The sequence below is a fragment of the Elaeis guineensis genome, chromosome 3, assembly GCF_000442705.2.
Source record: "Elaeis guineensis isolate ETL-2024a chromosome 3, EG11, whole genome shotgun sequence".
NCBI classification, from domain to species: Eukaryota; Viridiplantae; Streptophyta; class Magnoliopsida; order Arecales; family Arecaceae; genus Elaeis; species Elaeis guineensis.
The window spans coordinates 110,074,598-110,146,686 of record NC_025995.2 but is presented as its reverse complement, the minus strand read 5'-3'; the positions used below and the strand labels follow the sequence as shown (position 1 = coordinate 110,146,686).

General features: G+C 40.1%; 1 protein-coding gene and 1 long non-coding RNA gene across 3 annotated transcripts; both read left to right on the top strand.

Moving 5' to 3' along the window:
• The first annotated feature begins 41,061 nt into the window (after positions 1-41,061).
• LOC105040983 (vacuolar cation/proton exchanger 1a) lies at positions 41,062-54,406 on the top strand. 2 transcript variants are annotated; one of them, XM_010917755.4, is made up of 11 exons: positions 41,062-41,529; positions 43,324-43,391; positions 43,487-43,515; positions 44,439-44,635; positions 44,753-44,971; positions 46,536-46,667; positions 46,766-46,882; positions 46,969-47,022; positions 47,122-47,238; positions 52,864-52,954; positions 54,292-54,406. In XM_010917755.4, the coding sequence occupies exons 1-11, from the start codon at positions 41,257-41,259 to the stop codon at positions 54,357-54,359; spliced, it is 1,365 nt and encodes a 454-aa protein (XP_010916057.1). In that variant the 5' UTR covers positions 41,062-41,256; the 3' UTR covers positions 54,360-54,406. The 2 variants fall into 2 exon arrangements, with proteins under 2 accessions (XP_010916057.1, XP_010916058.1); XM_010917756.4 differs by lacking the exon at positions 54,292-54,406 and adding an exon at positions 53,069-54,141 and having other exon boundaries at positions 41,065-41,529.
• An 11,874-nt stretch (positions 54,407-66,280) lies between these two features.
• Positions 66,281-69,102, top strand: LOC140856588 (uncharacterized). The gene is made up of 2 exons (XR_012139947.1): positions 66,281-67,565; positions 67,917-69,102. It is a non-coding gene; the product is annotated as an uncharacterized lncRNA (long non-coding RNA).
• The last annotated feature ends 2,987 nt before the right edge of the window (positions 69,103-72,089 follow it).

Below are 72,089 nucleotides of genomic sequence, written 5' to 3'. Positions count from 1 at the left end.
CCACTGCCGAAGCATATGGAATCCTACCCATACGCTCTCTCTCTTGAGGTGTTGTCGGACAATCCCTCTTCGAGAGAGAATTTTCATGGCCTATCGGTAGATAGTCTTTCTTGAAATTTTCCATGCTGAACCTTTTCAGCATAGATCAATGTACGTGGACTGGGATAAGCCAAGCAACTTTTTGGATCTATTCCTATAGATCATCATCCCTCGGATGTAGGAAGCTTCTCCCAGATCCTTCATGGAGAACTGTGATGATAGCCAAATCTTTATTCCCTGTAATGCAGGGACATCATTTCCGATTAAGAGAATGTCATCCACATACAATACAAGAAATACTACTATTGGACCATTAGCCCACTTATAAATGCAGGGCTCTTCTCCGTTCTTAACGAAGTCATACGTTTTGATCGTCCTATCAAAACGTATGTTCCAACTCCGAGATGCCTGCTTAAGTCCATAAATGGACATCTATAGCTTGCACACCTTAGACTCATCTGTGGATGTGAACCCTTCAGGTTGTATCATATATACCTCTTCGTCCAGCTTTCCGTTTAGGAAAGCTGTCTTCACATCCATCTGCCAGATTTCATAGTCCAGATGGGCAGCTATCGCAAGCATAATCCGAATGGATTTGAGCATTACCACAAGAGAAAACATCTCGTCATAGTCTATACCATAACGTTGACGATATCCCTTGGCAACCAGACGGGCTTTATAGATCTCCACCTTTCCGTCTGCGCCCCTCTTCCTTTTGAAGACCCACTTACACCCTATTGGTTTTACTCCTTCGGATGGGTCAACCAATGTCCACACATCGTTGACCTTCATGGACTCCATTTCGGATTTCATGGCCTCTAGCCATTTTTCAGAGTCAGGTCTCTGCATTGCATCCATATAGGTGATCGGATTCTCATCGTTTTCATCAAGTTCGACAGGATCACCATCCCGGACCAAAAAATCATAGTATCTGTCCGGTTGATGTGGTACTCTACCAGACCGCCTTAAGGGTGCATAATCAATGGGCTCCAGATCTGATCTAATCAAATCCGGTTCAGGTTCAGTAACATGTATCGGTTTTTTCACCTGTCGAACTTCGTCAAGTTCGACCTTAGAGGCAACAATTTTTTCACTAAGAAACTTTTTTTCTAAAAAAATTGCCTTAAGGCTGACAAACACCTTTTGCTCATCAGCAAGGTAGAAATAATACCCTTTGGTCTCTTTTGGGTACCCAATAAAATTATACTTGTCAGACCTAGGTCCAAGCTTGTCTGTAATTAAACGTTTAACATAAGCCGGACACCCCCAAACCTTAAGGTGCGAGAGTACTGGCTTACGTCCTATCCATATCTCATATGGCGTTTTGGCTACAGACTTACTCGGAACTCTATTTAGAAGGTAACAAGCCGATTCGAGCGCATATCTCCAGAGGGAGATCGACAGACCAGCAAACCCCATCATGGATCGAACCATGTCTAACAGGGTCCGATTCCTCCTTTCAGACACACCATTATGCTGTGGTGTTCCAGGAGGAGTCCACTGAGAGAGAATCTCATTCTCTCCTAGATACGTCAGAAACTCATTGGAAAAGTATTCACCTCCTCGATCAGATCGAAGAGTTTTAATACACTTTCCAGTTTATTTTTCTACCTCATTTCGGAATAGTTTGAACATTTCAAATGATTCCGACTTATGCTTCATTAAATAGACATATCCATACCTAGATAGGTCGTCTGTGAAGGTTATGAAGTAGAAAAATCCACCTCTTGCACTTGAGCTCATGGGTCCACATACATCATAATGTACCAGATCTAAGAGTTCACTGGCTCGCTCACCTTTTTCAGTAAAAGGTGACTTGGTCATCTTCCCAAGAAGATAGGACTCACAGGTTGGAAGTGATTCACAATCACTAACTTCAAGAATTCCTTCTTGAGCCAACCTGTTTATCCTGTTCTTATTGATATGACCTAGCCTACAGTGCCAAAGGTAGACTTCTGACACATTATCTATTCTAGAGCGTTTACCGAAGTTTTGAACCACATTAACAGGCTGTGATAGTAAGTAAATTCCATTATTTAATTATCCAACAAATATTGTAACACCATTCAAAATGATATTGCAAATATTTTCTTTTATTAAAAAATTATAACCGTACATGGCCAAAAGGCCTACAGAAATAATATTTAATAAAAAACTTGGACAATAGTGACATTCACTCAGAATTACATTACGAGAATTGATTACAAGACTCATGATTCCTAAAGCTAGAACTGGAACTTTGCTTCCATCTCCAACGTTCAGGAACCTCTCACCTTCATCAAATCTCCTACTGACCTGCAGACCCTGCATCGAATTACAAATATGATAAGGGCTTTCGGTATCCAATACCCAGACAGTAGTATCATAAATCGAAAAGTTGCAAGGAGTTATCATATAATTATCTTGCTTCTTCTTTGGCCTGTTCGGGTCCAGGGAGGCAATGTATTGAGGACAGTTCCTCTTCCAATGCCCCTGCTTCTTGCAAAAGAAGCACTCCGCCTGGCTCTGGTCGTGCTTGCGCTTCTTGGTCTGACCCTGTGCTACTGTCCCAGCATGAGATTGCACCTTCTTATTTTTCTTCTTCTTGTTCTTCTTCCCCTTTCCAAAGGGTTGACGACGAGAAGAAGACCTTTCCACTACATTCACCGACTCCTTATGGAGTTGGTGATCCTTCTCAAAGTTCTGCAGCAACCCCAACAATCCGTGGTAGTTTACTGCAGGCTTTGTCATTCGAAAATGAGTAAGGAATGGGAGGAAGGACTTGGGCAAGGAATTAAGGATCGCATCCTTACCGAGCTGCTCGTGCAGAGGAAAGCCCAATTTGCTTAGGCGCTCAATCATCTCGATTATGTACAGTACATGATCAGTGACTGAGGCCCCATCCCTCATCCAAGCATTGAAAATGGCATAACTAGTTTTGTGCCTTTCAACGTCGTCAGGCGTGCCAAAGGAGTCGTTCAACATTTGAAGCATCTCCTGTGGCTGGGCGTTCTCAAACCTTCGGCTGAACTCGTCATTCATTGCTGCCAGCATAATACATCGAACGGTGGTGCGGTCATTGAGCCACTTCAAGTAAGTGTCTCGGATCGTCTTACTAGCGTTTGGAGCTGGCTCCTCAGGTGCTAGATCCGTTACTACATAAAGGATCCGCTCATGCTTAAGGATGATTTTCAATTTTTGATACCAGCTATCGAAATTGGATCCCATGAGCTTGTCATTATCTAATAATGATCGGAGCGACAGGGTAGTGGCCATAGCTGCATAAAGGAAAACGAGACCTCTATTAGTACATAAATTAATACTAAAGACTTGGACTTTAGTCTAAAATTTTTTTCAATATTTTTACGAACTGGTAGCCTCATCCTCCAATTCGAGGAATTACTTTAATTCCTTAATGGGTACTAGAATCCACACAGACTACACACGAGCCCAATTTTGGTTGGTCAATCCATGTGCATCTATGGGTAGGTTCTTAACCAGTTGTTTCTCTAAACAACTTCTAGTAATTGATTTTGCCCCAGAACCTAATCAGTAGGCTTTGGCCTCCACTGAAAAGATCTGGTTAGGTCCAACCATTAACATGACTTAATTTAGTGAATCAGACCAATAAATGATCAGGCCCGACTTTGGCCGGTCAACCTAACCACCATCAGAAAGACTCAATCAAATTATCATATTATGAATAATAATTCCATTAGCCAATGAGCACCAGGCCTTTGGGCCTCCAATGATCATTGAACTAATGGACTCATTATCACTCACCTAATGGGAGGCTATGACTTAGTTATCATTATAACTTAATCATTTTAGGGACCTAATAATTTTGAGAATTTTATTAAAGAATAGTAAAAAAAAAATCATCCAGCCAATTTCAATCCTCCCACTGACTTCACCAAGTCAGATTAAAAAAGATTTAATTAAAGCTGGCATTAGGAGCACCTAAATCAGTCACACTGATTTACCTAATGACATGGGTGAGCTCTAATCACCAAGTGATCTAATCAAAATCTAACTTACCAGATTGGTCAGGTAAGTAAGATCAGTGGTGGGGATTTGCCATTAACTCGTCAATGATTGAATCAATGCGAGTAGCTCCCGCTTAAGAATCACTGGTCAAAACTGCCGAACTTACCTTAGACACCAACCAGTTCATTAGTTTTAATTTTGATCAACTTAGTAAATAGGGCTCCATCGCATAGCCATGAATTAAGTCCATCTTGGTCTAGTTAAAGACATGGACCCATTCAACTACAACTATTGAAGTTGAGTCTAGAGTATCCTTGACTTAATCTAATTCAACTTTTGATTAGATTTGACCAATTACTCCATTTAGTCCATTTTTTAAGCTAACCTTAGGTCTAACCCAATTATGGACCTAATTCATCTAACCCATTGACCCACAAGTTTATGCAATTGTCTTGGGTCTTAATTCACAATTCTAGACCTACTAGACAATACTTAATTCTTTTAATTAAGTACTTGGGCTGATGGGTCAGGGTTTGGTATTTCGAAAATAATTTTTAAATTTTGAAAGATTTTATTTTTTGTTCACCAAATGTGTTGACTCATTTCACAAACGGGGTCAGCACAATTCATAAACAGCAATCCTATTGCTCATTTCATAACAGAAAATAACTCAAAATAAATCATAAATTTTTTTTTAGATCTAATCTAACACATTCATAATAAATTATATAATTAAGTCCTTTCGCTGCTTCATCGACATGGGATATAATTGCATCGGCACCCCTACCGCCATAGGAGACCCCATCGAATGGGAAGAGAGGACCTTTAAACTCTACTTTTCTCCTATGACTGGACGGCCATGGCAACCAACCCAATTAGATTACTTGCTACTTGGATCAAGTATATCTAAATATACCAATTTCAAAATTTAAATTTTGAATTTCAAATTTTAAAATTTGAATTTAAACTTATAGATTACACCTTAATCTACGCATGCATATGTATATCATATTCTAGAACCTGGCTCTGATACCATTTGTAGCGAAAATTTAGTGCAGGAACAAAATGGTAATTTTAAAACTTTTTTAAAATTACTATTTTACAGTAGAATTATTAATTAATCTCATTAATTAATACTAATTAACCCTACACTAGGATCTAAATATGATACAACAGCATACATTTAAATTTGAAATTCAAATTTGAATCAGTAAACCTTTTACAGTACTGTGTTCAGAACACATCACCTTTTGCGGGTAGTCGATCATCGCAATCTGATCACCGTCGGGGGGCTCTGATCATCACGTCGCAGCCACACAAATGTCTGACCTCTGCGGATCGTCCACACGAAGCTCCCGTCTGATCAGCTCCTCACGAATGCTAGTTTGTGATTTCACCCTTTTGATGGCAGATGTTGATCGAACTCCTTCGATCAATATGTGCCGACTCTTCGGATGCTCTGGATCATTTGCACGGTTGCTTGAGAGGCTGATGGATCTCTCTCTGAAATTTGGTGGACTCACGACACTCGTGGCACACCAATCTCACTTCCCAAACCCTAGGTAGAAACCCTAGGGTACACACTAGAAACCCTGCGCTCAATTTTTTTTCTTTTCTTTCTTTTTCTCTCGAAAGGTTTTGGACCTTCACCTTGCGCACAAACTTTCCTCACGCCCCAAAGTTTCTCTCCTAAAAATTTTTACACACGTCCCACCTTTCTCCTCTTTTTAAAACAACGTCGAACGTGTCTTATCCGCGTGAGAGGATAAAGATAAGTGGTTGCACATTTGAATTCAAATCAAATTTGAATTCAAATGCAAAACCAACTCATCCCTATCCACTTGTGCGTGAGAAGAGAAGGGGCGTGAGTTGATTTGTGTGTGGAGAGTTTACACGAGGAACATTTTCTCGTGTAAAATATGGGGCGCACAAGATAAGACCATGGCGCATGGATTAGTTGGTTGCTCATTCAAATTCAAACTTTCTTTTGAATTTGAATGGCCAACCAACTTATTTTTATCCAGATATTTGGCGCACAAGGGTGGGCGTGGGATGGCTTCTGCGTGGAGAAAATTCATGAGAAGTTGCTTCTCGTGAATTTAAATATGCACAGAAGAAGTGAGGTGGCGCAGGGAGAAAAGTCAAGGTGGTTTGAACCTAATTGAGCCAACCTAATCTAAATAGGTTAAGCACAATTAGAATAAATTAAATCTAACTTAATTAGACTTAATTAGGCTCAATAAAATTCTAATCAAATCAGAAATTAACTAAATCTAACCCCTGATCAAATCAGGGACTAAACCACCTTAGCGATTAGGTCAACATTTAACCTAATCGGGTCAATCCAAACTGAATCCAATTCAATTAGACTTGATCCAAAAATAATTACTCAATCAAATTGAGTTAATTAGTGATCAAATCATTAATTAAACCTATCATAAATATTGAGTCCAAATTCAATGGGCAATCAGGCATCAGAGACCATCGATATGAAACCCTGATCAAAGAGTTCAAATTTCAAATTCAAAATTTAAAATTCAAAATTTTGACCCCGGTACCCAAAATGTGTGGAACTCATGATCAGAGAATCCTAATTCTCAATCATAGAGTCCCAGACACATAAGACTCATAATCAGCCATCTGATCAGAAAGGAACCACTAATGTGTGTGACCCCGCAGGTTCGAACCTAAGCCGGTAGCACAGGAATCAATTCCTGTACTAATCGAAGTGACCATCTAGCAATGGTACCCGATGATCGGATAGGTCGAATAATCGCAATCGCAACATTCAGAACCTACGTGAATATGGTTACCGTATAATTCATCCCTTTTGACCCCTGTGTTTAGGACGACTCAGGGTTAAACTGTTAACCCTGATGATATCATCCGAATCATGCTCAACTCAATTAGTCCTGTGACTCCTCACTAGGACTACCCTGGCCAAGATTTTGCTAAATTAAAATACGACTGTACACAGCTCCTAAACTGGAGTGGTCAATCCCATCTTGACACACGCACCGACAAGTCAAGTACTTGACTACACCCAGCAGCCTTCCATCATTGAATTAGAAATTCAGGTAGTCCAGTACCTAAGTGCAGTGAGTTGCTTGCAAGTCACCGTGGTGGTCTCAGGTCGGAGGGACATTTATACCCATATCCCATCGGAGCAAATCTTGACAGCAGAAATAGCTCCGGAGTTGGTCACGTTCAGTGCAGATGTACCATTACATCTCACCTGTATGCCATAGGAGTGTCTCCACACTTTTTGGTTATGAGGACAACCAACCCATATGGCACACAACGACCTATGCTCGATAAACGTTGTCGTCCTTGGTAACAACGTATCATTTGGTCGCGAACATGTTTAAGGACTAAGCGACAAATCCTCCTTTGTCGAGTCTAAATAGTCCTAAGGACTTCACCACAACACAGGAGTTCATTAGAAGATGAAACATTTGTGATGAAAAAATACCAAAATAATTTTTATTTATTTATAATTCATGTACTAATACAAAAGGAGCACAACCGTCAATAGGCTGACGATTGACTTTGGGACACTATTCCCAACAATCTCCCACTTGGCCTAAAGCCTATCGGTGCAGTATCTAATACCCATCTTCGACTTGTAGTCGTTGAACTCCTTCACCGCAATGGCTTTAGTGAATGGGTCGGCCAGATTCTCCTTCCCATCGATCTTCTGAAGGTCGACGTCACCTCGATCCACGATCTTTCGGATGAGATGGTAGCGGCGCAGAATATGCTTCGTTCGCTGGTGTGCCTTTGGTTCCTTCGCCTGAGCAATGGCTCCAGAGCTGTCACAGTAGAGCAGAACTGGACCAACAAGGGAGGGTGCTACTCCGAGCTCGGTGGTGAATTTTTTCAGCCACACCGCTTCTTTGGCAGCATCTGATGCAGCAATATACTCTGCCTCGCATACTGAATCAGCCACAGTGTGCTGCTTGGAACTCTTCCAGCAGACAGCCCCACCATTAAGGGTAAAAATAAATCCTGACACATTCTTGCTATCATCGCGATCAGACTGGAAACTAGAGTCTGTAAACCCTATAAGTCTCAAGTCCGATTCACCATATATAAGCCACTGGTCCTTAGTATTTCTTAAATACTTCAGGATGGTTTTAACAACCTTCCAGTGATTCTCTCCTGGATCAGATTGGTATCTACTCACTACCCCTAGTGAGTATGCCACATCTGATCGTGTACATGTCATGGCGTACATGATAGATCCCACTGCCGAAGCATATGGAATCCTACCCATACGCTCTCTCTCTTGAGGTGTTGTCGGACAATCCCTCTTCGAGAGAGAATTTTCATGGCCTATCGGTAGATAGTCTTTCTTGAAATTTTCCATGCTGAACCTTTTCAGCATAGATCAATGTACGTGGACTGGGATAAGCCAAGCAACTTTTTGGATCTATTCCTATAGATCATCATCCCTCGGATGTAGGAAGCTTCTCCCAGATCCTTCATGGAGAACTGTGATGATAGCCAAATCTTTATTCCCTGTAATGCAGGGACATCATTTCCGATTAAGAGAATGTCATCCACATACAATACAAGAAATACTACTATTGGACCATTAGCCCACTTATAAATGCAGGGCTCTTCTCCGTTCTTAACGAAGTCATACGTTTTGATCGTCCTATCAAAACGTATGTTCCAACTCCGAGATGCCTGCTTAAGTCCATAAATGGACATCTATAGCTTGCACACCTTAGACTCATCTGTGGATGTGAACCCTTCAGGTTGTATCATATATACCTCTTCGTCCAGCTTTCCGTTTAGGAAAGCTGTCTTCACATCCATCTGCCAGATTTCATAGTCCAGATGGGCAGCTATCGCAAGCATAATCCGAATGGATTTGAGCATTACCACAAGAGAAAACATCTCGTCATAGTCTATACCATAACGTTGACGATATCCCTTGGCAACCAGACGGGCTTTATAGATCTCCACCTTTCCGTCTGCGCCCCTCTTCCTTTTGAAGACCCACTTACACCCTATTGGTTTTACTCCTTCGGATGGGTCAACCAATGTCCACACATCGTTGACCTTCATGGACTCCATTTCGGATTTCATGGCCTCTAGCCATTTTTCAGAGTCAGGTCTCTGCATTGCATCCATATAGGTGATCGGATTCTCATCGTTTTCATCAAGTTCGACAGGATCACCATCCCGGACCAAAAATCATAGTATCTGTCCGGTTGATGTGGTACTCTACCAGACCGCCTTAAGGGTGCATAATCAATGGGCTCCAGATCTGATCTAATCAAATCCGGTTCAGGTTCAGTAACATGTATCGGTTTTTTCACCTGTCGAACTTCGTCAAGTTCGACCTTAGAGGCAACAATTTTTTCACTAAGAAACTTTTTTTCTAAAAAAATTGCCTTAAGGCTGACAAACACCTTTTGCTCATCAGCAAGGTAGAAATAATACCCTTTGGTCTCTTTTGGGTACCCAATAAAATTATACTTGTCAGACCTAGGTCCAAGCTTGTCTGTAATTAAACGTTTAACATAAGCCGGACACCCCCAAACCTTAAGGTGCGAGAGTACTGGCTTACGTCCTATCCATATCTCATATGGCGTTTTGGCTACAGACTTACTCGGAACTCTATTTAGAAGGTAACAAGCCGATTCGAGCGCATATCTCCAGAGGGAGATCGACAGACCAGCAAACCCCATCATGGATCGAACCATGTCTAACAGGGTCCGATTCCTCCTTTCAGACACACCATTATGCTGTGGTGTTCCAGGAGGAGTCCACTGAGAGAGAATCTCATTCTCTCCTAGATACGTCAGAAACTCATTGGAAAAGTATTCACCTCCTCGATCAGATCGAAGAGTTTTAATACACTTTCCAGTTTATTTTTCTACCTCATTTCGGAATAGTTTGAACATTTCAAATGATTCCGACTTATGCTTCATTAAATAGACATATCCATACCTAGATAGGTCGTCTGTGAAGGTTATGAAGTAGAAAAATCCACCTCTTGCACTTGAGCTCATGGGTCCACATACATCATAATGTACCAGATCTAAGAGTTCACTGGCTCGCTCACCTTTTTCAGTAAAAGGTGACTTGGTCATCTTCCCAAGAAGATAGGACTCACAGGTTGGAAGTGATTCACAATCACTAACTTCAAGAATTCCTTCTTGAGCCAACCTGTTTATCCTGTTCTTATTGATATGACCTAGCCTACAGTGCCAAAGGTAGACTTCTGACACATTATCTATTCTAGAGCGTTTACCGAAGTTTTGAACCACATTAACAGGCTGTGATAGTAAGTAAATTCCATTATTTAATTATCCAACAAATATTGTAACACCATTCAAAATGATATTGCAAATATTTTCTTTTATTAAAAAATTATAACCGTACATGGCCAAAAGGCCTACAGAAATAATATTTAATAAAAAACTTGGACAATAGTGACATTCACTCAGAATTACATTACGAGAATTGATTACAAGACTCATGATTCCTAAAGCTAGAACTGGAACTTTGCTTCCATCTCCAACGTTCAGGAACCTCTCACCTTCATCAAATCTCCTACTGACCTGCAGACCCTGCATCGAATTACAAATATGATAAGGGCTTTCGGTATCCAATACCCAGACAGTAGTATCATAAATCGAAAAGTTGCAAGGAGTTATCATATAATTATCTTGCTTCTTCTTTGGCCTGTTCGGGTCCAGGGAGGCAATGTATTGAGGACAGTTCCTCTTCCAATGCCCCTGCTTCTTGCAAAAGAAGCACTCCGCCTGGCTCTGGTCGTGCTTGCGCTTCTTGGTCTGACCCTGTGCTACTGTCCCAGCATGAGATTGCACCTTCTTATTTTTCTTCTTCTTGTTCTTCTTCCCCTTTCCAAAGGGTTGACGACGAGAAGAAGACCTTTCCACTACATTCACCGACTCCTTATGGAGTTGGTGATCCTTCTCAAAGTTCTGCAGCAACCCCAACAATCCGTGGTAGTTTACTGCAGGCTTTGTCATTCGAAAATGAGTAAGGAATGGGAGGAAGGACTTGGGCAAGGAATTAAGGATCGCATCCTTACCGAGCTGCTCGTGCAGAGGAAAGCCCAATTTGCTTAGGCGCTCAATCATCTCGATTATGTACAGTACATGATCAGTGACTGAGGCCCCATCCCTCATCCAAGCATTGAAAATGGCATAACTAGTTTTGTGCCTTTCAACGTCGTCAGGCGTGCCAAAGGAGTCGTTCAACATTTGAAGCATCTCCTGTGGCTGGGCGTTCTCAAACCTTCGGCTGAACTCGTCATTCATTGCTGCCAGCATAATACATCGAACGGTGGTGCGGTCATTGAGCCACTTCAAGTAAGTGTCTCGGATCGTCTTACTAGCGTTTGGAGCTGGCTCCTCAGGTGCTAGATCCGTTACTACATAAAGGATCCGCTCATGCTTAAGGATGATTTTCAATTTTTGATACCAGCTATCGAAATTGGATCCCATGAGCTTGTCATTATCTAATAATGATCGGAGCGACAGGGTAGTGGCCATAGCTGCATAAAGGAAAACGAGACCTCTATTAGTACATAAATTAATACTAAAGACTTGGACTTTAGTCTAAAATTTTTTTCAATATTTTTACGAACTGGTAGCCTCATCCTCCAATTCGAGGAATTACTTTAATTCCTTAATGGGTACTAGAATCCACACAGACTACACACGAGCCCAATTTTGGTTGGTCAATCCATGTGCATCTATGGGTAGGTTCTTAACCAGTTGTTTCTCTAAACAACTTCTAGTAATTGATTTTGCCCCAGAACCTAATCAGTAGGCTTTGGCCTCCACTGAAAAGATCTGGTTAGGTCCAACCATTAACATGACTTAATTTAGTGAATCAGACCAATAAATGATCAGGCCCGACTTTGGCCGGTCAACCTAACCACCATCAGAAAGACTCAATCAAATTATCATATTATGAATAATAATTCCATTAGCCAATGAGCACCAGGCCTTTGGGCCTCCAATGATCATTGAACTAATGGACTCATTATCACTCACCTAATGGGAGGCTATGACTTAGTTATCATTATAACTTAATCATTTTAGGGACCTAATAATTTTGAGAATTTTATTAAAGAATAGTAAAAAAAAATCATCCAGCCAATTTCAATCCTCCCACTGACTTCACCAAGTCAGATTAAAAAAGATTTAATTAAAGCTGGCATTAGGAGCACCTAAATCAGTCACACTGATTTACCTAATGACATGGGTGAGCTCTAATCACCAAGTGATCTAATCAAAATCTAACTTACCAGATTGGTCAGGTAAGTAAGATCAGTGGTGGGGATTTGCCATTAACTCGTCAATGATTGAATCAATGCGAGTAGCTCCCGCTTAAGAATCACTGGTCAAAACTGCCGAACTTACCTTAGACACCAACCAGTTCATTAGTTTTAATTTTGATCAACTTAGTAAATAGGGCTCCATCGCATAGCCATGAATTAAGTCCATCTTGGTCTAGTTAAAGACATGGACCCATTCAACTACAACTATTGAAGTTGAGTCTAGAGTATCCTTGACTTAATCTAATTCAACTTTTGATTAGATTTGACCAATTACTCCATTTAGTCCATTTTTTAAGCTAACCTTAGGTCTAACCCAATTATGGACCTAATTCATCTAACCCATTGACCCACAAGTTTATGCAATTGTCTTGGGTCTTAATTCACAATTCTAGACCTACTAGACAATACTTAATTCTTTTAATTAAGTACTTGGGCTGATGGGTCAGGGTTTGGTATTTCGAAAATAATTTTTAAATTTTGAAAGATTTTATTTTTTGTTCACCAAATGTGTTGACTCATTTCACAAACGGGGTCAGCACAATTCATAAACAGCAATCCTATTGCTCATTTCATAACAGAAAATAACTCAAAATAAATCATAAATTTTTTTTAGATCTAATCTAACACATTCATAATAAATTATATAATTAAGTCCTTTCGCTGCTTCATCGACATGGGATATAATTGCATCGGCACCCCTACCGCCATAGGAGACCCCATCGAATGGGAAGAGAGGACCTTTAAACTCTACTTTTCTCCTATGACTGGACGGCCATGGCAACCAACCCAATTAGATTACTTGCTACTTGGATCAAGTATATCTAAATATACCAATTTCAAAATTTAAATTTTGAATTTCAAATTTTAAAATTTGAATTTAAACTTATAGATTACACCTTAATCTACGCATGCATATGTATATCATATTCTAGAACCTGGCTCTGATACCATTTGTAGCAAAAATTTAGTGCAGGAACAAAATGGTAATTTTAAAACTTTTTTAAAATTACTATTTTACAGTAGAATTATTAATTAATCTCATTAATTAATACTAATTAACCCTACACTAGGATCTAAATATGATACAACAGCATACATTTAAATTTGAAATTCAAATTTGAATCAGTAAACCTTTTACAGTACTGTGTTCAGAACACATCACCTTTTGCGGGTAGTCGATCATCGCAATCTGATCACCGTCGGGGGGCTCTGATCATCACGTCGCAGCCACACAAATGTCTGACCTCTGCGGATCGTCCACACGAAGCTCCCGTCTGATCAGCTCCTCACGAATGCTAGTTTGTGATTTCACCCTTTTGATGGCAGATGTTGATCGAACTCCTTCGATCAATATGTGCCGACTCTTCGGATGCTCTGGATCATTTGCACGGTTGCTTGAGAGGCTGATGGATCTCTCTCTGAAATTTGGTGGACTCACGACACTCGTGGCACACCAATCTCACTTCCCAAACCCTAGGTAGAAACCCTAGGGTACACACTAGAAACCCTGCGCTCAATTTTTTTTCTTTTCTTTCTTTTTCTCTCGAAAGGTTTTGGACCTTCACCTTGCGCACAAACTTTCCTCACGCCCCAAAGTTTCTCTCCTAAAAATTTTTACACACGTCCCACCTTTCTCCTCTTTTTAAAACAACGTCGAACGTGTCTTATCCGCATGAGAGGATAAAGATAAGTGGTTGCACATTTGAATTCAAATCAAATTTGAATTCAAATGCAAAACCAACTCATCCCTATCCACTTGTGCGTGAGAAGAGAAGGGGCGTGAGTTGATTTGTGTGTGGAGAGTTTACACGAGGAACATTTTCTCGTGTAAAATATGGGGCGCACAAGATAAGACCATGGCGCATGGATTAGTTGGTTGCTCATTCAAATTCAAACTTTCTTTTGAATTTGAATGGCCAACCAACTTATTTTTATCCAGATATTTGGCGCACAAGGGTGGGCGTGGGATGGCTTCTGCGTGGAGAAAATTCATGAGAAGTTGCTTCTCGTGAATTTAAATATGCACAGAAGAAGTGAGGTGGCGCAGGGAGAAAAGTCAAGGTGGTTTGAACCTAATTGAGCCAACCTAATCTAAATAGGTTAAGCACAATTAGAATAAATTAAATCTAACTTAATTAGACTTAATTAGGCTCAATAAAATTCTAATCAAATCAGAAATTAACTAAATCTAACCCCTGATCAAATCAGGGACTAAACCACCTTAGCGATTAGGTCAACATTTAACCTAATCGGGTCAATCCAAACTGAATCCAATTCAATTAGACTTGATCCAAAAATAATTACTCAATCAAATTGAGTTAATTAGTGATCAAATCATTAATTAAACCTATCATAAATATTGAGTCCAAATTCAATGGGCAATCAGGCATCAGAGACCATCGATATGAAACCCTGATCAAAGAGTTCAAATTTCAAATTCAAAATTTAAAATTCAAAATTTTGACCCCGGTACCCAAAATGTGTGGAACTCATGATCAGAGAATCCTAATTCTCAATCATAGAGTCCCAGACACATAAGACTCATAATCAGCCATCTGATCAGAAAGGAACCACTAATGTGTGTGACCCCGCAGGTTCGAACCTAAGCCGGTAGCACAGGAATCAATTCCTGTACTAATCGAAGTGACCATCTAGCAATGGTACCCGATGATCGGATAGGTCGAATAATCGCAATCGCAACATTCAGAACCTACGTGAATATGGTTACCGTATAATTCATCCCTTTTGACCCCTGTGTTTAGGACGACTCAGGGTTAAACTGTTAACCCTGATGATATCATCCGAATCATGCTCAACTCAATTAGTCCTGTGACTCCTCACTAGGACTACCCTGGCCAAGATTTTGCTAAATTAAAATACGACTGTACACAGCTCCTAAACTGGAGTGGTCAATCCCATCTTGACACACGCACCGACAAGTCAAGTACTTGACTACACCCAGCAGCCTTCCATCATTGAATTAGAAATTCAGGTAGTCCAGTACCTAAGTGCAGTGAGTTGCTTGCAAGTCACCGTGGTGGTCTCAGGTCGGAGGGACATTTATACCCATATCCCATCGGAGCAAATCTTGACAGCAGAAATAGCTCCGGAGTTGGTCACGTTCAGTGCAGATGTACCATTACATCTCACCTGTATGCCATAGGAGTGTCTCCACACTTTTTGGTTATGAGGACAACCAACCCATATGGCACACAACGACCTATGCTCGATAAACGTTGTCGTCCTTGGTAACAACGTATCATTTGGTCGCGAACATGTTTAAGGACTAAGCGACAAATCCTCCTTTGTCGAGTCTAAATAGTCCTAAGGACTTCACCACAACACAGGAGTTCATTAGAAGATGAAACATTTGTGATGAAAAAATACCAAAATAATTTTTATTTATTTATAATTCATGTACTAATACAAAAGGAGCACAACCGTCAATAGGCTGACGATTGACTTTGGGACACTATTCCCAACAATCTCCCACTTGGCCTAAAGCCTATCGGTGCAGTATCTAATACCCATCTTCGACTTGTAGTCGTTGAACTCCTTCACCGCAATGGCTTTAGTGAATGGGTCGGCCAGATTCTCCTTCCCATCGATCTTCTGAAGGTCGACGTCACCTCGATCCACGATCTTTCGGATGAGATGGTAGCGGCGCAGAATATGCTTCGTTCGCTGGTGTGCCTTTGGTTCCTTCGCCTGAGCAATGGCTCCAGAGCTGTCACAGTAGAGCAGAACTGGACCAACAAGGGAGGGTGCTACTCCGAGCTCGGTGGTGAATTTTTTCAGCCACACCGCTTCTTTGGCAGCATCTGATGCAGCAATATACTCTGCCTCGCATACTGAATCAGCCACAGTGTGCTGCTTGGAACTCTTCCAGCAGACAGCCCCACCATTAAGGGTAAAAATAAATCCTGACACATTCTTGCTATCATCGCGATCAGACTGGAAACTAGAGTCTGTAAACCCTATAAGTCTCAAGTCCGATTCACCATATATAAGCCACTGGTCCTTAATATTTCTTAAATACTTCAGGATGGTTTTAACAACCTTCCAGTGATTCTCTCCTGGATCAGATTGGTATCTACTCACTTCCCCTAGTGAGTATGCCACATCTGGTCGTGTACATGTCATGGCGTACATGATAGATCCCACTGCCGAAGCATATGGAATCCTACCCATACGCTCTCTCTCTTGAGGTGTTGTCGGACAATCCCTCTTCGAGAGAGAATTTCCATGGCCTATCGGTAGATAGTCTTTCTTGGAATTTTTTATACTGAACCTTTTCAGCATAGTATCAATGTACGTGGACTGGGATAAGCCAAGCAACTTTTTGGATCTATCCCTATAGATCCTCATCCCTAAGATGTAGGAAGCTTCTCCCAAATCTTTCATGGAGAACTGTGACGATAGTCAAATCTTTATTCCCTGTAATGCAGGGACATCATTCCCGATTAAGAGAATGTCATCCACATACAATACAAGAAATACTACTACTGGACCATTAGCCCACTTATAAATGCAGGGCTCTTCTCCGTTCTTAATGAAGCCATATGTTTTGATCGTCCTATCAAAACGTATGTTCCAACTTCGAGATGCCTGCTTAAGTCCATAAATGGACCTCTGTAGCTTGCACACCTTAGCACTCTCACCGACCTCAACTCAATTCGGTCCATCGATCTCAGTCCAACCTTGAGAATCTATAGCAACATGGACAAAACTGAAAATTGACGCATCTACATCTTGGATGTAGACCTTGATAGCACCTCAAAATTTTATTATTGGTGGCAGCTGAGTTATCAGCTTCCAACATAGAAAATGGTTCCATCCCATGCCCTATGCTATAAGTTTTAGTTTCACCATTTCATCCTTAATCCACATGAAGTTCCGGATATAAAAACAACTACCAGAAATTGTTATAAATGATCTTTAAGGACTCATTTGGTTTGCAAAAAGTAGAGAAAGGAAGTGGTAATTTCTAGAAACTGGAGGAGAGTCTCGTTGTTTAGTTGGAGTTTTAAAAGAAGATAGAATATAGAAAGTTTTTTCTATGAAAAAATATTCTTTATATTTCATGAAAAAGTATAAATCTATAGAGGAGATGGATTTTGAGACTTCTCATGAGATGAGAATTGGCACCCCTTTTTCTTTCAGAAAATATCTTTCAAAGATAGTTCTGATAAATATATAATATAATATTATCTTAATTCTATGCTAATATTTATATTAATATAATATAATATTTATAATATATTAATATTATTTTAATATTTATGCTAATGTGATATTTTTATTAATCTTGATATAATATTTATTCAATATATTAATATTTATATTAATATTATGTTAATATCTATATTAATAAATTTATTATATTAAAATATTTTAGCATTATATTAATATTTTATTAATGTTATATCAATACATATATATTCATATTATATTAATATAATAAATTATTATGATCTAATGTTATATTATATTATATTATATTTATATTAATATAAATATAATATTAATATTGATATAGAGTTTGGGAGTAAAAAGGTATTGTTTTATATCTATTAAGTATATAATAGATATTTTATATAATTTTCTCAGAAAAGTAGACGTTCAACCAAATATAAATTATTTTAGAATAAGTCATTCTTTTATGGTTAATTAAATATATCAAAACTATATTTTTAGACATTATATTTTCAGAAAGTAAATTTATGAAAAATAAATTTTTAAGATTTTTTTTCATAAATTAAATGAATCCTAAAATATTGCATTGTTATATTTCCAGACATTATATTTTTAGAAAGTAAATTTATGAAAAATAAATTTTTAAGATTTTTTTTCATAAATTAAATGAATCCTAAAATACTTCATTGCTCGGTTAGCCCCGTAAAATAGTGCTGCGGCTTATGATATAGAGATTTTGGGCTAAATATTTTTCGAGTGTAAAAATCTAGACCAAATGATTGTGTTGGCAACCTATGTAGTAAAAGTACGGCCTTAACTTAAGATGACTTTCTTATTTTATTTTATTTTATTTTTTTCAACAAATATAAAAGAGTCGTGCCTTGGTTAACTCAGAATGGTGTCACCCAGGACTTTGAACCCATAAACTATGCTGAAGAGTACATGTGATATCTTTTAAAATATTGAGAACTAGTTGTGAGCCTACACGTTGCATGCGGATTCTACATCATAGAATTGATCATTTATTAAAAAAATATTCTTTATAAATAATAATATATAGCATGTCTATTCATATTTCTAATATTAATAACAGCAAACTTTAGTAGCATAATTAACTATATATAAGTAGATTTCAATTCCATCCATTAATGACATAATGCTTTCATTTAATGCTAGAAGGATTGTTAGATAGGAGAGGCCAGATATATAGCATATTAAAAACATAAAAAAATTATCTATTAGTCCCTAATTTGACTCAAAATTATTTTTAAGTCCCTCAAATTTTCAATTAGAATAAAATATCCTTAGACTGCTAATAACTTATTTTTGGATCCCTACCATCTACTGTTGCCATCTACTGCTGTTTAAGCCCATTTAAATAATCGAAATGGCCTTGATGATTTTGGAGAGAAAGATTAACCCTGCAGAAAATTCATCGTCCGAAAGATTAACCCCTTCTCATGCTCTGACAACATCGACGGTGACCTCGACAGCACCGCCATCCGGCCACCCAAACGCATACGGCCGCAACCCTCCCTTTTCCCTTCATCTCTACCAGCAGCAGACGGCGAAAATTTATCAGTACGCCCTCCCTTTTTCTTATTCTCCTTTCTTTTTTTCTTCTTTTTCCTCTGATCTCTCTCTCTGGTGGTTCGGACCGGTGACGACGATAACTGTTTCAATTTTTCTCCCTCATCCTAAGCTTCACTTTGCTCGATTTATCCCTATTTTGTGGTATGTGTAATCATTACAGTAAAGTATGTAACCAAAATTTTGAACTATATACTGATTTATTAACATTATATTTTATTGCATGCTCTAAATATAACAAACATCTTATTTAGTTATTTGATGTATTTATTTTGTGGCAGGAAATGGCTGTATCTACTAGAAATACTGCTTGAAGAAGGAGATCCAAGGAGAAAAAAGATAAGAGTAGGGAGATAACGTATTAGATTGAATTACCTACATATTTGATTGGGGAGTTATATGGGTTGCTGATTTAGTTATGTAAGTATTTACTTGGTTATACATATATCGGTTATAGTCACCTGTATTTATACTTTGATTACAGAATTCACTTGTTAAGTTTGATTGCATAAAGTCCTGATTATATATATTTTCTAAGTGTTTACTTTTAAATTAACTTTGGTTATATAATTGATGTTATCTCTTTGCAGATTTGATAAGTTTTTATGTTTAAGATTTTTGTTTTATGTAGGTTATAAATAAGTTGGAGTTAAAGGATGACATTAGTGGGGATGAGGAAGAGAAAGAAGTTGAGAGAGGTGAGGGCAGCGATAAGAGAGAGGAGAGAAGTGATAAGGGTCTTCTAATTAATTGTTGCTGTTATATTACATCATATCAGCTCTTCATGTTGAAAGTTAAAAAGAAAATTAACCAACACCACTTCAGCCGCATGGATATGACTCCATTTCATGCATTGCATGATGTACCCTCTATCAAATAAGAGAGAGTAATTATTAATGATCTACTTACAGTGTATGATATAGATTCTGGTTGTTTTAGAATGGGTAGTCACTTGTTGTGATGGAGTGCGAGGGATGTTGGCTTGGTTTTGGATCTCCCGATATATGATGTTCGTGTCAGTTTCAAAGTGGATATTTGGAAAAGGATGGATATAGTTAGGAAGTACTTTGACCAAAGGATATATGGCAATGAGATATTTAAGCGAAAAAGATTGAAGGGCCTTATACTATCCTTGGTAGAGAGAGAAGGGATGGAGGACTTTGAAGATTTTATCCGCCTCATGTGTTTATGCATCATGAAGATATTTTTATTTTCGATAAATAACATGAAAGTTGCTAGATGGATCTTTAGGTAGATATTCTAATTTTTATTATTTTAATTTATTTATAAACTGATATATTAGAAATACTTACAGTCTTGTTTATTGTGTAGATATGTGGAGGAGCCCTCTTCACTTTTTAACTTTGTATGGGGTCATGCCGTATATGATTTCATGCATAGCATTATTAAAGAGAAAGCCTTATTGGTACAAAAATGAAATGCAGATGAGAAGATGAATGTTGGGGACTTAAGGAGTTGTGTAACTACTCTTAGTGTAAGTGCCCATCACCCTCACGATGCTTTTTATAAATTTACATATATTTTGCTGCAATATAGTTTTTATTTTCCATATGATGCAGGTATGGTTGTATGAGATTACGGGTTTAGCTTATCGCACCTACTTTAGATTGTTTCTCCATATTTTGAGCTATATGTTGGATTCCAATGGTGCAGCGGAAGGATTAGGTGTTTAAAATTTTTATTCAAAACATCCGATGCACCGGAAACCCCAATGCCCAGAAACTCTTGACTATAATAATCAAAGTACAATAAATATAAATTAAGATTAGAAGAATACCTGTAGTGCTAATCTCAATTTTTACAAGACGTCTAAGTGTCTGCCCTCCAACGGTGATCCACACAAAAACTGAACCAAGGACAGTGCTCCTTCACCTTGCTTCAAGAGTTCTAGCCACTAGAACTCGACTAGCCTCATACCGATCAGATTTCTCCAAAAAATTGACTCCACCCTCTCAGAACCTCCTCTGGACTTCTGATCCTACTTCTTTAGGATCCTCACAACCCTTGTTAGGATCAGGTAAGGATTTGTCTTAAATCCCAAAGCCTTGTCCTAAAACTAAGATAGGTTGTAAGAAAGAAAGGAGAGCAACAGAGATAAAATTGGAAACTCTTTTTGAATATCTCGAACACCTAGTGCCCGATCAATTTATAGCCACTAGAGGGAGACCAAAAGAGAGGGATGTGCCTCATCCAAGAGGCCTATCTGATCTGATTATCAGAGATAAGAGTTCCTTCAAACAGAAGGACTCTTATCAATGATACGTCGATCAGCACCCTGCTTTGCGTGTGTGACCAGAGAAGAGATATTTTTACATTCTTTCTCAAATCAAAAAAATTTTTAAAAATCTATGTAGATAGAGGATTCAATGTTAATCCCAGAACATATAATGAGTGGATAAAAATTCCTACAAATGGATGTGTTCTCATGTCCTTTCATGCGAAGTCTGATCACCCCATTGCAAGCGCAAGGAGAAACTTATGGCATCCGTTTGGCATTCAGATAAGTCTGAAAAAATTTTTAAAAAAATAACCAAAAATATCTTATCAAATGTGAAATGTTATCACCAAAAATTATTCTATTTTGAAAGTATTTGATGGAGAGAAGGACTCTCCAAATCTCAGAGAGACGCGATGCCTCTACATGCGTGTGAGACTTCCTTCCTTTTTCTAATTTTTTTCCACTCCAAAAATTTTAGAAAAAATATATCTTATGCTTTGAGATATGCACCAGAGGATGGAGAATAATATGGGCTACCACATGCATCTTAATCCCATGTCAGAAGGACTCTTTTCTTCTGCCCACGCAACACTTGTACATAGAACCTGTTTTGCGCCAAGAGTCCTTCACAACTTGGACTCTTCATAATTGACAATAAAATGGGATGTGGCACCCTAATTTGGGCTGCTTCCAGGTGGCACGATCTGACCAAAATATTTACTAAATTGGACTAGCTAATTAGCAAGGGATGAGATCAAATTGACCTCCAAAGGAGCAAGGGTTCCATACGTGCTAGCATGCTTACCGAAGCCCTGATTGAATCCAAAATTTCAATCAATCTTTTTCAAAAAGATCCTTGGCCAATTTTCATATGTGTGTGATCTATTGGATTCTATATCTAGCTGACAGTAGGTCCAGGTATAAGTTGATCAAATTTGATTAGATTTCAATCTAATCGATTTAGGTCCAATCGAGCTAACCCGAGTTCAACAATTATAATCCTTTCTAATTGACGATCGAATTAAACTCTTTATTCGATCAAAAATTTATAAGTTAAGATTGACGTCTAGCAACGTATCATGACTATCCAGAAGATATAAAATTTTGATAAAAATATCAAATATATCCTTCAGTGGTAAGTTACCATACAATTCAATCCTTCGATCATCCCTGCACCCTGAATATGTTCATGAGTATGGAATCATGTCAAACTCAAACATATATTCATATCGATTCTCAATTAACCAATCATGACTCCAATGAAGAAGTATTAGAAACTCTTTCTAATCTTCTTTCTGCTTTTGGCCAAAAGATTTTTCTCAAATCATGTAGGATTGAGAATATACAGGAAGCGATCTCCTCTTACTAGGAGTGATCGATTTCATGTTGACCTACTCACTACCTCCATATACACTCCACTATATCCAAAATACCCCATATATGTCTTAATGCTATGTCTCGGTATGAACCAAAATATAAGTTCATGTGCACAAGATTCTATGATGGTCTCAGGTCTAAGGATCACTTGCACAACTCTCATTTGGAGAACCATCTTTGACATGCAAGTAAGACTTTCATAAGATATTTTCTTTCATCGAGTCAATTTAGTGGACTTATTTTCTAAATGAGCACCTACATCCTTATATTAGTATCCCACACAAGTGGCTAGTGAGATCTGCCATCCTCTCCATCGAGCATACATAGGATGTGCCAGTCTATCCAGAATATTGATCCCTGACTCAATGCTCCTATGATCAGGAATATTTAAGATTAGGATTTTAAGATTTTAGGTCTCACTAGCATGACCCATTCATGTCTTCTAAAATCATTATCATAATCTTTGAGATTCATCATAATCTTAGACATAATAAGATGCAGCTAATATGATGAATTAATATCTCAAATAATAAATATCATTTCATGAGTTGAAAAATTATAAAGAAAAGTTTTATCACAACACACTTGCGATTGGCTTATAGAGCACTCTTCTTTCAATCTCTCACCTGCACTAAAGCCAATCGCCTTTATATCTCATACAATCAAGATGGTGATTATATAGCTATTTTGGTATGATCTTAGTAAATGGGTCTGTCATATCGATTTTATCATTGAGATATCAATCCTAATAAGCAGTATATATCATCGACATACAGAAGCAAGAAGACAACGGCACTCCCACTTATCTTCTTATACATATATGATTCATCTTTATTTTTGATAAAGTCAAACTCTTTGACTATCATATATGTTCTAACTTCCCAAAGCTTGCTTCAATCCATAGATGGATCTTATTAGCTTGCATACTTAATTTGCCCTCCCACTTGAGACAAATCCCTTTGATTAAGTCACATAGACCTCTTCCTCTACATTACCATTGAGAAAAACGGTCTTGACATCCATCTATCAGATCTCATAGTCATGTATGCCGCTATAGTAAGCAAAATCTGGATGGACTTGAGCATAGCCACTGGTGAGAAGATTTCATCATAGTCAATTTTTTAGCTTTGACTGAAATTCTTCGCCACCAATCTAGCTTTGTAGGTTTTTACTTGACCATATGCTCCGATCTTCTTCTTGAAGATCCACTTGCACCCTATTGGGATCACATCCTTAGGTGCATCAACCAAGGTCCACGCTTAGTTGATATACATCGAGTCCATCTCAGATTTCATGACTTTCAGCCATCTGTCTGAGTCTCTACTTATGACAGCTTCTGAATAGGTCAGTGGATAATCATCCTGAATGATGTTAATCATATTGTCATCAAATCTCAGAGGTGCATTATGCACTTTATCTAACCTTCGAAAAGGAGGTGTGTATTATGGATGTACCTCATCTTTAGATACTTCTGATTGAGGATCTTCTTATGTCCAACCACTGGTATTTCTGGATCGATTTGTAAATCATGGACTTCAGTAAGTTCAATATTTCTCCCACTGTCTCTTTGGATGAGTTCATTTTTCAAAAAAATGGCATGCCTACTAACAAACACCTTTTGTTCAGTAGGTGGTAGAAGTAGTATCCATTAGTTTCTTTAGGATATCTTACAAACCTACACTTATCTGATCTAGCACTAAGCTTATGTTCAAAAATATTTTTGACATAAGCAGGACAGCCCCAAGTCTTAAGATGTTTAAGATTAAGCTTCCTTTTCTTTCATATCTCATATGGTGTGCTTGCAACAGACTTTGAAGGCACTCTGTTTAATACGTATGTGGCAGTTTCTACGACATTATCTCTAGAAAGATATTGGAAGATCAGTGAAGCACATTATGGATGCACCATTTTTATCAAAGTATGATTTCTCCTTTCTGCTACACCATTTAATTGGAGTGTATAAAGAGGGATCCATTCAGAGAGAATACCTTTACTTTTAAGATGATCAAAAAATTTACTGGATAAGTATTCTCCTCCTCGATCAAATTGAAGAACCTCGATATCTTTTCCAATTTATTTTTCGATCATACATTGATACTCTTTGAACTTATCAAAGGCTTCGAATTTATGTTTCATAAGATACACATATCCGAACCTTGATAAATCTTTCATAAATGTGATAAAATAGGAGTATCCTCCTCTGATCTGAGTTGTCATTGGTCCACATACCTCTGTATGTACTAGGGCTAACAACTCATTCACCCTTTCTCCATATCCAGAAAATAGAGTCTTGATCATCTTACCCATGAGACAAAATTTATAAGTTTCTAATGATTCATAATCATATGGATCAAATAATTCTTCTTTGTATCACTTGTTAATCTTTGACTCACTAATATGACCAAGATGACAATGCCAGAGATATGTGACATTCATATCTTCTCTCTTTCTTTTCATATTTCTTTCAATATAAAAAATATTTTTATTGAGTACATAAATTAAAAGATTATTATCAATATAATTACTACCATAATATTCATTAGAAAAGAAAATGGAGCATCTATTTTTCATTAGCCTTATTTCATAGCCTTGTTTTTACAATAAAAGTATAGACATAATGTTTCTAATGACCTTTGGCATGTAATAACAGTCTTTTAATTCTAAAATTTTATCCGAAGCCAAATCAAGCATATAGATTTGCACAGCCTCTACGCTAATGGACTCTCCACTTGCACCATAGAGCTCGAGGTCACCTCTTTTCAGATCTTTGATATTTTGTAGTTGTTGTAATAAATTATAAATATACGATTTATAAGTGGTAACTAATACCCAAGTATCAGAGTCTAAGTCACTCAATGAAAAAATATGTTTGTATCATATACACACCTTTTGGTGCTATACTTACACCCTGCTTCAAACTTGCAAGATTATTCTTGCAATTATACTCTCAATATCCAAACTTGCCACAAAATAAACAGCTAATATCCATATGGACATCTTTTGCCTTCTCATTATTACTGACCATCTCAAGATCAGAAATATCCAGAATATCAGAGTTTTTCTCTGATATGAACCTTATTTGCAAGTTCTTCAACCAATCCACAGAGTTGGATCGTTCAACATATTTTTATTTATAGTATCATATAATGAAAATAAAGAAGTCATAATGTAGACTTAAATCTACATAAATAAAAAATAATAGTATAAGCAGACCACTCATGTCTGATATGTATAACTAGATGAGGACTTTTGAACTAGTTATGTCTCTCACTATTTTATCGGATACCATAACCCTCTCCTATAGTAAACAAGAAATCTTAATCTGATTTCTTAATGGGGTTGAGACCCTAATCTCTCAATGAAGCCTTGTGGATATCACAACAAACTTCAATGAGTTCAAAGATAGGAAAATCTATCTAATTGCATCTCATGCAACTCTCAACATAACCTACCTCTAAAAATACTCATAGTTTTGTAGATATCACAACAAACTATAATATTTTTTAGTTAAGACAGACCCTTCATTTTCATACAGCCATATATGAAAAATGATGTCCTTGTGGATATTACAACAAAGCAACATATCCAAATATACCATAAAGCATATAATATGCATCAAGACAAATCCACATCAATCCCATAGCAAGCCTTGTGGATATCACAACAAATCTACTATGATTTTTGATAGGATATTGACTAGGTATGAAGGAAGGTATATGTAGTGTTCAAACTACTGAGCTACTTTCATTCAAGATTTGAACTAATCCAATTGATCAGAAAAGTGTTAAGATTGGTGGAGGTCCCTCCGTTGCTTTTCTTAGACACTAATAAAATTGACCAGGCCAGCAACGGAACCAATTAAATAACTACCACACTTGAAATACTCCTTAGACACCAATTGATTAATCAATTCAAAAAATAGGTCAGCTACTGATTCATAACACTACGACTTAATATAATTTTTACGAAAACTTTAATAGTCTCAAGCATATCCTAATTCAATCATAATGATGCACTATTATAGTTATATCTTAATAATCATAACAACTAATCACGGTATCTATTCATATCTCTAAGATATGAAATCATAATCATTCAATATGATTATAACTAAGCATCTCAAGCATATCACGTATGCATGAAGTTCTAATAACATGCATGAATATAAAATATTCTTTTCGTGGTTCTTCTTCTTAAGACATCACAATGGTATCCTTACGCACCATGAGAGTACCCTATTGAATAGGAAGAGAGGATCTCTGAACCCTACTTGCTCTTATGATCAAATAGTCTGACGATGACCCAATTAGAGTACTAAGCTACTAAAAAAAATTTTATACATGCATCATGCATTTTATATTTAAAATATATCTCTATGACATACTAGAGTTTGGATGTTCAATCGGGTTCAACCTTTGAGCCGACTTGAACCAAACCAAAAATTTATGTTTGATCACAATCAAGATAATAATTTAATCTTTGATTATATAGATCAAGGTAGGCTCTGATACCATTGCTAGATTTTGATGGTACAATAGAAAGGTTGGGTATTTAAAATTTTTATTCAAAACACTCGATACACCGAAAATCTCAATGCCCAGAAATCCTTGACTATAATAATCAAAGTATAATAAATATAAATTAAGATAAAAAGAATATCTGTAGTGCTAATCTCAATTTTTATAAGGCATCTAAGTATCTGCCCTCCAATGGTGATCCACACAAAAACTGAACCAAAGACAGCGCTTCTTCTTTACCTTGCTTCAAGAGTTCTAGCCACTAGAACTTGACTAGCCTTATATCGATCAGGTTTCTTTAAGAAACTGACTCCATCCTCTCAGAATCTCCTTTGAACTTCTAATCCTACTTCTTTAGGACACTCACAACCCTTGTTAAGACTAGATAAGGCTTTATCTTAAATCTCAAAGTCTTGTCCTAAAACTAAGATAGGTTGTAAGAAAGAAAGGAGAGCAACAGAGACAAAATTAGAAACTCTTTCTGAATACCTCAGATACTCAGTGCCCTGACCAATTTATAGCTATTGGAGGGATGCCAAAAGAGAGGGATGTGCCTCATCCAAAAGGCCTATCTGATCTGATTATCAGAGATAAGAGTTCCTTCAAACAGAAAGACTCTTATCAATGATACGTCGATCAGCATCCTGCTTTGCGTGCGTGACAAGAGAAGAGATGTTTTCACATCCCTTCTCAAATCAGAAAAATATTCAAAAATCTACGTGGATAGAGGATTCAATCTTAATTCTAGAACATATAATGGGTGGATAAAATTTTTCACAAATGGATGTGTTCTCATGTCCTTTCACATGAAGTCTGATCACCCCATGCGTAGGCATGAGGAGGAACTTATGGCATCCATTTGACATTTAGATAAGTCTAGAAAAATTCCAAAAATATCATCAAAAAAATCTTATCAAATATGAAATATTATCACCAAAAATAATTCTATTTTGAAAGTATTTGACGAGGACAAAGACTCTCCAAATCTCAGAGAGACGCGATGCTTCTGTGCGTGCGTGAGACTTCTTTTTTCTAATTTTTCTCTTCCCAAAAAATTTTAGAAAAAATACATCTCATACTTTGAGATGTGCATTAGAGGATGGAGGGTGATATGGGTTATCACACATATCTTAATCTCATGCCAGAAGGACTCTTTTCTTCTACCCACGCCAACACTTGTACGCAGAACCTGTTTTGCGCCAAGAGTCCTTCACAACTTGGACTCTTTATAATTGATGTTAAAATGGGATGTGACACCCTAATTTGGACTGCTTCTAGATGGCACGACCTGTCCTAAATACTCACTAAATTGAGCTAGCTAATTATCAAGGGATGAGACCAAATTGACCTCCAAAGGAGCAAGGGTTCCACACGTGCTAGCATGCTTATCGGAGCCCTGATTGAATCTAAAATTTCAATCAACCTTTTTCAATAGGATCCTTGGTCAATTTTTATATGTGTGTGGCCCATTGGATTCCACATCTAACTGAAAGTAGATCTGGATGTAAGTTGACCAAATTTGATTAGATTTTAATCTAATTGATTTAGGTCTAATCGAGCTAACTCGAGTTCAATAATTATCATCCTTTCTAATTGGGATCGAATTAAACTCTTTAATTCGATCAAAAACTTACAAGTCAAGATTGATGTCTAGCAACGTATCATGACTGCTCAGAAGATATAAAATTTTGATGAAAATATCAAATATACCCTTCGATGGCAAGTTACCATACAATTCAATCCTTCGATCATTCCTGCACCCTGAATATGTTCATGAGTATGGAATCATGTCAAACTTAAATACATATTCATATCGATTCTCAATTAACCAATGATGACTCCAATAAAGAAGTATTAGAAACTCTTTCTAATCTTCTTTCTGCTTTTGGCTAAAATTTTTTTTTCAAGTCATCTAGGATTGAGAATACACAGGATGCGATCTCCTCTTACTAGGAGTGATCGATTCCATGTTGACCTACTCACAACCTCCACATACACTCCACTATATCCAGAACACCTCGTACATATCTTAATGCCATACCTAGGTATGAACCAAAATATAGATTCATGTGCATAAGATTCTATGATGGTCTCAGATCTAAGGATCACTTGCACAACTTTCACTTAGAGAACTATCTTTGACATGCAAGTAAGGTTTCATAAAATATTTTCTTTCATCGAGTCAATTTAGTGGACTCAATTTTCAAATGAGCACCCACATCCTTGTATTAGTATCTCACATAAGTGGCTAGTGAGATCTGCCATCCTCTTCATCGAGCATACATAGGATGTGCCAATCTATCCAAAATATTGATCTCCGACTCAATGCTCCTACGATCAGAAATATTTAAGATTAGAATTTTAAGATTTTAGGTCTCACTAGCATGCTCCATTCATGTTTCCTAAAATCATTGCCCTAATCTTTGGGGTTCATTATAATCTTAGACATAATAAGATGCAGGTAATATGATGAATCAATACCTCAAATAATAAATATCATTTCATGAGTTAGAAAATTATAAAAAAAAATTTCATCGCAACACACTTGCAATTGGCTTATAGGGCACTCTTCTTTCACTATAGTATAAAAGAATTTTCAATTCGAGGGAAGCTGCAATCTAGGATTGCTAAAGTGTCACCCAAGAATATAAATATTTTCAAGTTTGAAAATATATTTTTTTTTAGAATAGAGGATATATGCTTTTATTTGACAAGATTGCTGGAATCCATACATTTTTAATCTTGAAATTTATGTGCAATGGATTATTTACTCTAATATTTAATTTTGCAGATACAACCCCTTGTAGAGGAAGAGGAAGAGAAGTGGCTCTTTCAACCAAGTGAAGGATAGAGCTCACACATTCATGCTATTGTCAAGATGAGAATTGGGCTGTCCAAGAAGATTAAATCTGAGAAGAAGATGAGAGAAAAAAAAATAAAAGAAAAGAGAGTGGATAGGGGGAGAGGGTTAATAAAAATGAAATAGATCACCTCACATTACAAGAAAAAGTATCGAAAATTGAGATGGATAATTTATGAACTAAGAAAAGAAAATAAAATTCTAAAGCACAAAATTGTTGAGCTTGAAGGAAGCCTTGTGCCTCCAAAGGATGAGGAAGAAGCTGAGGTTGGAGATGATGGAGCTCCGTCCAAATTTTGTAGCGATTGTTTTGATTTTCCTCCAACAGGTGCCAAAATTATGGAGAAAGAGGAATATGATCAGAAAGAGGAGGGTGGTGCTGGAAAGAGGAGGGCATAGGCGGGTTAATAAAAAAACTAAGTTCAATAGTTTGGATGGTGAAGAGTAGAGACAATAGAGAGAAATTTGTAAGGATAAAAAATCTTTATGCAATCCTGCCTATCCGTCGATCAAGAAGAAATAAAATAGTTTAAGAAGTCCACATGCCAGATACTCTGCCCCCCACCGTTACATCTATCATTGATACAGATAGCGTGACTACTCAATTCCGTATGGTATGCAAATAACTAAACTCTTATTTTTTTAAAAGTATACAATGATACTCATAAGCTTAATTTTACTTTGGGTGATATTCAGGTGTACCATAAGAAATGACTGGATTATCCAAGGTCAAAATATATTATAAAAGAAGAGAAAGAGATAATAGCGAGATTTCTCTCACTGATAATAGATCGGTAATATATTTTTGGTTATACTAAAAATATCATCGGTTACATATTTTTGCCTTTGGTTACACTTCTTCAATATTGATTATACAGTGCTAATCTGTGGTTACATGAGTTTTCTATATGATTACAGGATGGTAGTTTGGTCCAATGAAAGTAGCTTTGTTTCACAAACGCAAGTTCGTGAGCTACTATTCGATTAGATATTGAAAGATAATGTAAGTTGATATATAAAAATTATTTAGGATAAAAATAATTGACCAACATTTTTAAATTCATTGAACTGTTATGCAGGTTATCGATGCATTCATGGCACTCTTTCGAGAGCGCCAAGAATCTGAACCAAATAAGCATCTTTTTTGTGTATTCATCAGGTCGTGGCTGTTGGTGAGTTTTTGATTGTAGTTTCTTTATTTTGAAATCATCATGTATGTTATTATTGATCTTATATTTTTGATATTTCTTATAGCAACATGCACAACAGAGGCTCTAAAAATTTTCGGATAATGTTTTCATAGGTTTTGAATTTGAAATTAATACGATGAAATTGGTCTTTATGTCCTTATGTACAAAGTGCCACTGGCACCTACTAGTGGTGGATATAGAGGAGAAATACTTTAAGCATTACTCCTCCCTCTTTTCATTTAGCTATTATTCTGATGCACTTAATTTGGTACGCTTCCTTAACCCTGTATATATTGCTATGGTATAAATCACTGATAAATTGCTAATCAATTGTAACAAAAAAATTAGATTTCTCAATATTTTGTTAAGCATCATAATCTGCCCCAAGCTTTAGATTGGCCGCTCCGACAAATTGATGATTGTCTTCAGCAGGATCCTACGTGGGTATCAGTTTAATATTAAACAAGCTCATATGTATTTGTCATAAATTTTAATTTTGTGTTCGGTCATTATTTTAATTTTAGGAGTATTGATTGCGGAGTTTTTGTGATACGCTATATGAAACTATTGCAACGTGAGGTATAATTGAACATAGGACTGAGTGATATTATAAGGCTATGAGCTGAATATAGTGCACTTTTTATTCACGAAAGTTCAAAATGAGGGATTGTCTGTGAGGAAACAATAGATGGAGGGCATGCAGCCAAAAGTGATACTAAAGTATAGTTTTTAAGTGACAGTAAGTATGCTTATCTGATTCATATTTTTAGTTATATGTATATTTGGTCCGGTTATATATTTTCATTGTTCAGTTATATGATTGTGTTTATGCATATATTGTATATTTTTAGTAGAGAAAAAGTCGGTCAATGATGAAGAATAGTTTGAAATGTCTGCTGCAGATGAAGTGGAGAAAGATCGTGAAGTTGCTAATTAGCATGGAGAAGGTGAGGAGACTGCAACTAATAGGGATGGGGCTAGTACAATGGAGGATCAATTGTAATTTTTATTTGTGGATGGATAATCTTAATGTAATTTTTACTTGTAGATAAACAATTGAGATTTAATTATGTAACTAATATTTATTTTTAATTATAGATTACTTTTAAAAGAATTTATTGAAAGCTGTTCAGGTTACAAAGAGTTATGTTAAGATAGTTTCTATGGTTATGTGAATTTTACAATTGGTTATGCAGGTCCATGTTCAGGTTACACAGATTAGTACTGAAGTTACACAAGTTTATATTCAGATTACACAGGTCCCTCTTTAGGTTACACAAGTTTATGATTAGGTTATGTGCCGGGCCAACTGTTAGCTGCTCTTCATGCCAGTCGGTTGTCTAGTTATGTGTCGGACCGACTGTTGAGCTGCAGGTTATGTACCAGTCGGTTGTCTGGTTATCCAGTTTTAATTTTTGATTACACAAATTTATGTTAAGACAGTTTCTATGATAGTTAAATTGGTTACGCATGTCCATGTTCAGGTTACACAAGTAATATTCAGGTTACACAGTTCCTTGTTTAGGTTACGCAGATTTATATTCTGGTTATCCAGATTCTATTTCTGGTTATCCATTTTTGATGTCTGGTTATCCATTTTTTTTCTGGTTACACAATAAAATTTTTGATTATATGCATATATGATTTGATTATCCTGCGTAGTAGCTGACTATTATTCAAGCTTACATGTACAATCTACCTAGTTCACCTGCAGGTTACACAGGTTTGTGTTAAAGTTATACAAGTTCATATTCAGGTTACACAAGTCCTTGTTTAGGTTACACAGGTTTATGCTCAGGTTATGTGCCGGACGAACGTGCCAGTTGCTCTTCGTGCCAAAGTCGGTGGTCTGATTATCCTGTTTTGATTTTTGATTATTCAATTTTGATGTTTGGTCATTTTAATTAGTCATTTGATAAGAGGAGGTTATACAATGACTAATTAAAACATTGTATATGTTAGATTCTATGTAAAATGACTAATTAAGTTATCAAAAGCATGCAAACATTTGTAAGAAATTATGATGGATATTTTCATCTTAATCTTTCAACTTGATAAAAATTTAAGAAAAAATATTTTAGAAGGTCAAGAAAGAAAGAAAACTAATGGAAAGTTACATCCCCATTGAAAATTACAACCCTCTTATTTTGATCATTTATTTTGTTTTGAAGATTATAACCTTCTCTTATTTTAATCTTTTATTTCCTTTCCGGATGGACTACATGGTGAGTAGGCCCTTCCTATCCCACCGGCCTCACAAAAACATTAAATTAATAAACCTTGACAAAAGCGGGCTGAAATTATCTCATTTTCTTTCTTTCTCGTACAGCTTGTATTCCCTCAACTGCAGATTACGATGCCTTACATTATGTAGTATGGAGTTTATAATATACAAAAAATTAGATCGTAGCACATTAGTCTCTTCCTGGCGGATGACATTCTATTTTTTTTTTTTTTTCCTGTAAAAGATGAGATTCTATGTTCAAACATCGGGAATCTCTCTGTTTCATAGATAAGTTTATTAGTAAGAAAAGTTGAACATGAAAATAACAGTTTTCTAACCATACAGAAAAATTGTCTTACCCTCCGGCGGAGGTTTGAGAAAAAAAATATATATATATTAAGAAAAAAAAATATATATATATATATATTTTTTGATCGAAAATTTTAAAAAAAAAATAAATTTTTTTAATTGAAAATAAATAAAAAATATTACAATTTTTTTGATATAAATAAAATTTTTTATTATTATATTCTTAAACATGATATAGGGGTCTTAATTGGGTGGGAAGCTTTAAATAAATTCTAAAGGTAAGATGAAAATTATAAAAAATTTATTAAATTTTTAATTATTTTTTTCGTCTATTCAATCTGTTGGAGAAAAAAATTATAATTTTGAAAAAATTTATATTTTTTTTATTTTTTTGATAAATAAATTTTTAAATAAAAAAAAATATATATATTTTTTCTATTTCTCCTTCTCCAGTCAAGATGATAGGGTACCGTTCCACGAGTGGCTCGGCACCTCTCATGCACTTACCGCATTTTGGACCATTTTACCGCGTGACGATCGCTCGACTGGATGAGTTCTCGCCCGCGGGCCACAAATCAATAATTCCATCGTAAGATTCACCTATCCGAGCTTTTGGTATACGTCACCCTAGCAAAGTTTGACCACGGGTTCGGATTGTATCTTTCGCGCGGAAGAATGATCAATGTTCTTTCGCAATATCAGCCGTTGGATGGCGTATTAGCCGCTTTGAGAGCTGCGCAGTCGAAGGACGGGGAATATGCTGGGTACTTAGCGAGTTGTGAGGCTGCTTTGAGTATAGTGCGAGACGCAATCCAACGGTTGATGTCGCGAAAGAAGATCAATCATTCCTTCGCGAAAAAGATACAACCGGAACCCTTTGACGCAAGCCAGCATTCTTGGGCGGCTGCTTCCCCGCCACCATCACCCCTAACGACCACCGCCTCCTCGAGCCTTCGAGAAGACACCGTCACCGCCAGCCCCGCCCACTTCACGAACGACAACGACTTGGCTGGCGCTACCTTCTTCACCGACCCCATCATCGTATATATGCGCCGCCCGCGGCCTGTCCCTCGGGCTCTCCCTGCTGTCCTCGATCGCGGAGGGCTTGCGATGGACGCAGCCCATGGCTCCACAAAGTCCTTGTCAATAGAAGCACGTCCCGCTGTCACCTAAGAGCCAACCCCTCACCATGACCCGGATCTCCTGCTCCACCGGCCGTCGGGGTGGACGGCGGAGTTGCTGAAGATGACGGAGACCTTGGAGAGATCCGGGTGGGCTGGGAAGAATTTATGTTTAAAATAGGAAGAAGATGAAAAGAAAAAAAAAAACGAGTTCCTGCATGCACTAAGATCGCTGGCTGCCGGCGTCAAGGCATCTACCTGTCTCTCCCGATGGCCGGACAGCCGAGAGGTGGTTTCCCAACGGCGGTCACGAGACGGCCTTGGCTGGGTCCCCCATGGTTGACCAAACTAAAACATGTATCGTAGACGCATATGACATGGGGCCCAAGAAGTACGAGTCAACGTCGTATCTTCCGCACAAAGCAAGGGTTCACCATGCACCCTTCGCACGAATCCACCCTTGGATCACCTACCGGCCAATTACTCGGAAAAATTATTGTTTAGAATTATTCTACCGCTGAGATTTTAGACCATTTAATAAAATATTATAATATTATTTGATGAGATTTAAAAAATCTAATAAATTTGGATTTGAAATAGTTAAACATGGTGAATCCTATATAGATTCTCAATGATGCATATGTGATACTGCAGGGAGCGTTGTATCCATGGATGGATGCCATCGGAAGATAAATAATCATCAAACAACACGTACATCATGAGCACAATGCATCTTGTATATGTTGCTTAATGGCCGTTCATTCTTCTTTGGCGACAATCCACAAGTGCGCTGTGTGTAGCGTGCATTTTATATCGTAGAAGATCCGTATGGAAGTAATTGCATATACTATTTCCATTCGTACTCTTAATTAATCAGAATTTTTTGAAATTTTAAATTGTTAAAAGATATTATTATATTTTATTGGATGGTCCAAACCTACGTGATAGGATAATTCTAATCAATAATTTTTTATCAATTCGAGAGACATGTGCATGGTGAGCGGTAAAGTTTGAGTGCTTTGATATTTGTATGGTAGATGATCTAATGATGGATTTGCACAAACAGAGATTGCACGTGTCAGATATCGTAAATTCTTATTTTGATAAAATTAAATCTGTTCAATATAGTAAATTTTTATTTTGATGAAAATTAAATCTGACCAATATAGTAAATCTCTATCGGTAAAAATCAAATCATGAAAATCAAATCATAATTAAAACCATCCTAAATTGGCTCAATGTATATTTCTTTTATATATCTTTTTTTTATTTTTTTTATTCTTTCTTGGAGTCTATTTATATGATATAAACCATGTACAGTAAAAAATAATCAATACAATTGAATTCTACTTTTTCTTCATATTTTTTATCATAGTATAAGAGCCATTCATTCTTTTTTTGCTTTAATCCCAGCCGTGGGATTCATTTCTCATCCATCTCTCTTTCATCCTGGCCATGGATCATTCCTCATCTTCTTTATTCTTGCATCACCTATTTGTGAGAGTTCTTGCAACCTCTTACCTTTTGCAATCCATCAATGGTCACTGAAAATTTGAGAGAATCTTCTCAACCTATGAAGGTCATTCTTGATGGGACCAATTATTCATTTTGGTCTCAACAAATGATCAGTTTTTTGAAGAAAAGAAAGCTGTGGAGATATGTCACAGGTGACATTTTCTAACCAATAAGAAAAGCTGATAAAACTGATGAAGCCCTTGCTGCTAGACTTGATGATTGGGACATCAACAATCACAAGATTATCACGTGGATCTCGAACACGTCAAGCATCAATATTGCCATGGAATTTGGCAAATATGAAATAGCAAAAGAAGTTTGGGATCATCTTCGTGCAAGGTATATAGCTCCTGATCCAGCTTGAAAATATAAGTTAAAATAGGACTTGCTTTCTTTTCGTCAAACTACAGGTCAATCAGTTGCAGATTTTTATTCCCGCATGTCTACACTATGGCAGCAATTGGATCAGATGGGTCCAAAACTCAAAAACAAGGAAGATATGATGGAGTATGAAAAACATCGAGACATTGATAGACTTCTCGAACTCTTGATGACACTGGTTCCTTTCCCCGTCGACCAAATGGCAAAGTCGATTAGAGCAAAGTTGAATATTACTTTTGCCATGAGTTTGGACATACCACAACCAAGTGTCCCAAGAAAAATAAAGGCCCACTTGCTCCAACACGACCACCACAATCAACTGCAGCTGTAGCGACAACATCGGATACATTGAAGAATGAGTTTGATCTTAAAGATCCACTTACATCCAATAGCTGTTTTATGTGGAGGTAATTCTGTAAGGTCCCATATATAGTTTTGAGCAAAGGCATTCAATTCTTCCTTAATAGCTTTCTGCCAAAGAAGATTAGTGGATGCTTCTAGGTAGGATTTAGGCTTACGATAAGAGAGTAAAGTAGAAATGAAAGAGGTGTCAAACTCAGTGAGATGTACATTAGATGTACATTGTCGTTGAGGGTGTCGTCATTCAATTGTTGAAGCTGGAGGTACTGGTGCAATAGTCATGAGGGTCTCAGTAGGATTAGCTTGTAGTGGATCATCATCTTAAAGATACTATCATCTACTTCAAGTATTGCAGGCTGAGATGGTTGTTGAGAATTAAAATCAAAGAGCTCTGTGAAAGGAAAGTATTCCCAAAAAATCACATTCCGTGAGATGCGCAAGCGATTGGCTTTGGGATTGAAATATCGATAATCTTTTTGTTCTATTCCATAACTTAAGAAGACACATAAGTTGGAACGAGCAGAAAGTTTATCTTTTTTATTTGGAGGAAGTAGAACAAAACAAGTGCACCCAAAGGATCTAAGATGATTGTATATTGGATGTTTGCCAAATAACTTAAAGAAAAGAGAGATCATTCCTATACTAGTACTTGAGAGCCGATTTATAAGATAAATAGCAGTTAGCATAGTTTCTCCCCAAAAATATTTTGAAAATTCTGAAGATAAAAGAAGGGTGTGAGTGATTTCAATAATGTGTCTATGTTTCTTTTCTACAAGATCATTCTGTTGAAGAGTGTGAGGGCAAGATAATTGAGAGATTATCTCCTCAGAAGACAGAAAGTTACGGAACTCATTTGACATATATTCTCCCCCAAAATCGGAACAAAAGATTTTGATCCTTTTTGAAAATTGGGTATAGATCATCTTTGTAAAATATTTATATTTGAGAACTACTACTGAACGAGATTTGAGCAAGTAGATCCATGTATAGCGAGAAAAATCATCAATGAAAATAACATAATATCTATATCCACCCATAGTGGGATCACGAGATGGTCTCCAAATATCTAAGTGTACGAGATCAAAAGGTGCAGTAGAACTGTAGATGCTATTATTAAAAGATAATGCAGATAATTTTTCAAGCTTGCAATGGATACAATCAATATTTTTGTTCGCAACACTACCTAACAATCCATCAAAAATGAGTTTATTCAAATAAGAGGTGGATACATGACCTAATCTAAGATGCTAAAGATGAGAAGTTGTTACTGATGAAGTGACTATTGAATGTTGAGAAGGAGTATATAGCCACACAATCTTGAAAAGTCAATCTACTTTACGGCCAATTCCAACGATCTTCTTCAACTGTTGCTCCCGTACCAGACAACCATGGTTAGAAAAAATGCATTCAAAACTATTTTCAATAAGTTGACCGACAAATAGCAAGTTCATAGATAAATTGAGAATATGATTAATATTGGATACAGATAAATGTGAAGATATATTGATATGATTAAGAGTAAAATTATTTTTATATATAATAAATATATTAGTGAAATAAGGAATGGACGTCTTGCAGTAAGTACGAAAGATACAACCCCATCCCGAATAATCTCAAAGTTATTGCAGAAATGGCATTTAGGGAATTCCGTGTAAAGTATAATAACAGAAGGTCAAAGATGTTGCGCTACGAAGGTCTGAAGAGTTTCCAAAACGCAATGACTAAAATAAGTGCTCATTAAAAAATAAGTGCTCATTAAAAAATTCTCGTAGCAAGGAGACTAATCTAGAAAAATCCAAAAACATACACGAAAATAGTGAAGTACCGCGACAAATTTGTTGGTGGCTGGTAAAGTATCATTCTTGTCACCATCTCTGTCCCGTTTCAACAAAGAATTTGCTTCAAGCTTCGCGTTATGACATCATTGGTAGCTCCAGGAAGCAACCAACATATTTTGCTATAATGAACATTCTTTCTTTAATTATTATCAAAAAATAAAAAAAAATCTTTAATTACATGTCTTAGCATTAAGTGTGTTTTAGATCCATTATGAATTGAAACTTGATCTCAACCTTAATCTATGATGCCGCATACGATAGACTCTAAGATTGATATAACAAAGTTGGGAGAAGGGTCGCACTTCCCCCGTAATTTTTCAAAAAATATAGATCGTAAGATTTCAAGGTGGACCCTTAACGCATTCAAATGTCCTATTTAACATGTAATAATAAACCCACGTATCAAATTTCATTGCACGTGGCAAGCAAATCTAAAATCATAAAGGACCTAAATTGTATCCCTTACTGTTGAGGCTACGTACCCAGAGTGCCAAATCTTTCCTCCTCACCGAAGTCATGTGAGGTATTGTCCGCTTTGGATTTTGAGGCTCGATTTTTCGATGCCTGACCCACAACATAGCCCCCCCAGTCGAGAGAGTCGTATGCGTGAGTGCAGGAACGAGTTTCCCTACCTGGCGCGCCAATGTTAAGGCTACGTACCCAGAGTGCTAGACCTTCTCCCCTCACCGAAGTCACGTGAGGTATTGTCCGCTTCGGAACGGGACACAGGCCATTGACCCACTGAGAATCCCACCCCTCACGGTTTTGCCCCGCAAAAGGTGTCTCACGTGGGCAAGAGAGAGTCCACACTCTTAAGCAGTAGACATTCTTGACTGTGATCGATATGGGACTTTTCGAAGCTCGACCTTCTGATGCCTGACCCACAATACTTACCATTTCAATGCAAAAGTAAATAACTTGATTTTTGACTATAGGTCTAATGAAATAATTCCTTGTTGTTTAAGATAAGGTTCAATTTTGTGATGCATCGATCCTCGTTTTAGTTCTATTCTTACAATATCTCAATATGGTGTTAGATTCCATACAGGATTTAGTTCTTATTGTACAATATCTCAGTATGGTGTTAGACTCCGTAGAAGACCTAGACTTCAATTTGAGGGAGGGATGTGGGTTTGGAAGCCCTTGAAAAATAAGTGAATGAGTGAGGAACAATATCTTACAAATACTATAATTTTTACAGTAACTAGAAGAGAATTTAGAAAATAGGTTTGGTCAATATTTTTTTTCTTTTTCCTTTTTTTGGTAACTATGAATGTAGGCATATACAAGATAAATAGAACAGAGTATCAACGAAAGAAGGAAATCAAAACAAAAAAGTTAAAATAAAACTAAGCTGAGATCTTAGAAGCTCTCTCCATCAGAAAAAAAATTATTATCTGCACTGTATGCGTCATGCAGCCGAACATAGCTATTAGTTTCTATAATAATGCATCGAGATGCATGCTTTGGTGTTTATAGAAATCAACAGCTCCAATTGACTGCGTGCGTGTATGGAGTACAGCCCATAATTTCTTCCGCATGAGCTGGGCCGATTCCACGCTGATAAGGACCTTTTCCTTTTTCTTAACATATAAAAGGTTTGTCAATTCATAGTTTCTTTTAATTAAACGGTTCAGCAGAGCGTCGAGTTCTGGGAGGAAGTTTCCAGGAAGGTGCGCTCCCTTGTTTCTGTTTAACTTGCAGTCTGAGTGCAGCCAAACTGATCTCGTTCGACGCCCACCGCTTCCCACCAACACCAACACCAACACCAACACCAACGCCATTTGTTGGCTGTACGGCACTTCCTGTACCGGCATCAGAAATCAGCAACTCAGCCACCTGGTTCGCACGAGCCACCCACTGTTCCATCACGAGATCCGTCACATTGTGTTTTTTGTCCGATCATAAGTATCTCAGCCCCATGATCTCCCTTGTCCTTTCCTTTGATGAGGGCCATGCGTAGGTTTGCCACGACGCCACCTCACAGTTTGCTGCCAGCGAAAAGAAGGGCCCCATCCCAACGCACATTCGCGATCCCTTGGTGTCCTGTTCCAATTGCATGATCCGATCTCTCTTTCTCAAACTTGTCACTCGGAGTTTGAGTGCTGGAAGAAGCGGGGAAAGGAAAAAAATCATCAATTGCTCTCGTCCCACGTCTTCGTCATCATAAATTATACCTCCTATCCTGGATCTCGCCGCGAGATGGCTTCGGTAGAAGAGGCGACGAGGCGTTTGGAGGATGGAGCCCGGGGCAAGGAGGCGCCGGTGCTCCCCCCGCGGCGGACGGGCCACGGTATGTCGTCCTCGTCACTGCTTCGAAGGAGGTCGGATCGGTCGGTGCTGTCCAAAGTGAGAAGCGAGCCCCTCAGGCGGCTGCTGGCCAACCTCCAGGAGGTATTCCTCGGGACCAAGCTCTCCCCCCTCTTCCCCGCCGTGCCCCTCGCCATCGCCGCCCAATGCTTCGATTTCGGCCGAGTAAGCTCCTTGTGTTACCATTCTGGCCTCTCTCTCTCTCTCTCCGTTTGCTGGTTGATATTTATCAGAAGACCTATTGTAGATTGGGATGTATGGTTATTAGATACGAAACGCAAGGTGATGTGTTGATGGAAGCGATCACAACCACTCCTAGAGTTGGAGTTGCGTTTAGATATTTTTGCCTCTTCCGTCAGAAACAGATATGGAGAAGATCCGGCCTTGTATTGCCGTGAGCTGAATTCAGTATCTAGCTTGCCATGGTAGTGGTGCATCCAGACAAGTGACAACTCTAATGTGACTCGATTTTATAGCAATTAAAGCCACTTAGTGTATCCAGGCAATTTAGGATCTGGCAGACTAAACTGTGAAAATCAGTTTATTTTAAAATTATTTTTTTAAAAATAAAATTTAAAAAAAATATATGAGAAAAAAAATAGTTGGTATTTGATAAAATTATTTGATAAATATTTTTATTAATATTTAAAAAATAGTTTGTGTTTGATAAATTTTTTATAAAAAATATTTTTGATTGTCAAATTATGAAAAAATACTATGTATTTATGGTAAATAATAAGAGGGTTGGATGAAAATAAATAGAAATAGTTATGATAAATAATGATTTTGAGTAAGAATATTTTTATTTTAAAAAATTTAATTTTTTGCTTATGTTTTTACTTTCAAAATGAAGTTTCAATTTTTTTTTGTTTCCTCCCAATAGCAAAAAAATTATTTTTGCTGTTCAAAAATAAATTAGTTTTTTAAATAAATTTGACCAAATATTTTATTTTTTTTAATAAATATTTTTTTAAAAAATAAACAGTTTCTTTCTTCTTCTTTTGATCGAACAGGCCTTGGATGTCTGAACGCATCTTTTTGGAGAATTAGACCTGCCAATGCACGAAGGGAAGACTAGGCTATGAATTTGATTTAGCACACTGCAGCTAAAATAATCAGTTGCGAACGGGTTAACCTTGGTGGCAGTTTATCTAAATATCAATAGTATTTATTATTTCACCATCAAAAAGAAAAATATCAAAAATATTTATTATGTACAACTGCGGGTGTATATATAGGACATATTACTAGAGGCCTTGGGCAGGCAACGGGATGATCCCAGATCAAAGTAGGTAGGAAACGCGGGCCACGCATTCATTTCAGTCCGCATCATTCGTAACCACCAGCTTCCAGAAATTTGTACAGCCGGGGTACATGAGGATGTTTTGGCATTCATTACTTGCTCGAAACCTTTGGTCGTCATCCAATTATGCTCGATCAACGGAAGATTTTAGGAGAAAAGTCTTGTCGAGATGCTCCACCTTAGGAAATTCCTATACATTATGCTGCAGACAGCTTAGGCTTAAGCTGCTTAGCATACACATCTGAATAACTTTTTTTTTTTGGACAGTTAATTGCTAACTTTTCAAAACTCCAACAGATGCCACCCCAAACTTAGTTACTCATCAACGTGGTGCAGAAGCGGATCGAAAAATCAAAATGACAAACCTGTGTGCTGGATCCCTGGGAACATTGAATTTTCTCGAGAAGATACAATAGATACAGAGCTTGGAAGTTTGTGGCGTCCAATAAGATATGAGACTAGTGCTTGTAGTGTGGTCTTATTCAAACCAGAATAGGTAAAATCACATGCCAGGGGTGAAAAGAAAGCAGTTTGACCTTTAGTGGATGTTTCTCTCTCTCTCTCTCGTCTCTGCGATGTAGATGCTATATTTTTGTTTATTAATTTGTTAACTTTTAGTCCTCTTTTTGATATAATAATTTAAATGGAGGAAACAGGCTTGGGTTTTTGCGTTGAGTATGGTGGGCCTCGCTCCTCTTGCCGAACGGTTGAGCTTTCTAAGCGAGTAAGTTTCTCATCCCTCCTGCCAACACAGAGAATAATCTCCTCTACATTATTTGTTCTAATTAATATAATTTAACGCTAAATTTTGCAATGCAGGCAAATCTCGTATTACGCTGGTCCAACGGGTAATGCACCAATAACCAGTTTATATTTATATATATATTTTTAACCACATGGTGATATTAGCAAAACAGTTTTTGTTATTTCCTGAACTATAATCTTACCCTTGGTGCAGTGCTTCATTCAAGATACAATTAAAGATATAACAGATAACTTAGATTATTGCTCAAATATCACTACCTTTTTTTTAAAAAAAAAATTATTTAGTAAGTACTGCTCTGCTGTCTGATACGGTATTCTCCGCCAGCGAATGAGCTGGATCGATAATTTGAATCCGTGGGCAGGGTCCAGGTCAAAATTCTAGATCCATGAGGAGTTATCTAGCTCTGAGCTCCATGAAGTCAGACCCAACTCACCATAATTTGGATCCACGCTGCTTGGTTTGAGATCTATATAGTTTTAGTGAGTTAATGTACTAGCTAATGTAAACCTTTACTTATTACACCCCTGCTTATTCTCTTCTTTTCCACCGCCTGTATATACCTGTTTATATTTTTTTTTTTTGATGAAGAGGGTATACCTGTTTATATTAATATATCAGTGGCTGGAGTTCCTTACTCCCCTCATTTCATCTCAAAAAAATGTACAAGGTGCTTATACATTACTACAGGAAATTAAACACTAAACCAACAAGATAACAGATAACCTTGGGAGAGTCACAGTGAAAAAACTATGCTTATAACAATAATCATACTAATTCGGGCTCCTAGCCATGTGTTTGCTAAGGTTGTGGGGTTGTAACACACTTTCAATTTAATCAAAAAGATAAAGAGAGTAAACTCGAAAAAGGTCCTAGAAAAGCTTTTTGCTGAGACGTACGAGAGACCTTTTTCGCAATCGCCAAGCTATGAAAAAAGAAATGGAGCAAGACTTGGGATTTGGTCTTCTGCCAAACACGCAATAAGCCTCATGGTTGGACCATGTGCAGTTGGTGGGCTCCTGAACGCGACCTGTGGGAACGCACCCGAGCTCATAATCGCACTGCTGGCCCTCCAAAATGACAAGATGGAGGTCCTCAAGTGGTCCCTTGTCGGTTCCATCCTCTCCAACCTCCTCCTCGTCCTCGGCTCCTCCCTCTTCTGCGGCGGAATCGCCAACTACACCAAGGAACGCCCTTTCGACCGGGTAAGCCTCACCAAAGACCACCTTAGACTTCAAAGAAGAAAGACTACAAGCAGAGGAATAGTAGTAGGAGTTAACCAATTCTCAGGGCATTTGTCTTCGTTCATGTGATGTTTTTAGAAGCAAAGCGACGTGAACTTGAGCCTTCTGCTGCTGGGCGCGCTGTGCTACATCTTCGCGCTGGTTCTTCGACAGTCCGCGAGCGTTGGAGAGGGCGATGCGGGGGAAGGAGCGGCGCTGAGCCTTTCAAGATCGTGCAGCACTGTGATGCTCGTTGCCTACTTCGGATGCCTCTTCTTCCAGTTGAAGACCCATCGCCAGCTCTTTGAACCGCCGGAGGTCAGATTTTCTGAACCCAGTTTCTCCTACTATTTGGTGGTGCATGTGGAACGAGCCAGTTCCAAATTTTGTGGAGAGATGTACTTAGATGCCCTATGGCATCTAGTTCAAAGCATCTAGAATATTAAAGTTTGACTACACCTAACTCGGAAGTAATAAATCCGGACGTGACAAAATATGGTGCAGATGGTAGGGTAGATCAAGGAACGCGTTTTGACCTGTTCTTCAGCTTGCTTTGGTGTAGGTCGACATGATCTCAATTTGCCCATTATAAAGTAATATTTGTTCTGTCGAACTGAGAAACTGACAGGGTATATACCTGTTTCTTGGTGTCAAGTCATCTTATTCGTACACTATAAAATAATATTCGGTGCAGAAGATAGTATTTGGAGCGGACAGTGTTTGGTTGAAGGGCCATACTTAAATGGATGAACCCATCCACGAATCTTACAAGATTTTCAATCCAATTTTATTGGAATATTCAGACATGCCCTTGAAATGCAGATAAAACTGCTGGGGAAAAGGTATTCCCAAGCCAATATTTACAAATTTCTGACTCTATAAAGCATAAAGCAGGTGAGTTAAATTAAGGCGCAGTTTGAATTTTATGCATTTATTCCATACCATTCTGACATATATAAAGATATTGAATAATTGTATGACTATAATTGATTCCCCAAATAATAGATGAAGGTATGAGTTGGGGCCTGCCCTGGTGGTCATACATCCTGCTTAGCAGCTACAGGTTTCAAATCTTGGATGGTGTATCCACAAGTATTGGGACCTCGGTAATTTTAGTGAATGAGGGTCTTACTCCATTTCTGTCAATAAATAATGGATAATGGTAGTAAAGATAGCAAATTTTTGAAATGAGGAATGAAGGTTGAGGATGTTAAGAACAAGATATGCAGCACTTGTAACAATGAAAACGAGTAAAATTATTCAAGAATGAAGATTGTGTCGATCTCAAGAGCTTGCCTTTAAAACAGAGTGAATTGGACATGGTAAGTGATAGTTGCTCATGCGGCTATGGATGATTTTTGCCTTGGCCATGGAAGAACGGGTCAGCGCCTTATAAGGAAAGATAGTCTGTCTGTATCCTAATTATTGACCTCTTTGCTAGAATGATGAAAACCAGTATATCCTATTGGTCAAGAGAATCTGCAATCTTCCTATTTAAAACAGGAAGTAATTAGTCACTGCTTGACCTGTGCCACTAGGGAGTAGGAGTGCTGTTGCATCCCTACCAGCACCATTTCCCACTTTCCCACTGTCATATCATGAAAATCACTATAACCCTAAAAATAAGTGCTATTGTTGAGAATGGTGTGGGTATATAACAATAATTCAAATAAATGATGGAATAATCACTTGGTCGAAAACGTCTAGGAAACACTTCCAAAAGTTTGAACCTTGATTTGCCACCATGACCATCTTCATCAAACCCTTTCCCTCTGCCACCTACGTGAGTGGGATTTCTTTTCTTTCGAGTTCTTTCTTTCTTCATTTTTTCTTTTTGAGAAGCTATGTGATTATGATATCTGACAGCTTCAGTGATTAACAGGATGAAGCTGATAGCGATGATGACACTGTTTCAGATACACCAGTGATTGGTTTTGCTAGCGCATTTGCTTGGTTAGTAGGGATGACTGCTGCGGTTGCAGTTTTGTCAGATTCTGTTGTTACTACCATTGAGGTATCGGATTGATCAATGTATATCTGTCTAATCTTTCTTTTTGAAGGTTGATCTGAATCCTTTAAAGTTCCTAAAGGAGCAAGATTTCCTCTTCGTAGGCAGCATCGGAGTCATGGGGAATGTCTGTAAGCTTCATTAGTGTTATCTTGCTGCCCGTTGTTGGAAATGCGGCAGAACATGCAGCTGCAATCATCTTTGCTTTCAAGAACAAGATTGTAAGACAAGCTCTTCTTTCCGGTTTATGACATTTTCAATGAATTAAAATATGCATAATCCTCTTAACTGAATGGACATTATGTAGGATATCACTCTGGGCATCACTCTTGGTTCATCAACTCAAATATCCATGTTTGTGGTGAGACTTTAAGTAGCCATTTCCTGAAAATATAGTTTTTTCCCCTCCTCTATGCTGCTTATTTGGAGGATTCACAAGTATTTTGTTGAACACGAATAGGTTCCATTAAGTGTAATAGCGGCATGGATAAAGGGTATCCACATGGATCTTGATTTTGAGCTCTTGGAGACAGGATCACTAGTTATGTCAATCCTTATAACTGCCTTCACCCTTCAGGTAAATCTTTAACCATCAATCCATTTTTTTTTTTTTTTTTTATATAGATACAGATCTGACCAGCCATCTTGGTCGGCTATCCGTGACCGAAGTTGTCACGATCAATCTAAAGAATCATTCTCAGATTCCATGATGGTAGAGGTCCATGTTGTTTTATTTATTTATTTTTATTGGGCATGTGGCATTTTATCATTTATTTATTTATTTTTAAAGGGCATGAAATTACTGTTTAAATAAATAAATAAACAAGGGAAAAAAATTAAAGGATGAAGAAGAGGCGGAACAGTGGGAAACCGTGGTGCTCTCCTCTCATCTCCATTGTCCGACTTCGTCGATCTCTAGCAGTTGCCGGCTCCCATGGCGTCAGATGAAGGTCCCTATCTGGACTCAAAAATGAAATGGAGGGGCATGTGGAGAGGATGGACGATGGCAGAGGCACCGTCCATGGATCTCCCGCCATCGTGGCCCCCCCCTCTGTTGCAGATGGTTGGGACCGGCATCACTGCATTTGGTAACCACTCGATGTGAGCCGCCACCTTCGCCATTGTAGGAAGGATCTTCACGTCGGAAAACTGCTTGATTTCCTTCCTTGATCCATGCTTGTAGCCGACGGTGGGCTACCCTAGAGGGGAAAATGAGGGATCTCGGTCGATGGCTTATCTCCCCCTGGTGGAGGTGGCATGAGGCACCGCTATACAGTGGCGGTGCTGGGTTTTTGTTAAGGAACCTGACCGAGGCTCTCCATGGGATGCCGATCGGGAGGATGTTCCCAATTGCGGGAAAACTAGTGAGGGTGCTTGGTTCGTTGGAATCGGAATAGTTTGAAATCAAAATTAAAAAATTTAATCATCTAAAATATTTATTTATAATTAAAATTAAAATAAGAATCGAAATCGTAATTAAAATTAGAATAAAAATTTAAATCTATAGAAGAGAGTAAGAACTGAGGGGTGCTTGATTGGGAGAGTAGGAGTCTGGAATCAGAATGAAAATGGATGACTCCCATTCCAACTATTTGATTGGAAGGAGTTTTATTTCGATTCTGATTCCGAAGTGGAATAGAAATGATTTAATCTACATAGAACTCGATCCCTACTCTCCTCTATAAATTCAAATTTTCATTTCAATTTCGATTCTAGTCACGAACTAAGCATTTCGAAAGATTTAGCCATTTCGATTTTGATTTTCATTCCAATTTTGATTCCGATCAGGAACCAAGTACTTCCTGAGTTCTATGTAGATTGAGCCATTCCCATTCTACTCTAGAATCAGAATCAGACTCCTCCCAATCAAACGATTGGAATGAGAGTCATCCATTTCTATTTTGATTCCAGACTCCTACTCCCTCTAATCAAGTACCCCCTGATTAATCTTGAAGTCGGTGGTAGTCCATCGATCCAAGCTTTTCTAGCGATCATCGACCAATGTTGGGGGGAGGAGTGTCGTTTTTTTTGGCTCCTCCACTGCCCAATTGGGAAAGGAAGGAGGAGGTAGTAATGGGAGATAGGTTTGGGTTTTGGTTTCTGACCCAAAATCCAAAATTCGATTGGATCTAATTAGTTAAAAGGAGATTTTTACAACTAAGTCTCTGATAAAGTAACTAATTCCATAAATATTCTTTTAAATTATATTTCAATTTCTGTCGTAAAGTTTATTATATAAAGATTCCTAGATTATTATTAAGTCTCTGTAATTAACTTTGTTACATGAAGATCTTTTGATGATTATGATAAGATCCATGTCATATGATTTTATTGCATAAAAATCCATAAATTCACACATTTTATCTTTTATGTGCTATTTAATTTATTTATATGCAAATAAAGTATCGAGAATTAAGAATAAATCTCTAGTTTTAGTTTCAAATTAAAAGTAGCTTCCCAGTCAAGTTTCAATTAAAAGTAGCTCTCAATTCTACATATAAATTAAAAGTAATTCTCCATTTGTGGCTAAAATTATCCTTATAGAGAATGAGAAGTCTCACATCTTGGCATTCCGCCTGTGGCTGCTAATTCAATTGAGAAAATTCCTTTGATGATATACCGCGCACGGGCGTTCTTATACAATAAAGCAGTATTTCTTTATAATAAGGCAATATTTCTTTACAATAAAGCAGTACTATTTTATAATATCCTTATATTACAATAAGGCAGTACTGTTTTATAATAAGACAATACTATTTTATAATAAAATGGTACTGTTTTATAATAATACAGTACTTTTTTATAATATTCTTAAATTACAATAAGACAGTATTGTTTTATAATAAGGCAGTACTATTTTATAATAATCTTACATTAGAATAAGATAGTATTCCTTTATAATAAGGCAGTACTAGTTTATAATATCACAGTATTATTTTAGTATTACTTTACAACTGCAAGGGCAATTTGATCATTTTATGCCATTTGGGGAGTTGCTTTTAATTTATATTTAGAATGGGGAGTTACTTTTAATTAAAACTCAACTAAGGAGCTGCTTTTAATTTGAAACTCAAATGGAGAATTTTTATTAGTTTACCCAATAAATTATTGTAGCCCTATTATTATATTCTTAATGACATATTTATATCATATTTTGCATGTAAAATTTATTGACACTATTTATAAAGAATTAAAAAATTTTATTTAATTGATTTAATGCGATCACCAAAGTGACAACGAACTTTTAAAACTAAAAATCTTCTATAACATATAATTTTGGATAAATATAATTAATCCAATAAAATTTTAATAGTGTCATAATTGTGTTTAAGCTACTGAAATATTGATTTGCTTCCAAAAAAGCATCTTCATGTTCAATATTTAGACGGATAAAATGATAGGATTGTATGTTGGATCGAGTGAATTTTAATATCTAAAGGTATAGTATTTGTTTATACCCAATGTGCCTATTTTGTTATATTTACTAGTGATATGATATATCACTAAATAGGTATAGCCACTAGTTTATTATAACACTCATCCAAAAAAAAAAGACATATTAATACACCTAGTTGTCCGCCTAAATTAAATATCAAGAAATTTATTTTTTCTGATAAACTTTAATTAGTCTTATTATTTGATGATAATATGAGCATGTATTATTTACAATATTAATTTTCATAATCATTAATAGCAGCATAGAAAATTTTTTCTTAATGGATTGAATTTCTTAAAATAGAAAGAAAGAATAATGCTCATATTAGGATGTACTGATCTTGATCTAATATTTCGAGTGGATAAACTTTCACCACTTATGGATGAAAGTACATTATAATAGAAGAGCTTTTTAAAAAATGGGTGCGTTTCAATCGCATCAATTTGCTCTTAAAGAAATCTAAGATAATATATTAGGGGATCCATCCCTTCGTATCACGAGGCATATGATTTCTTAGATGTTGTGGTGCAGCAATTTGTAAGCTCTGACAGAGCAAAAGCCAGCATCCATGAGCATATTATGGAGATGAGGAATATTGTAGTGCAGTCATCGATATGAAGATTTCTATATCAGATACATTTTTGGTGCACTTTATTCTCATTTCTCTTCCATCAAAGTACTATTTCTTTAAGATTTCCTATAATATACACAATGAGGATTGGATAAATAATAAATTACTGACCAACTATGTGTAAAAAGAGAAGAGATTGAGAGAGGAGAAGATAGAGAGCATGAACTTTGCTTTACATCAAGTTAGTAAAAAAATAAATAAAGGAAAAAATGCACCCCAAGGCAAAATGGAAGAAAGCATTACCTGTGGTATCAGAATAAGCTATTAATAAGGTTGTCAAGTACTTCTTCTGTAAAAAAAAGCAACACCTAAAGAAAACTATTTAAAGTATGAAAAATTGCTGTAAAAAAAATTATCCGATACTTTTGTATGTGTTTTGAATTTAATTTAGTAAATATTTCTAATTCTACCTAATGTATTGACTCTGGTGTATCTATGCACATGACCAACAACTTACAAGACTTTCTATCAAAAAAGCCTCTAATTGAAAGTGAATGATTTATTATCATTGAAAATCAAGCATGTTCACTACTGAAGATGGTGGAATACCATAGGATAGTCTTAGATTCTAGAGTTGGTTTTCATATTTTTTTGAAAACTCTTATATATTATGGCATCAGAGGCTGGGGTATACCTCCGAAGAAAGGGTCAAAAGGCCAGTGAAGGATAAAATCTTTGGATCATTATCTGATTAAGCCCCATCTAGATATGGCTCATACTAATATGTATCAGGATTTATTTTAGTTAGTTTAGTTTGATTTGGACTTTGACTAAAGATAAGTCTTCAATAAAATGATAAGGACATATTTGATAGTTACTGTGATAAAATTAAACTCTACATAATCATTATGGATAATATCCATCTCAGTCTTTATAACTGATTCGGATACTACTTCGAGATATATTATAAAAAGATATTTCTACGGACTTGGCCTCCAACTCATCCGAGAGCTTGTGAGGTTTTTTCCATCAGGAATACTCGGAGTTGGGATTGGAAAACTAAGGTACTGCTTGTGGACAATGAGGAGCACATCCATCTTCATTTCTTCTTGTGATTGCAGGCAGGTTAATTTCAAAAATCATAAATGGCATCGATGACTTTTCCTTCAAATAAGTTCTGTTGTCCTATAAAGTTCTAATAGTTCTGTCATCCTCATCGGAAAACCATCATTCACATTGCCAAATATTATTGGTGCAGATAATGCAGTTGTCTAAGGAAAACAAAAACCGTTCCCTCTTCAAGTGGGATCTCAAGTGTCAGTATTCTAGCCCAAACATTCTAGTTGAACCAAGAACATGAAAGCAATTAAGTTTGAACCACGAAGATTGGTCAATCCGCCAACCATGCGAACCAGCAATTTCTGATGAATTCAACACCAAAAAGAAAGGTGTGCAAGCACCAAAATGTCAACTGCACACCACATAATATGTTCATATCTTGACTAAGTGTGAATTGATCGGTTAAAACTCAAAACAGAATTACTAAAGAATGCTAGTAAAATAGAAGAAAGGCTATATGCACCTCGGGTGGAGAAAAATGATCTAATACGTTAACTGCCAAATGTAAAAAACTTGCTATTGGAAAACCCACATAAAAAAGATCTTTGAAAGCTTGAGTGCAAGCAATTCCTCAGGCATGATCCGGGATGTTACATATGATTGGGAAAACTTGGAGGCATGAGTTAATTGCATAAGATTATCACCATCTGGGAGATTGCTCAATGTAGCCAATGAGGGAGCCCTTTTAACAAGAAGCTCCCTTGTTTCTACCGAAAAAACAAGAAGTTCGCTTAAAAAGCTATTATTCACATCCACTTTAGTATCCGTAGGTTTCATATATCCCCAATGTGTAGCTCATGAATCTCTCATGATTTAAGAGACTGTAAGTTTCCCAATATATAAACATTTCAAATATTTACTTTTTTTATCTAAATATATGTTCTTGTGTTAAATACATCCTTGGACATCATATATTGGAAAGCATTTAATTTCATTGTGAAATCAATCTTCTGTATTTCATTCATAATGTTGAATTTAGATATAGTAAAGATTAGGTAATTTTCATGTTGTTGATGAGCAGTGTTGGTATATAAAATTTTTTTAAATTTTTTTTTTATTATTATTATTTTTTGCAGGATGGCACTTGGCACTATATGAAGGGATTTGTTCTCCTACTTTGCTACGTTGTTATTGGTGCATCATTTTTCATCCTTGGACCCTCTCTAGGTAAGTTTTAACAAAACAACTACTTTAGAACAAGAACTTAACATCTTCTACATGATTTATCATGGGATTCCTAACTTTATTTTTTTTCCCTTTTGTGTCCGATTCCAATGCAAGATCAAGCAAACGCCACCAACTCGGGTGTCAAAACAATACCAACGAACTCTGTAAAGGCTTAGGACGCTAGATTGCAAACTGGTTTTTTTTGTGCATACTAGATTGGTTTAGCTTTGTCCTTTTAGTAATTGCCAGTAAATTCAATAAAGAAATTCCTTTGCCAAGTGCCGATCCTGAAGAGCATAAAAAATGAGCATTCTTCTTTATTGAATCTACTTCTCTCAATCAATATCTACATCTCTGCATGCATGCCTCCATATGTTTCGCTTCCCCTCTACAATCTCCAATATTATCTGTAAACAGACTGAACCATAGCTTGTCAAATCCTAAAACTTATTTAATAAATCGGCCTATATTCCTTTGATTGATAATGTCAAATTATGGACTATCTTGTGACCTTTGAATAATGGCAAATTGACATTATGGTCCTTTGTTTGCGAGAAGAATCGGATTATGTTTTTGAGATTAAGTAAAAAGCAGAAGTCAAGATAAACAGTGATGTAGTTCACCCTGGTTTGACCTATCCAAGAATTATGCTCAACATTAACCCTTGGGAGAGATCAAAGGTTGAAAACCTGGTGAAGGCATCCTGCGCATTGCTCAAATTAATCATTTTTCTGGGAAAATAATTGGTCAGTTAGCTAATTAACTTGAGGGGTTGGTCGCTTAAAACAAAGTTGTGGTTTTTTAATTAATCAACTAGTGACAAGTATATGCTCCATGCATCTTCGTTCGTCTTACAATATGAAGGCCGCATTTTTATATGTCAAATTTGATACTGGTTATCTTTCTAGTTGGAAATACAATTGTTTTGATATCTTCGATCACCTTCAAGTAAAGGGTGAACCGCTCATGAGATGGTGGATCAGGAAAGACAGCCAAGACATTTTTTCTTTTTAGTTATAAATATCCCTTGTGATGGTGGAAATCTTACTGATAAATATTATTATAACCAATCATCGGGTGAAGGGCTTGTCCTTATGGTAATATATTTTTATTTAGCAACCGGAGATTTTGAGTTTACTTCAAGGACAATATATTTCAAAAAATCTGGACCTCAGTAATTGTATTGCGGGTAGACTCCCTTTCTTTGTCTGAACAGATCACTAATTGGGCTGTAAAGCCTAGATTATATATATATATATATATATATATATATATATAATTATGACAGGTCGAAGTTGGATATCTCAAAAATATCATTTGTATGTAATTGTTTTCAGGGAAAGACCCATGTGGAATTGCTGCTGCCAACTACCAGCCACGAGCGTGGTACCATGTATCTTTTTAGATGAATTGTATGTAAATCCCTATTATATGTGCCATCCTTTTTTTTTTTTTGCCCCCATTAATTGTATAGATGGGATGTTTGGTTCACGAGATATCGGAATGAAAAATAATATTGGTTAAAATTAAAATCAGAATGATAAATTTTATAAAGTATTTAGTTTATAATCAAAATCAAAATCAGAATCGATTCTAACGTTGAATGGATTATCGATTCGAAAAGCTTTGCAGAACTACAGTATATCAGAATAAAAATTTAAATTATTAAAATATAAAAATTTAGTTTTAAATAGATTGAATTATTTCTGTTTTACTTTAAAATTAAAATGAGTATGAAACTTGTTGGATATAAAATACCCACAGCCGGAACCCACGGCGGAACCGCCATCAGCAAGTGCAGCTCCGCCTGGACTCCTACGAGAGCCGGGCTCCACCACCGTCAGCAAGCGCTGCTCCGTCCGGACTCCTACGGGAGCCGGGCTCCGCTCTCAATATTAATCGCTGGTAAGCTCAATCCGGACTCCTATCAGAGCCGGACTTCACCCTTGACTTTGTTTGCAGCGCAGCTCCGCCCGGACTCCTACGGGAGCCGGACTCCGCCGCCGACATCAGCACAGCTCCGCCCGGACTCCTACGGGAGCCGGGCTCCACCGCCATCAGCAAGTACAGCTCCGCCCGGACTCCGCCGCCGACATCAGCACAGCTCCGCCCGGACTCCTACGGGAGCCGAGCTCCACCGCCATCAGCAAGTACAGCTCCGCCCGGACTCCTACGGGAGCCGGGCTCCACCGCCGTCAGCAAGCGCTGCTCCGTCCGGACTCTTACGGGAGCCGGGCTCCGCTCTCAATATTAATCGCTGGTAAGCTCAATCCGGACTCCTATCAGAGCCGGACTTCATCCTTGACTTTGTTTGCAGCGCAGCTCCGCCCGGACTCCTACGGGAGCCGGACTCCGCCGCCGACATCAGCACAGCTCCGCCCGGACTCCTACGGGAGCCGGACTCCACCGCCATCAACAAGTGCAGCTCCGCCCGAACTCCTACGGGAGCCGGGCTCCACCGCCATCAGCAAGTGCAGCTCCGCCCGGGCTCCACCGCCGTCAGCAAGCGCTGCTCCGCCCGGACTCCTACGGGAGCCGGGCTCCGCTCTCAATATTAATCGCTGGTAAGCTCAATCCGGACTCCTATCAGAGCCGGACTTCACCCTTGACTTTGTTCGCAGCGCAGCTCCGCCCGGACTCCTACGGGAGCCGGACTCCGCCGCCAACATCAGAACAGCTCCGCTCGGACTCTTACGGGAGCCGGGCTCCGCTCACGACGGCTCCGACCATTGCCGAGCTTCAATCGACAGATCCACGCCCCCTGACAGGCCCTCAAAACGGCCGCGACCCTGCTCCACCCCCTGTGGCGGACTCCACGCAGTATCATCATTCCCTGACAAGCCGCAGCAGCCATAGCCGCCCTGCTCCACTTCCTGTGGCGGACTCCGCACAGCTCCATTATCCCCGTGGCAGGCCACAGTAACGGCCACGAACCTGCTCCACCTCCTGCGACGGATACCATGCGATTCTCCTGACGATGGACGCTGCCCCACTCCTCATAACGGATTCCACGTGGCAAGTCGAGGTGATACCCACGTGTCTGCTCCATTATCTTTCGCAATCAATTCCCCTGACCATGGGCGGCCCACTACCAGGCAGTTACATACGTCGCCATCAGTCCGTTGCCTCCCCCGCCTATAAAAGGGGGGACTCAGATACGTTATTCCTCAAGCCCTCTTTTGCCTTATCTCAAAACTCTGCTAAATTCTCCGTTCGAGCACTCCATTCTTGTTGAGGCAGAGAACTGACTTGAGCGTCGGAGGGTCTTGCCGGAGCAACCCCACCTCCGGTTTAGACTTCCCTTGCAGGTCCCGGCGGCGACCGCGGCTTCCTCAACTCCAGCTTCTCCGACGCAGGTGGATTTCTGCACCAACAGGATTGGCGCTAGAGGAAGGGCCCGCGAATCTTCGCAGCACCCTTGTTCTTGAAGGAGCGCTCAACGGAGCCACCTCCGGCACCCTTGTTCTTGAAGGAGCGCTCAACGGAGCCACCTCCGGCCATCTCTCCGTCATCTACCCCTAATCCTCCCCCGCGAGATCGACACCCGATGCCTCCGCGCAGGGCGTCCACCCGACGGTCCACGGCCTCCGCGGCCAGATCTCAGGCTCCGGCCTCCCCTCCCGTTTCTCAGCCAGCTCCTCCTCCCCCTCCGACGACGGCGGTCGGCGCGGAGCAGTTTGACTTGCTGGCGCAGCAGGTCAAGGGCCTCGTCGAGGCCGTGCAAGCGATGCAGCAGCAGCCGCCGCAGGCATCAGCGCATCCGGGAGGGGCATCTCCGGAAGGCCAGAACCCGGCGGTGGGGCAGGCCACCTGGGCTAGCCGCCCCGTCCTTCCCGAAAAGGCGAATCCAAGGGTGGAGAGCCCTCAATCGGACCACGACTCCACCCCTGGGAGATCCCTACCCCCGTTCTACCAAAAGACCCTCGAGACTCGAAGTCGAGAGGATTTCCTGGACCGGAGGCTCCAGGAGATGAACCGACGGATCGAAGAACTCCGCCATGCGCCTCCCGCTTACGGTGAGGATATCTGCACTGACCCTCCCTTCTCCCAAATGATTATGCAGGAACCGATCCCGCCGAATTTCAAGCTCCCCCAGTTCGAAAGCTACGACGGGACGTCGGACCTGGTGGACCACCTGGAGGCCTTCCGAACGATGATGCTGCTTCATGGTGCCCCCGACGCCATCTTGTGCCGGGCTTTCCCGTCTACTTTGAAGGGAGCAGCAAGAAACTGGTACTCGGCACTGAAGTCGGGTACCATCTTCTCCTTCGACCAAATGAGCCACCAATTCGTGGCCCATTTTGTCAGCAGCCGACGTCCCCGGAAAGGTTCGGAATCCCTCATCAACATCAAGCAGAGGGAAGGGGAGTCCATACGGGCCTACATCAACCGCTTCAACATCGCGGCGCTGGAGGTCCGGAACTTGGACCAGTCAGTGGCCATGGCCGCCCTGAAAGGTGGCCTTCAGAAGAATGATCTCTTGTACTCCCTGGAGAAGAAGTACCCCAGGGATTTCGCTGATCTGCTGGCTCGGGCTGAAGGATACGCCCGAGCGGAAGAGGCCTTCAAAATGAAGGATGAAGAGACTGCAAGGGAGCGCCAGGTGGGAGATTCTGGCAGGCCCGCAGTTGAGAAGAGGCCAAGGGAAGCCCGGCCTCGCTCCCGATCCCCTCTTGGGCACAAGCGCGCCCATACTCCATCCCGGGCACGCAGGCAGAGAAGCCCGGACAACAGGTTTCGACGGGGTTCCCCGCCAGGGAAGTTCCGCAGCTACGCCCCCCTCAACGCCTCGAAGGCCCAAGTACTGATGGAGGTCAGGGAGCTGATCCCTAGGCCGGAGAGGATGCGCACGCACTCCGGGAAGCGCAACCCCAACAAGTTCTGCCTCTACCACCGCGACCACGGCCACGACACCGAAGTGTGCATCCAGCTCCAGGACGAGATCGAGGAGCTCATCCGGCGAGGTCGGCTCGACAGATTCATCCGCCGCAGGCCTAAGGCTAGAGGAGACCGGCCAAGAGCCCTCCCACCGCCCGAACCGCAGAAGAGGGAGGAGCAACTCGGGGACCGGCCTCCTATCGGGACCATCGACTCCATCGCCGGAGGGCCTCGAGGAGGAGCGGGAGAACTGTAAATGTATTGCCTACTGTTTCGTTTTGAATCTACTTTTCTTTCTAGCTAACGCACTCCTCCTGCTTAACGCGGATGTATTATGACTGGATATGACCTCTCCAAAAACAACGGCCGTGTCAGGAACAGGAGGAGAACCTCGTCCTGACATGAGCAAAGTCAAAGGCCCGGTTCTTTTAGACCGGATGGGGGGAGAGGCCTTACAACGCCCTAATGTGCCCCCACAGCCCTGTTAGGGACAGGAGGAAAACCTCGCCCTAACTTGAGCAAAGTCAAAGGCCCGGTTCTTTTAGATCGGATGGGGGGAGAGGCCTTACAACGCCCTAATGTGCCCCCACAGCCCTGTTAGGGACAGGAGGAAAACCTCGCCCTAACTTGAGCAAAGTCGAAGGCCCGGTTCTTTTAGACCGGATGGGGGGAGAGGCCTTGCAACGCCCTAATGTGCCCCCATGGCCATGTCAGGAACAGGAGGAGAACCTCGTCCTGACATGAGCAAAGTTGAAGGCCCGGTTCTTTTAGACCGGAGGGGGGAGAGGCCTTACAGCGCCCTAACGCGCCCCCACAAGCCAGGCTGATGACGAGAACCTCGCCACCGGCTCAAGCAAAATGGAAGACCCGGACTCCTACGGGAGTCGGGTTCCGCCGCAAAGGTAGGCTTCACCCGGACTCCTACGGGAGCCAGGTTCCGCCGCTAGGTAAAGCTTCACCCGGACTCCTACGGGAGCCGGGTTCTGCCGCCAAGGTAAAGCTTCACCCGGACTCTTACGGGAGCCGGGTTCCGCCGCCAAGGTAAAGCTTCACCCGGACTCCTACGGGAGCCGGGTTCCGCCGCCAGGTAAAGCTTCACCCGGACTCCTACGGGAGCCGGGTTCCGCCGCAAAGGTAGGCTTCACCCGGACTCCTACGGGAGCCGGGTTCCGCCGCCAAGGTAAAGCTTCACCCGGACTCCTACGGGAGCCGGGTTCCGCCGCCAAGGTAAAGCTTCACCCGGACTCCTACGGGAGCCGGGTTCCACCGCCAGGTAAAGCTTCACCCGGACTCCTACGGGAGCCGGATTCCGCCGCAAAGGTAGGCTTCACCCGGACTCCTACGGGAGCCGGGTTCCGCCGCCAAGGTAAAGCTTCACCCGGACTCCTACGGGAGCCGGGTTCCGCCGCCAGGTAAAGCTTCACCCGGACTCCTACGGGAGCCGGGTTCCGCCGCAAAGGTAGGCTTCACCCGGACTCCTACGGGAGCCGGGTTCCGCCGCCAAGGTAAAGCTTCACCCGGACTCCTACGGGAGCCGGGTTCCGCCGTCAAGGTAAAGCTTCACCCGGACTCCTACGGGAGCCGGGTTCCGCCGCCAAGGTAAAGCTTCACCCGGACTCCTACGGGAGCCGGATTCCGCCGCCAGGTAAAGCTTCACCCGGACTCCTACGGGAGCCGGGTTCCGCCGCAAAGGTAGGCTTCACCCGGACTCCTACGGGAGCCGGGTTCCGCCGCCAGGTAAAGCTTCACCCAGACTCCTACGGGAGCCGGGTTCGGCCGCCAAGGTAAAGCTTCACCCGGACTCCTACGGGAGCCGGGTTCCGCCGCCAGGTAAAGCTTCACCCGGACTCCTACGGGAGCCGGGTTCCGCCCCCAAGAAAGACTTCGCCCGGGCTCCTAAGAAAGTCGGGCTCCATCCGCCACTTCGCCAGCAAGGGTTAAAAACGGTGGCGAGGCTCGGCCACATGACGAGATCGGATGGAAGGGAAGAGCCCTTTCCCACGGCGACCTCTAAGCCAAACAGGCCAAACAACGAGAAAGGGTCAACGAACGACAATATTAGTGCTACGCGCGGACAAGGTAACACAAAATGTCTTTTTCTCATTTCCGATATATGTGCTACAGGGCCAGGACGGCCAGAAAAAGAGGGACAAAACGACAAGAAAAGAAAAGGGGGGGGGGCAGCTACAAAAAGGGGGTGACTACTAAAGAACTCTAAGGAGGTCCTGCTCCCTCTAACATAGGGTGATCACCTCCATCCCCCGACCAGGACTGCCTCAGGGTCTCCACCATTTTCTCTAGTTCTTCCTTCTTTTGCAGCATATCCTGGAGCGCCTGACGAAGTCGCCGACTCTCAGCCTCCGCTTCCCGATGCCACTTCCGCAAAACTTCGGACTCCGCCTCTGCGTCCGCGACGGCCCTCCGTTCAAGTCCCAGTTGAATTTTTACTTGTTGAAGCTCGGCCGTCTTCTCCCCAAGTGAGACAGAGATCCCCTCGACGGTGCCTCTCAAGGCTCGAAGCTCTTCGGTGTCTTGGGCGTTTGTAAGCTGCGCCCTGGTAACCAGCTGCTTCTGAAGACAGACTACCTCGTCCGCTGCTCGACGGAATCTCCCCTTGTGCTCCTCTACCTGTCGGCGCCAGCTAGCCCGCTGCACGTCGTGGCTCATTTCGGCGTCTTGAAGCTGCTTCTGGAGGTCGGAGACCCTCTGCGACCATTTTTGGGCATCGTCAGCCCGCACTAGGGTCCGGGATGAGTTTCCTTCCAGCTGGCCAATCCTCCTCTGCGCAGCTGAAAGCTCCATCTTAAGGGCGCTGATCCTGGCTTCTTGAGCCCAAGTTCGGTCACTGGCGCTCTTCTTACATTCCTCAAGCTCTTTTGTGAAGCTCGCCTTCCTCCGACTGTAGTCCATGATCGCCTTCACTTGGATACTCCTGAAGTGGGCGGCCTCGGCAGCGGCCTCGGAGTAGCATTTTTTCGTCTGACGGAGCTCGCCTTCCGACTTCTTCAGCTTCCTCGTCAAGTGGAGGACCTCCTTTTTCAACCGTCGGATAGTGGACTTCAGCGGGACCCCCAGGGGCAAGGGGAGTGCTTCAGCGAGACCCTGTCCCAAGCGCGGGTTCGTCCGCAGAGACAGGGGCCTGGGGGTTCGAAGCCGAAGAACTCCCAGAACTTACGGGGGCAGAAGAATCGGAAGACATTTTTCTTTGGGAGAGAACCTAAAGAGCCCTAGAAAAGCAAGCCGAGAAAGGAGGGGGACACCGGAAGTCAACTCAGGAGAGGACACAAAAGAAGTGTAAGGAGGAGAAAACCCTAAGCGGTAAGAAGAAGAAGGTGGGCACTAACCTATCTTGCTCTGAGGGCCTGGGGAGCGAGAAGCGGAAGGCGCCTACGGCTCGAGAGGGCATTCGCTAGAGCAGACTCTCAGGGAGATGACAGACGCCAGCAAGAAATCAGAAGCGGAGTGGGGCGCCTGAAGAGGAGAGGACGGGTTTAAATAGACCCTGGGATCCGGCGCCATAATGATCTCGAATCCCCCCAGGCCAGTCCGCATCCGGCACGTGTCCCACTCCCCGTGGCGGACGGCTGAAGGCGGCTGGCGGTTCGCAGGGCCACAATTGCGCCGTACCTAGGCCAGCGTACCTGCGGGGTCTTCGAAGCGTCCCCTCGTACCGCCTCAATTCGAAAAGACTCCGGCATGCGCTCATTTAATGCCAAAATATCTGGGAGCGGCAGGGTGCGGGATTCGAAGGGACGGTTCCGGCTGTACTTCTGTGTATTTCCTTCGTTTGAAATTCAAAACTCGGATGTAGGGGGACTGGTATTGGGTATAAAATACCCACAGCCGGAACCCACGGCGGAACCGCCATCAGCAAGTGCAGCTCCGCCCGGACTCCTATGGGAGCCGGGCTCCACCGCCGTCAGCAAGCGCTGCTCCACCCGGACTCCTACGGGAGCGGGCTCCGCTCTCAATATTAATCGCTGGTAAGCTCAATCCGGACTCCTATCAGAGCCGGACTTCACCCTTGACTTTGTTTGCAGCGCAGCTCCGCCCGGACTCCTACGGGAGCCGGACTCCGCCGCCGACATCAGCACAGCTCCGCCCGGACTCCTACGGGAGCCGGGCTCCACCGCCATCAGCAAGTACAGCTCCGCCCGGACTCCTACGGGAGCCGGACTCCGCCGCCGACATCAGCACAGCTCCGCCCTGACTCCTATGGGAGCCGGGCTCCACCGCCATCAGCAAGTACAGCTCCGCCCGGACTCCTACGGGAGCCGGGCTCCACCGCCGTCAGCAAGCGCTGCTCCGCCCGGACTCCTACGGGAGCCGGACTCCGCTCTCAATATTAATTGCTGGTAAGCTCAATCCGGACTCCTATCAGAGCCGGATTTCACCCTTGACTTTGTTTGCAGCGCAGCTCCGCCCGGACTCCTACGGGAGCCGGACTCCGCCGCCGACATCAGCACAGCTCCGCCCGGACTCCTACGGGAGCCGGGCTCCACCGCCATCAGCAAGTGCAGCTCCGCCCGGGCTCCTACGGGAGCCGGACTCCACCGCCGTCAGCAAGCGCTGCTCCGCCCGGACTCCTACGGGAGCCGGGTTCCGCTCTCAATATTAATCGCTGGTAAGCTCAATCCGGACTCCTATCAGAGCCGGACTTCACCCTTGACTTTGTTCGCAGCGCAGCTCCGCCCGGACTCCTACGGGAGCCGGACTCCGCCGCCAACATCAGAATAGCTCCGCCCGGACTCCTACGGGAGCCGGGCTCCGCTCACGACGGCTCCGACCATTGCCGAGCTTCAATCGACAGATCCACGCCCCCTGACAGGCCCTTAAAACGGCCGCGACCCTGCTCCACCCCCTGTGGCGGACTCCACGCAGTATCATCATTCCCTGACAAGCCGCAGCAGCCATAGCCGCCCTGCTCCACTTCCTGTGGCGGACTCCGCACAGCTCCATTATCCCCCTGGCAGGCCACAGTAACGGCCACGAACCTGCTCCACCTCCTGCGACGGATACCATGCGATTCTCCTGACGATGGACGCTGCCCCACTCCTCATAACGGATTCCACGTGGCAAGTCGAGGTGATACCCACGTGTCTGCTCCATTATCTTTCGCAATCAATTCCCCTGACTATGGGCGGCCCACTACCAGGCAGTTACATACGTCGCCATCAGTCCGTTGCCTCCCCCGCCTATAAAAGGGGGGACTCAGATACGTTATTCCTCAAGCCCTCTTTTGCCTTATCTCAAAACTCTGCTAAATTCTCCGTTCGAGCATTCCATTCTTGTTGAGGCAGAGAACTGACTTGAGCGTCGGAGGGTCTTGCCGGAGCAACCCCACCTTCGGTTTAGACTTCCCTTGCAGGTCCCGGCGGCGACCGCGGCTTCCTCAACTCCAGCTTCTCCGGCGCAGGCGGATTTCTGCACCAACAAAACTCTTCTCAATCAAACGGTTGAAATAAAAAATATATTTTTTTTTATTTTTAATTTTTAATTTTTTTCGATTAAACATCACTGGATAATAGTAAATACTATAGAAAAAATAGTTGATAATAGATTGCAAAAGGTTTGAAATCAAGAAATATGCGGTCATCCTATGGTGACAAATAATGTCCATGTAGCATGCAAATCAAGTGACCGGTCCCAAAATTGGATGGTCAAATATGAATGCTTTGGCTCGACACTTCACCATCCACTCGGTTCCTAGTAACTTACCAGCATTGATGTGGCGTCCACGAGACGATGGACCCCACTTGGGGTTGTTGTCGGGTGGCAATAATAATAGTTACATTAAGGAATTGAGTGTATCTACTCACCATTGCTGCTGAAAGCCCTAGAGCATAAAAGTCTATGAAAAATTACTCTCAAGTCCTCGAAAGATAAATTATATCTTACACCATGTACGGACCAATTATTAAGATGGATGCTTGATAAATAGAACCTACAAGAGTAAAATGATCTGATTGAAGCAGAATATAATTTTTCTGATGGAAATCATTTCCAGTGGATCTAAAGTTGACATCCAACGCCCGCAAGATATAACTTTAGAAATAATGGGGTTCCCAACTACCCAATCAAAAGTCCAACACCAAATGATGATTTTATAAAACAAAATTTAGGCAGTTATAAGGTTAAAAAAGATTATCTTAATCTCTTTTCATTTTGAAAGAGTAAAACTGCTAGCATGAATAAGATGTCCTCTCTTTTTTGTGGCGAAGTAAATATGGTGTCGTTTAGTCGCTCTGGCAGAATAAATTATTGGTCTGAAAATATCATTGCCCATCACAGAAATGACAGTTTCTTTTTGTATGAATTCAGTGCTTGGGGAGGGGCAGCTTTCTTTAAGAGGCTCTGCAAGCCAGCTTTATCCTTTTCACATGTTGACCCCCTAATTTGCATATCAAAAGGGACGAGGCCAACGCCTCCTGCGCGCAAATCTACTCCGCTCCAAGATCAAAGGGAATATTAACGCCACCCAAGGTTTCAAACGGTCCCGGCAGAGACTATCTATAGTATGCCGTTTCGACCCATCCGTTTGGGTGAACACAATGCTTTCAAACTTTGCCGACGAATTAATGCCTCTCACTTCAGCTGTGACTCCGTGCTCCCATCCTGCATTGAGAGCAGCTCTTAGCTGGCACAGAATTTGGATTGATTGGAGCTAGCCTAGCTAATTAGTGATTATGGTAATATAATTATTTATTTATAAGAATGTATCTTGCATTTGTCATTGATAGTCTCAAAAACTGATGTTGGTGTATGTTTAGCAACCTGAAATACAACAGAAAGCCTGCTCTGTCATATTTGCAAGGGAACAGAACAGGGAGAGACGAGATATAAAAGAGAGTATTAAAAAAATATATATATATATGTATATATGTTCATCAAAATAAAATAAAAAAAAAAAGGGATGGATGCAGGTATGTACATCGGCACGTATATATGTATGTGCCATAATTTTTTATTTACTCATTAACATATGTACAATAATCAAGCAACTTGACGGTCATTACCTATGTGATATAAGCATCGTATAACATTTTAATAATGAAGTAGCAAATACTTTCGATTATTTCACTAATTATTTGGTGAATTTTATTTTTAGATTTAGGTCCAAACTATATACATATTTATTCGAAAAGAAAATTACTGCTTGGAGATCAACTTAGAGTAACCCTTTGTATATTGCCACGCGCAATGAGAGCATGATCCCTTGACATTTAGCACTTTGAGGATGACATATTGTAAAGTAGAGTGCACTTGAACCTATGGTCTATTAAGAAATTTGCACCCAAAGTCCTAATTTTTGTCATCAAGTATGCCCATGAGGTTCCTCTACCTAACAATCCCTTTAAAGAGCTCCAAGAAGATGAAAATTCAAAGCAATGATGGACCCAACCAAGTGCTTTCCATCGCAAAAGCAAGACTTTTTGCATGAATCCGTGATTTGGGATTCTCATAAAAGCTATATTTCTTTAAGTAGGCCTGCAGACCCGCTTTTCCCTTTAAACATGTGCACCCCTCAAAATGCAGCACAAAAATGACACGGCCCTGCCACCCTCCTCCTGCCATTAAACCCCTACACTCTTTTCAGGGGATACTAATCCCCCCCCGTCCAACGGTCCTCCAGGACAAGCTGCTTATAGGATGCCCTCCTGGCCCATCCCTTTGGCGTTCTTCACAGAGTCGTCGAGTCCGGCAGCTGTACCTCCGTATGGCATTTGCTTCTAAACTCATCGTGCATAGGGACGAAAGAAGCAGCTTTATGATCTCCAACCTGGCCGCTTGGGACTGTTGACGACCCTTTTCTTGGAGGGTACACCGTATCGTTTATTGGTTGGAGGGACACGTGACTGCTGTTTTTAAAAAGGACTTCAGAAATGGACAAAAATCGCAAAGCGATGCTGATAACGACCCGGATCCGGATGCACCTCCCCCTTACGACCGCGGCTAGTACTTGGCACGTGCGATGCCTGTCTTTAGAACAAGGAGGCCAAGCGTGTGTGCAGCCTTTCACCTTAAGCTTTGCCGCTGGATTCGTGGTAACACGTGGGCATTACATGTGCCAAAGCATGGTCGTCACGAGACGACTCGTTCACCAACATATCTACTCGTTGAAGGAACACTGGTTGCTTCTAACTTAGAAAATTCTTAACTAAAGTTTTTACCTGCTTGCTTCTATTAAGCCTGATATATATATTATTAACCTAGATAGTTTCAATCAACTTAACTTTTTTTGGAATCAACTAGCAAGTTTATTTCGTAGTAGAGTTTGAGGTACGTGGAAGTCATGGGTGCGAATCTCCACTGTTTATTATTGAGGATCAAAAAATCCTGCTTCAAAACCAAGAAGACTTAATCATCAGACATCATTAATATAATTCTTAATTTATCCATCTTTATCCACCATCTTCCTTCCTTGCGCATTCGCCGACAATAGGGAACTACTCTTCGTCAAAAAAATCGACTCATACGACTTGATAGATCATATTTTACTCATATTAATAAGCTTGGACTGGCATGGTGCGACACACATGTTTTCTGAATACAATCGGGGCCGTGTGCTTGCAGAGAAGTCGTCTTCATAGAGACATGGACTTGTACTGCCTAGTAGTTGATAGCTGCCTTATATTGCTCGTCTTGGACTAGCCAGGCAAATTGCACGGCTTAACGAGGCAGTGAAAATGTTTTACGGGATGCATTCAAGTACAGAGACTCGATGTTGAATCAAAACATGACCTCCTACGCTCTGAAATGATACCCAAACCGAGCATTTGGCTAGACAAGTACTGAACATGACACCAAGCAGCTAGGGAGTGTCACAATTTTTTTTTTTTTTAATATCAGATGAGACGAGCAATTTGCTACCCTCTTCCGTCCCATCCAAGTGAATGATAGCTAGATTGGAAAGGAGCGGTCCTGGCTGTTTAGTACAGAACAGCGGACCCTAGAAGGGGACCCCTTTCCTCTTCTCTGCTTCTCGGGTGCTATAAATACAAACCTTTGCAGCGTCCCTTCGGCACCCAAGTAAATTGCTTCTGGTACATTATTTTCCTCCTCCGGCCTTTAACCTTTACTCAAAAAAATATATTTTGTATGTCCTCTCTTCTTTTTCTTAGTTTCTCCGTGCTGTGATCTAGCTTCTTTGTCCTTTTTGTAATTCTTTTTGCAGGCTAGCTGGTTGATATTTCATGAGTGCTACCATGACTCCGTGTGGTTTTTGTTAAAACAAAAAACAAAAAAAAAAAAAAAAAAATGGAAAAAGGAAAGTCTGTAGGTGTCTGAGAGAGAAAGGGGCAAAGAATCGATGGAGTGGCCGTGGGTGAGAGAGAAACATGGTAGTGGTAAGATGGTTTTGCTCAAGACCGCGCAACGCTTCCATATGACACCGCATCGCTGTCCTCACCTATCCATCAAGCCATCATTAACCTCGAAGAAGAGAGGCGGAAGGAGGGACTTGATCCGTGAGCAAGAAAGAAGGAGCGATAGGTCAGGTCGTCGATGCGCTGGTTATGGCCAGGCTGCGAGGTCTTAAGCAAAATCTTGCCATGTGTCTCTTCGCCTCTCTCTCTCTCTCTCTCTCTCTCTCTCTCTCTGTGCACAGGCATACAAATAGAAGGGGCACAGAAACATACCCTCGAACACACACAGAGAGATCAAGGGGTAAGAGTTGGAGAACTTTCGGGGATCTTCTTCATACCTACACCTATTTGTCTTTTGCAATGCTCAGGTAGCTTAAAACACTTGCACTACTCCTGTAGATAGAGTCCTCTCTCTCTCTCTCTCTCTCTCTCTTCCCCTCCTTTTGAAAATCAGCAGATATTACATATAGATATGGAGACCTCTATGTAATAGTAAAATATAATTTTGAAAGCTGTTTCTTGGCTTCTTGATAAACAAAAAATTTTACAAGATGTTAACATGCTGGATCGCTCCTCAAAACAGTATGTTGGTGTTTCACAAAGATCACTATATATGATGTTCATATGCCTGAAACTTGACTGCTTCTGCTCCAAACTTTTCATTTTTTTTTTTTTGTTAATTTTACAGACTTCTGATCTAAATCTCTCTCTCTTTCAAGGTGAAAAAGAAGTAGAGAACCGCCAAATGATCTCAATACTCAAAAATCTCTTCCATTACAGCCGCTCACCAGGGAAAGAAAGAAAGCTGGAAAGAGACACAAGTATATAGAAAAATAAATTTGGAAATCTGAAGGAGGAGCATTCTATAATATACATATATATGCATACACATATATATCCACCTCATTCATGCTTATGCTAACCAACTTCTGTTTTGTTCTATTATTATGCATCTATTATCTGTTTTCAGATATTCCTTTCTTTTCAGCCGAAGAGACTGAAAACAACGCAGAGATGTGATTAGAAAGAGAGAAGTGGATGGAATATATGAGATGGGTTGAGAAGACTGGGAACGGAAAAGCTGTCCTCATAAACGAGGCAGTCCATTCGAGGCTTTCCTATCCTGTTCCATCGGCAGCGCCACACATGATGGAGGGAGAGGGCCGGCCTCGAGAGAACTCACGAGATTGGCGACGTAACGGCCAGGATTTCGGGTTGGGCGGTGCCCGACTCGTATCTACTCTCCCTTCCCATCTTGCGCATGTGCGATTCGGCACATATTCGATCGACGCCGTGCGCTGCACGTTGCCATGTCCGACCCTTTTATGCTCCTTCTCAAACCCTTCTCTCTCTCTCTCTCTCTCTCTCCAATACTATATTATTGGGTTGGAAATTTATGAGGGCTGGATTTTGTGCCATTTCTTTGGGGAATAAACAGTATTTTGTCCATAGCTGCATCATCTGAGCCTGAAGGCTCCTTAAGGCAATAGTATATTGAAGAATGTTTCTGAAAGAAAAGAGTGGGGGAAAGAAAAGTAAGAGAAAGTTTTGTGCAGTCGAATTGATATTTCTTTTCTTTTCTTTTCTGTGAAATGTGGTTGAACTGAAAATTGGGTGGTTCTTGGTGCTAGTGGAAAAGACTTACATCTAACATCTCGTGGCTATTGTGGCGTTGGTGGTTGGAAGAGACCAAACTCCATGTTTGATGGCTTAATTTTAAAAAAGGTTATGGCTCTGTAATGGGAGACTCAAGCAGGTTTTGCTCTGATCTGCCCTACTCCTGAGGCATGGGATCGATACTGTATGGTACGGTCATCATTTATTTGAACTGGAGAGGACCGTGACAACTTTTGTACAGTCATCATTTAAAACCTTTATATTAAGGTAAATCCTCCAATTATTTAATTTTTATGTTTATTTATAATGATGTAAATGAAGGAAACATCATTTGAATCAGGTGTTTGTGGGAAGATTGGCTATTACAAATTCTGTGCATTGTATACACAATCTTGCCTGTAGTTATAATATGCCAAGTGGATTCATGAATATACATCCATTATACCAAACACACATACAAAAGTGAATAACGATGCGTTCGTTCACCTTTTTAAGGGGCACCAGGTGTTCATTTTACATCACTAGTAACTTAAAATGCCATTACATTTCCTGGCTAGTTGTATGGCTTTTCAAAGTTTTAACAAACTAAAATATGAGATAACCTTATATAAGCTCTATCATGCATGTTTGTTGTATTTAATGCCATTTTTTCCAAGCTTTACAAAAAGATGCCGATGTTGAACATTTTAAAGCAATACTGGAAAGTGAAACGAGTAGAGCTCTTCTTATGAAGGGAAACTGTGGCATAATTTGTTGTAACTTACAAACATAAGATTTAGTAAGATTCTATCATGAGGTGTTTGGTAATTGCACCAGCATTTTTTCCGTGCAATTATTAATCCAGATTGAAGTTTCCAAACATTGTCTTTCCTACCTTGTTCTTGCTACCAGAATTGCCTTTAGATATTCTCAAAAGAGTTGTGATGTATGGGAAGTCTATAATATTGTTGTGAAGTTAATTAAAATATTTGACCCCAGTAAAAATCAACCATAAGATCTGAACCAAGGTTGAGATATTCAAAAGCCACTCAGAGTATTTTTATCACAAGATTTCTAATCCTTGACAAGTTCTTCACCTGGCCGAAAGGTAATAACTTTTAAATTCAAAGATTCTCACTGAGGGAATGATGTCAAAGCAAAACGAGATGGACAAAAAAATTGAGGAGGTAGGGAAGGAGCAAAGCTCACACTGTCTTGAAGTCATGCCAAACTTGATTTGGTGTGATAGGAGCCCATCAACATGTGTTCTGAATCTTGCTGCAGTAATTGTGAATGTGAATTAAGTTACTAGTTCATCCCACTCAGGTGTGATTCAGGATTATTAAACCAATACCGGTCATCTCCCTATCTTGATATGGACCAGTCAATGAGCGTATATGTTTGTTTCGGCATCAAAATGAAGGTTGTGCAACTCATACTCGATTGAGAGAATCAAAGAAGCTTGGACTCACTGCGAAAAAGTTGCCCCCAAAACTATTTTCATATATGTCGCTATCTTCTGAATGCATACGAAATCTGGGTGCGTAGAATCGAGAAGGGCAGCAAGGACATGAAAATATCCATGCACATGCATAAGATTCAAGAATTGTCCTTACGTACTTCGCTGATGACTAGATGGACCTATGAGCTCACATACGGAGTTGCAACACCCCACGTGATAAATATTATATCCGAAACCAATGATAGTCAAGCAAATGGATTGATGGTCGGTTGTTTTGGCTGTTAGCTGCTTTTGATCCTAGGTGTTGCGGTGGTGGACTCATGATTCCATACATAAGATATTATTCATTCTTTCTCATAAATATTATAATTTTATTTTTCAAAAATATTTCATATAAAAAAATATGATCTTTATGTAATTCGAATTTTTTTGACTCACAATCAATATGAAACTAATAATATCCTTTTCCTCTATATGGCGGTACTAAACTCCTCCAATCAAATTGTAAATTACTATATCAAACCGTAATTTTAAGTTTCTACGGGAAAAAATCTTAATTTTGAGTGAAACATGCAACTGCACACGTAAATGAGTGCGCAAAAGGCTCTGAGTACGCATGATTTTTGAGAATAACTTTAAACTCATATGATTGAGGGTTTGAGGACAGTAACAGGATTTTTGAATCGTGCCGTTTGACTTCAAATGACTGATAAGGGTCACGTATGGATCTAACTTTTCAGGGGCATAGTTCAAAAACTCCCCAGTAAGAAGAAGTTAAAAAAATGTTAGCTCGAAGAGGAACAATGCACGAAGTGCATGGAAGCTATTGTCCACGAAATTAACTTTCGAATGACTGATCATTTTTACATTGTAGTTCTCTGAAGAGAGCCTACAGACTCAGACATAAAATAAAATCAAGCATATATAAAAGTAGCTAAAGATAGCTTAATTAGGCAGTTTTCCCAAAGAAAAAAATGAAAAAGGAAAAAGGGGATTCACAGATGTTGCCAACTGCTATGTAGTGAAATGGGTCCCAAAATATAGATCCTTCTTTCCCATCCAACAATTCAGTTTTGGATTGGAGGTATTGTCAAGCTAGATGACTCTTACAGCCTAGGTAGAACTGGCAATGGTGCTCCATGTCCCTTTTTCTGAAGGTGCTGAATTTTGTTGAGCGAGCCACTGTTTGGCATAGACCGGACCGAAATTATTCTCGGTTAAAATAATGATAGAAGCTCCACCAATCAGGCAATCACTTCCAAAAAGGTTCAGAAGTTATTTCTGATATCACCTCAAAAGATTCAAATGCAGGTGTTCTTGCTAGGCTATTGTCCAATTTATAATTCAAGATATATATATATATATATATATATATATATATATATATATATATATATATATATATATATATATATATCCACCAAAGCCAGGCACTTATATATTGACCTGAAGACTCTAACTAACGAGGTTGGTTATACATTGTTAGGATTTGACGCCTCGAGATTCAGCCCACATTGAGCCCACAGCGAGGTTCGCGGCGAAAAACGGAGTCAAACGAGACTAAGATCATCCGAAACGGAGCTCGGATGGAAGAGATACGAGCTTTTGAAGTCGGTACAAGACTCGAGGTGGCGGAGGACCGCCGGCGGCAGCAGCAGCGCGGCCGCAGGCGACGGTGCACGGGACGCACGACCCAGGCGCGTGGGATGCGCGGCCCAGCCCTGCGTGGGCCCGCGCGCAGGCGCGGCCCAGGCGGCCTGCCTGGCCCTTTACACCAGTCCGCCATGGACCGGGCGGTCCACGGTTGGGCCTGTGGACCGCGTGGGCATTTCCC

Excerpts from the sequence above, each read along its gene's own strand:
- LOC105040983 (XM_010917755.4), top strand. The coding sequence starts at position 41,257 with ATGGCTTCGGTAGAAGAGGCGACGAGGCGTTTGGAGGATGGAGCCCGG. Across the intron at positions 43,392-43,486 it reads CGGTTGAGCTTTCTAAGCGA|GCAAATCTCGTATTACGCTG; the intron begins GTAAGTTTCTCA and ends TTTGCAATGCAG. Across the intron at positions 47,023-47,121 it reads CTCAAATATCCATGTTTGTG|GTTCCATTAAGTGTAATAGC; the intron begins GTGAGACTTTAA and ends GAACACGAATAG.